The 63,563-nt window shown below is 42.8% G+C and overlaps 2 protein-coding genes and 1 pseudogene across 7 annotated transcripts; 2 read left to right on the top strand and 1 right to left on the bottom strand.

Moving 5' to 3' along the window:
* Positions 1–21,152: 21,152 nt before the first annotated feature.
* LOC125914643 (60S ribosomal protein L9-like) lies at positions 21,153–21,837 on the top strand (annotated as a pseudogene).
* A 6,231-nt stretch (positions 21,838–28,068) lies between these two features.
* HAUS1 (HAUS augmin like complex subunit 1) lies at positions 28,069–47,617 on the bottom strand. 6 transcript variants are annotated; one of them, XM_049620155.1, is made up of 10 exons: positions 47,504–47,617; positions 43,197–43,371; positions 38,144–38,279; positions 36,390–36,524; positions 34,797–34,920; positions 34,331–34,396; positions 33,063–33,134; positions 32,776–32,823; positions 31,447–31,531; positions 28,069–28,307 (listed from the first exon to the last, which is right to left on the bottom strand). In XM_049620155.1, exons 1-9 carry the CDS (start codon positions 47,600–47,602, stop codon positions 31,481–31,483), a joined length of 906 nt encoding a protein of 301 aa, XP_049476112.1. In that variant the 5' UTR covers positions 47,603–47,617; the 3' UTR covers positions 28,069–28,307; positions 31,447–31,480. The 6 variants fall into 6 exon arrangements, with proteins under 6 accessions (XP_049476112.1, XP_049476111.1, XP_049476110.1 ...); XM_049620154.1 differs by lacking the exon at positions 28,069–28,307 and adding an exon at positions 29,354–29,582; XM_049620153.1 differs by lacking the exon at positions 28,069–28,307 and adding an exon at positions 29,354–29,704.
* Positions 47,618–47,829: 212 nt separating this feature from the next.
* On the top strand, positions 47,830–57,026 carry ATP5F1A (ATP synthase F1 subunit alpha). Its single transcript, XM_049620151.1, has 12 exons — positions 47,830–47,972; positions 49,619–49,697; positions 51,040–51,209; positions 52,879–53,052; positions 53,140–53,306; positions 53,493–53,641; positions 54,100–54,251; positions 54,349–54,573; positions 55,321–55,428; positions 55,552–55,696; positions 56,535–56,685; positions 56,803–57,026. Exons 1-12 carry the CDS (start codon positions 47,913–47,915, stop codon positions 56,882–56,884), a joined length of 1,662 nt encoding a protein of 553 aa, XP_049476108.1. The 5' UTR covers positions 47,830–47,912; the 3' UTR covers positions 56,885–57,026.
* Positions 57,027–63,563: the final 6,537 nt, after the last annotated feature.

A 63,563-nucleotide genomic window follows, 5' to 3' on the forward strand; every position in this document is an offset into this window, starting at 1 on the left:
TGTGTGTGCACGCGCCGTGAGTTTAAATGGATTCAGTCATTTAATCCTCACAACAACCCTATGAGTTTGGTACTACTACCAACCCCAGGTGACAAAAAGGGAAAGTGAGGCACAGAACGGCAAGGTCACACATCAGTACTGGACTCCAACACAAACAATCCAAGTCCAGAGCTTGCTTTCTCAACCACTACCACCAGCTACCTCTTTGAGACTGAGAACATACTGTGTGCCAGATACACATCTTGTCTATGTATGATATTTCACTTATTCATGCATTCGTTTATTCATTGATTTCCCTGCTACCTTAGTCCCCAAAGAACTTGAGAAGTTGGGGGTAGTGATAAGAGCCCAAGCTCTTTCAGAAGAAGAGGAGAAAATTTAATTACCAAGATCACAGCTGTCAGTCTTGAAGTGAAAGTGTAAATGTGGACTAATACTGTCTAGTTTTTCTTTGACGATCTTTTTTTTTTTTAATGTTTATTAATTTATTTTGAGAAATGGGGAAGGGGCATAGAGGGAGAGAGAAAGAATCCCAAGCAGGCTCCATGTTGTCAGCACAGAGCTGACAATCCCATAAACTGTGAGATCATGACCTGAACTGGAAAATCAAGAGTCAGAGGCTTAACTGACTGAGCTACCCAGGCAGCACCATGGTTTTTCTTTGACATTCTTATCAGCGCTGTAGATACTGAATTGTCTCCCAGAATCTCATGTGCATGCCATGCTCAGCTCTGCAAGCTCCTGAAATCCCATCTCCATAAAACCAGTCCAGTCCAGCCACCATCCATATCACTAGCAACTCTCTCCATCCCATTGTCTCTACAGAAATTTGTCAAGAAACCTCTGTTCACAGACCCTGTCCTACAAACACATCCATCCCTTAGCCTACCTGCAATGTTATTACTGAATCATAGCAATGGTTCTCTCAACTTCTGTCGTAAGCCTTGGAGGCCAGGGCCAGGCTTGTCTGAATCACTCAGCATTATTGTTGCACCTGATGCATCGCCTGCGCTGGGGCTGGGCCTGCAGCAGGTTCCTGTTAGAAATGGCCTCGGGGCACCTGGGTGGCTCAGTTGGTTGAGTGTCTGACCTCAGCTCAGGTCATGATCTCATGGTTCGTCGGTTCAAGCCCGGCATTGGGCTCTGTGCTGACAGCTTGGAGCCTACTTCAGATTCCATGTCTCCCTCTCTCTCTGCCCCTCCAACGCTTGTACTCTGTCTCTCAAAAGTGAATAAACGTTAAAAAAAAATTTTAGGGGCACCTGGGTGGCTCAGTCAGTTAAGCGTCTGACTTCAGCTCAGGTCATGATCTCATGGTCAGTGAGTTCGAATCCTGCATTGGGCTCTGTGCTGCCAATTCAGAGCCTGGAGCCTGCTTCAGATTCTGTGTCTCCTTCTCTCTCTGCTCCTCCCCCGCTCATGCTCTGTCTGTCTCTGTCTCTCAAAAATGAATAAATGTTAAACAAATGGTGGCCTGAACAGTAGCATCAAAGTGTGGCTGGCCTTGCTTGGACTATAGTCTGTTCCCTCCCAACCAAGCACATTACTTCTGCTGTTTCCCCCTGCAAGGTGGATGTTATTATTAGAACCACTCTCTAGATGATGAAAATGGGAGATCTGAGAGACAGAACTCTCATCTCTGGTGTCCGGGCTGACCCTACTCTTCTCAGATTGCTAAGAGCTGGGCTACCCCCCTCCCAGTGTAACCACCCACCCATCTGCCCTCCACCCCCAGCATAACCAGCATTCACTCCAATCTCCCAGCACCTGCTATACAGGGAAGTGCTGAATCTCTGCAGTTGGTGGCCACATAACCTCAAACAAGCCACCACTTCCAGAGTTAACACTACCTGCTTTGCCTTGGAGCATTATTTCACAGAATTAAACTACGTCCTCCACGTGGAAGGCCATCTAGAACATTCTAAGGATTCCAAGTGGCAAAAGGTCACATGGTCATCAGCACCAGGGGCTCTGGAGTCTGGCAGGTCTGAATTTGGATGCAGGTCTGCCTCCCTCTAGCTGTGACCTCTGGGCAGTTGAGCAATCCTGTCAAGCATAAACATCCTCACCTGTTCAACACGGAGGACTCCTGATACTACGTTGTAGGCTCTCCTGGGGGTTAAGTGAAGTGACTGGTGTGTGTAAAGTTATCAGCATAATTCATGGCTCAGAGAGAACACTCCGTAAAGGGGGTCCTTGTTCTGATGGCAACAGTCCAGGCCAGCACCTCACTGGTTAGTACAGGCACAGACTCGCACTGCTTTACAATGATGTTGCCACCTCAACTGCCAAGTCCGCATGGAACCAGAATGGAACAGGGCAGAAGATGTCATGCACGTGGAGCTATCTGCAGCTAAGAGTGGCTGGGAGGGGATACCTCCTTCAGCTCCCTTGTTCACTGGGGTGGCTGAATGAGGCTCCTCTGTCTTGGGCTCCCCGTCCCTCTTTCCAATCAGGTGACCCCCTTGATATCCCTTCTATATGGAAAATCTGTAACTTAAATTGTTTTAAACGTTTATTCATTTTTTTTTAATTTTTTTTAACATTTTATTTATTTTTGAGACAGAGAGAGACAGAGCAGGAACGGGGGAGGGGCAGAGAGAGAGGGAGACACAGAATCGGAAGCAGGCTCCAGACTCTGAGCCGTCAGCCCAGAGCCCGACGCGGGGCTCCAACTCACGGACCGCGAGATCGTGACCTGAGCCGAAGTCGGACGCTTAACCGAATGAGCCACCCAGGCGTCCCAACGTTTATTCATTTTTTGAGACCGAGACAGAGAGAGAGAGAAACAGAGCACAAGTGGGGGAGGGGCAGAGAGAGAGGGAGACACAGAATCCGAAGCAGGCTCCAGGCTCCAAGCTGTCAGCACAGAGCCCGACGCGGGGCTCGAACCCACAGACCGTGAGATCATGACCTGAGCCGAAGTCAAATGCTTAACCGACTGAGCCACCCAGGCGCCCCAGGAAAGTCTATAACTTGTATTAAAACATGAAAATAAATGCAAAGGATAGTTTAAATTTTTTCAACAAGTGTGTGTTGCCCTCTCATTTTTTTCCTGTAAGGACTAGCTCTGAATGACACAGCATCCGACCTTGCGGGGCCTCCAGGCTGGAAGCTGCAATCTTCTACTCCACTGCCTATCACAGGAGCAGCTTGTTCCCTCCGTAACATCTGCCCTCCCAGGTGCCTGTGGTGCATGCTCCTCTTCCTCACCCATCTGAGTCACCGGAGAGCACGGGGCCCTGCTCTGGGAGAGACACTCGTTCGTGGGTGTGAATGGAGGAAGTCCATCTGAGGATCTGCCTAAGGAGACACAGAAACCGGAAAGGATGTCAAGACAAGGAAGTGGTGCGAGAGGCTGGGAGGAGGCAGGCAACGAGTGGAGTCGAGGGCAACGAGAGATGCCTGAGGGAACCTGGAGCCCGCCCCACCTCTGTTACAAAGGAGGAGAGTCAGCGCCGAGGGCAAAGCCCATGCCTCTCTTTCTCCAAGCCCCCTTGGGTGCCCAGCACAGAGCCTGGCAGACAGGACAATCCAATAAATATATGTGACGGGAGAAAAGAGTATGCAGAGAAGCTGACCTTGGGGAAAAAGGGGCTAGAGGTGAAAAAGTCCCTGGGATGTTTGAAGGACGACAACCCCAGGGCCAGACTGCCTGTGGCTGCACAGCAGAGGGGTGAGGAGAGGGAAGGCCTGAAGGGAGGTGGGGGGCTGGATGTGAGCTTAAGGAGTCTGGGCCTGCTGGGCTGGGGGGCTGGATGTGAGCTTAAGGAGTCTGGACCTGCTGGGCTGAGTTCCTTAAGCACCAGGAGGAAAGCAGGATGTGACATCTCCACCTCTACTGAGTGTTATGAGCAGGACCACAGACAGCAGATCCTCTCTGCCCACAAACAACCTGGCAAGGCATTGACCCCACGCTGATCACACTGGGGGGCATGTAGAGCTCTGGGACGGGAAAGGTTAAATCTGGTTACTGTTGAAGGAGAGGGGAGGAAAGCATTAGGAAAGAAGGGAAGGGCCTGAAGCCCTAGGGACCTTCCTTGGGCAGGTGGGGGAGGGGCGTGCAGATAAGGGAGTTCCAAAGATACACCGTGATTTGAAAAAAAAAAACCTCAAGGACTTCAGAGCAACTGAAACACCAGCCTTATGGAGAAGGTCCCCTGTCTCCCACCTTCCCCTCTCCAGCTCTGAAAACTATGGTTTTTAAGTAAGAACAACATCAGGGGATCTGTGGCCTAATTAAAACTATAAGGTCTTTGTCCTCAGTTCCTGGCACCGAGCTCCTAAAAGCCTTGGAATTTCCTAAGTGATAAGAGTGCCTTTTGTCATTCTTAAGAAAGCCCTTGCAGACACTTCAGAGTTTGTGCTAATGCGGGGAGTCTTGGTGGGCCCGCAGGTAGCTTCAGATTGGGGGTTGGTTGCCAGAGGGACAGACCTCTGGAGGAGAAGGTTAGAATTTTCAGCCCCACCCCCATCCCAGGAAGGGGAGAAAGGCTGGAGATTGAGTTCAGTCACGAATGGCCACTCATTTAATTAGTTGTGCCTACAGCCTGAAACTTCAATAAAAACCCCTAAACAACGGCATTCGCAGAGCCCCCATGCTGGCGGAGCGCATTGAGACGCTGGGAGAGTGGCGCTCTGGGGGAGGGTACAGAAACTCTGCCCCAGCCCCCAGCCCCCCTTCCACCATGATTCTTTTCCATTTGGCTCTTCCCGAGTTGTATCCTTTATAGAAAGCCAGTAATCATAAGTAAAGTACTCTCCTGAGTTCCGAGACTTTCTAGCGAATTACCGAACTTACGGGAGAGTCATGGGGACCCCCAAATCTGTAGTCTGCCTGGCATAAGTGTGGGTAGCCTGGGGACTTTTCTTGTGCTGGCATCCGAAGTGGGGGCCCTCTTGTGGGGTCTAGGCTAACTCTGGGTAGTTAGTGTCAGAATTGAACTGAATTGTTGAACACCTAACTGTTGTCAGAGAATTGGCGTCAGGAAAAAACCACTCGGGATCCTAAAAACTTGGACTGAAAATTAATATACTCGGTTGTATTTTTTTTTTTTTAGTTTATTTAGTTATTTATTGAGAAGAGAGAGAGAGAGAGAGAGAGAGAGAGGATCCCAAGCAGGCCCCGTGCGTCAGCACTAAGCCCTACATGGGGCTAACTATGAGATCATGACCTGAGTTGAAATCAAGGGTCAGAGGCTTAGCCTACTGAGTGACCCAGGTGTCCCTTAATATATGTTTTAAATAAACATGTTATTTTTAGCAAGACCAATCCTACCAAATCTCTCTTCAGACTCCTCACCTCCCTTCCCTGTGGTGTCTCTACTTTTTCACCGGTGGCCAATGCTGCCAGCACCCAAGACCCCAGGAGGTGGAGTAGTTGGATGCTTTGCCTTTCCCGGTGGTACTGAAACATAAAGGAGTGACTTTGAGGAGGAATTAATCTTCCATGGTGATATTTCAGGTACCAAATCCTGTGGGGAGATGGTCCCAACATTCCTCAATGGCACCTATTTTTTTTTAAGTTTGTTTGTTTTTTTGTTTGTTTATTAATTAATTTATTTATTGAGAGAGAGAGAGAGAGAGAATGAGCCAGGGAGGGGCAGAGAGAGGGAGAAAGAGGATCAGAAGAGGGCTCTGTATTGACAGCAGACAGCCCGATACGGGACTCGAACTCACGAACCCCGAGACCATGACCTGAGCCAAAGCCGGACCCATAACCGACTGAGCCATCCAGCGCCCCGCCCCCCCCCACTGGCACCCCTTAAGCGGTCATCTACTCCACGTGTGTCTTAGGAGCACCCAAAGAAGTACGCGTGCATGCCCTTCAATTTTATTTAAAAGACATCTATTGCAAGCCCAGCCACTAAAAGTAAGGCACACGGTGTTAGGCCCTTCACATGTGGTATTTCATTTATCCTCATTACAGTCAGCAAGGGCAGGTAGGTTTTACAGAAGGAGACTGAGGCTCAGAGAAGACAATGCGCCTGACCAAGGTTACATGAGCAGAAGGGGCAGAGCCAGGATTCCTGGAAAAGAACAGCCCATACCTCCTTCCAGAACACTGGTGTCTGTCTAGTAATAGGGCTCATTCTAGAAACAAATCACAGTAGTTCACGGGTGGAACACAGCAATCCCCAAAGCAGGGGAAGAGCATGTGGAGGGAGAAATTAATTCCCGAGAGCAAGAAGGACTTTGTGGAAGAGGAAGCTTTTGACCAGTGCCTTGGAGAAAGCAGGGCTTCCAAGGATAGAGATGAAGAGAAAGGTATCCCAGGCAAAGTCTGGCTTGAGGAAAGGATGGGATCCAAAAATACAGGGCAGAGACAGTCCAGAATAGTTGTATTTCTCATACAAGTGATGTATCAACTGCTGTGATTTGGGCCCTCACCTCCCTCTCCTCCAATTTTGTGTTCATCTTTTTTTTTTTTTTAATATTTATTTATTTTTGAGACAGAGAGACAGAGCACGAATGGGGGAGGGGCAGAGAGAGAGGGAGACACAGAATCCAAAGCAGGCTCCAGGCTCTGAGCTGTCAGCACAGAGCCCGACGTGGGGCTCGAACTCATGGACCGTGAGATTGTGACCTGAGCCGAAGTCAGATGCTTAACCAACTGAACCCCCCAGGCGCCCCTTGTGTTCATCTTTTTCCCGAAACAACATATGTACGTGCAGTTTACCTTGAACACTATGATTTCATTAGCTCTTTTTTTTTTTTTTTTTTTAATTTTTAACGTTTATTTATTTTTGAGACAGAGAGAGACAGAGCATGAACAAGGGAGGGTCAGAAAGAGGGAGACACAGAATCTGAAACAGGCTCCAGGCTCTGAGCTGTCAGCACGGAGCCCGACACGGGGCTCGAACTCACGGTCTGCGAGATCATGACCTGAGCCGAAATCGGCCACTTAACCGACTGAGCCACCCAGGCGCCCCTCATTAGCTCTTCTAAACAGTCAGGAAAGGTATCAGGAAAGTAAGAGCAGGTATTATTAACATTTTGCAGAGATTATATGACACAAGGAGATACTGAATAATTGCTTACTGAATGAGTGAATGAATGAATGAATGAATGACTTGCCTCAGGTCACCAGCACTGGACAGGAGAGTCAGGACCAAACCCAGCTCTGCTGCCCCAGACTCTTCACCACCGCACATATCTGGAGGCCTTAGGGATGCCATTGTGTGTGTGTGCGCGCGTGTGTGTGTTGGGGGGGGGGGGTGGGAATTAGACTCATTATTGTGTTTTATAATGTGCTGATCACTTGAAAAAGGCTCCAGCCTGAGAACAATACGAGCATTCATTAAAGTACTTCAATAGACTGACAGCAGCAACAATAACCTAAAATTAAATGAAGCAGAGGATCTCATGTGACTCCTCTCTTGAGGAGTCAGTGCAAAGGCACCGGGCTTTGGGAAACAGGACGGGCCCCTGGGGGAAAGACAAAGCAGAGGTTTACCGAACCCATGTAGGGGAGCAGGCTGGGAGGGCCCTCACCAGCCAGACGGGCCAGACCCAGGGATGCAGGAAACCAGGCAGCTTCCAAAGGACTCCCTCCTCTGGAGCAACTGTCATTTACTGGGAACCACGAGTAACCACCGAGCCAAGAAGGGGGCCTGAGAGAGCACCCTTTTATTTTGCAGAAAACAAGCTTTGGTTTCTGTTTTACTAATTTTGCTTTTTGGAGAAATGTGTCCCTTAATGCACTTAGTAGAGCTGCTCCGGCTTTTAATTCCACTTGTGGTTTTTGCCATGAGTCCTTCAAGTCCCCAGAAGAGCAAAAGACCAGCTCCCAGGGGAGACAGCTCAAGATCCCTCCCTGGGGTGATGGGGAGGCCTCACTGAGTGAACTACGTGTGCACAGCTGGCTCCATTCTGTCACCTAAGAGAACACACACCCATGTATTGTGGGTCAGTCCGAAGGATGTACAAGATATACACCGGCCAGTCCCTGTCTTCAGAGACCTAAGACCTTGCTTATGGGATGTACAAGGTGGCCTTACCTAAGGCAAACTGTAAAATCAGTTTCTCTTTGGTGTGTCTTTTCTCACTACATCCAGGACCCTCCTTGACCCAGTCAGTGCTGTCACCTGTCACCACTCAAGGCCCCAGGACTGTAGCCTTCTTTGCCTCTCTCTTCCCCACCTCTGACACCCAAAACATCCTGGCCTAGGACTCAATTTCTAAGGCTTCTAGTCTCCATATCGTAACAAAAATTAATTAAGCAACCCAATTCTTACTAGAGTGATAGCTGACTAACACACTGCCTCTCCCAGGTGATGGCATTTTGTCCAACTAAAATAAACACTTCTCTAGAAGTCATCAGGGAATGACATAAAAGATAGGAATTTCAGACATCTAGGCAGGTCAGCTGGGAGGAGAGAGATATTCTTGGTTAGCCAGGTTCTTCAGAATTCTCGAGTCACAACAATCTGACAGCCTGGGAGGACCAATCTAACGCACATTCATCTATGTGTTCTGACCAAGCCCCAGCCCCAACTGTTTTCTCAGTCCTCGTATACCAGGAACAAAGAAGCTCTAGCATTTACAATTAAAGAAGACAAGAATAACTCAAAGGGAAAGAATATTAAGAAGAGAGTTGAGAGATAAATCTGGGCTATTGATTATTAGTACTAAAACAAGTCAGAGAGGGAAAGGTCAGTATTGTATGGGGAGAGTCCCGCTCTGCGGTGGGCTGACAGTGGGCGCACAGTGTAAACAGAATACAAATATGGGACGTTTCAGGCCTTTGTAAACTTCAGAAGCTTCAAGAGCCTATTTCCTCGCCCAACCCTTTGGAGTAAGGGTGGCAACCGTACCCCAAACTGGATTTCCTATTGCCACAGGGACTGCAGGAAGCTTGCCTTCATTCTGGCAGGTGACGATCCTTTTGTATAACCATATGCCATTAATCTGCCTCTTGGGAGACGTGTGTTTTCAGCCAGAAACCCTAAGTCTACGTTGTTGAACTAGAAGAGCCAGAAACACTAAGGAGGCAGCTTATCTTCCTGGAAGGCCCCAAAGAGGTTGCCCCTGGCTACCAGGGGGTGGGGATGTCCTGTCACTGCCAAGGCTCCCCTGTGCCTGCCAGCCAGCCTGCCAGATTCTAGTGGCAGACAAGGCAGTGACACTGAGGGTTCACCCCAGCCAATATCAGGAGCTCTGCAGAGGGTCCCCAGATGCTCAAGGGTGCCCCTGCTGGGCTTATATCTCTCCCCCAAACAGACCCCATCACATTTGTCTTGTCTTCCCCTCCCCACCGCTGTTCCCTCTTTTCTTTCCTCCCTCTATTCTTTGGCTGCATCTTCTTTACCCTCCGCTCCTGCGTTGTGTCCCGGCTCACATCTTCTTGGCCCACATTTCTGCTTCGGCTGCATGCCTCTTCCGCTTCCCTCCTGTCCTCAGACAGAGGACTCTGGATGAACCTGGAGGAAAGAAGGAATCAACAGTCCACGGGGTGACACTCAGCCAGCAGAGGCCGAAACTGGTAGATGAGTGTCCTGTCTTCTTTCCCTCGGGTGGACAATGCTATGGCCCCTTCTGCAGTGCTCCTGAGAGGCGACCAGCAGGACCATACTCCGTTCAGCCTCCATGGAGACCAATGTGGTAGCATTCCCCCGGAATGTCTCTCCCTCCTTCCACATGCTACTCTTCCCAGTCCCTCCCTCCTCTACCCGAGGAGCTTCCCAAGTCAACTACCTATGTGCAAGCTCTTGTCTCAGACTCTGCTTTTGGGGGAACTTCAACCCAAGCTCTCCTTCCTCCCTCTGTCCCCCCCCCCCCACCCAGTCCCCACTCAGCTTCCCCTCTTCTCTTTGCTGGTCTGCTCTCCTCCTCTCAACATATATTCTCCTCTCCAGTCTACCTCAGAGATAGATGTTGTGTCCCCAGGCTGAAGGAGCATGAGAAAGTCAGACATTCCGTCACCACACCATTCCTTGGGAGCTTTGGCTCTGCATCGAGGTGGAGGGGGACAGCATGCACAAGAGAGAGGCTAGAGATGGGATAGAGATGCTTGTGGTTTCTAAGAGGTCTTTAGTAGAGTGGAGGTAACCAGTGGGTCTGAGAGAGAGAGAGAGAGAGAGAGAGAGAGAGAGAGAACTCTATAGATCTCCTGGCATGCTTGGGCACGTTGCTCCCAATGGCCCAGTGCTGACTAGAGGAATCCTTCCTATCCCACACAGACTCACCCCCACCCCCACCCACCTGGGTTCATTTTCCTGTGGAGCTTCTTCTCTGGTCTCCCTGGGTTCCTCACCCTCTCATGCCTGGGGCTTGGCCTTGAACAAGACTTCTACTCTCCATCTTCCTTGAGTGAAGGATACAGTTTGCCTTACTGGAGCCTTCAGTGTCTGGAAGGAGACGTCTGGTGGCTGAAGAATTCCCCTTCTGGGGCTGTGCCAGGCTGCCATGAGGACAGGTCACCATCCAGTCTTGAGAATGATAAAACATTCTCCAAATGGCCACACTACAGGCAAAAGATGAGGGGATGAGGGGCTAAATTCTGGACCAGTTCAAGTCTTGGCAAAATTTGGGGGGCAGAAGAGGGGGATGGGGAGCAACGTTTCAGGACTTAAAGGCTCCAGAATTCATTCCTAGTGGATGATAATCTATCCTCCAACTCAAGTATGCAAGAAATACCACCTTTTTTTATGTCCTATAAATTTTTTCAAGATTTTTCAAGATTTATTTATTTTGAGAGAGAGAGAGCACACACGTGCATGCGTGCACATGTGTGAGCAGGGTGGAGGTGGGGAGACAGAAAGAAAGGGAGAGAGAGAGAATCCCAAGTAGTCTCTGTGCTGTCAGTCTGGGAGCCTGATGTGGGTCTTGATCCCACAAACTATGGGATCATGACCTGAGCTGAAAAGCAGAGCTGGATGCTTAACCCACTGAGTCACCCAGGCACCCCTAAGATTTTATTTTTTAAGTAATCTCTACACCCAAGGTGGGGCTCAAACCTATGACCCCAAGATCAAAAGTCACTTGCTCTACCAACTGTGCCAGCCCTGTGCCCCTCTTTATGTCCTATAAATCAATTTCATTTAAAAAATTTTATATTATTTTTTATTTTAGAGAGAGAGAAAGCACACAAGCTGGGGAGAGGGAGAGAGAGAGAGAGAGAGAGGGAAAGAATTTTAAGCAGGCTCTACACTCAGCCTGGAGCCTGACATGGGGCTCAATCCCATGATCCTGGGATCATGAGCTGAGCTGAAATCAAGAGTCAGACACAACCAACTGAGCCACCCAGGCACCCCTACATCAATTTAATTTCTACTCCAAGGCCCCAGCTGGCAAGAAAGTCCATGTCAGTCATTCCTGAAGCTTCATTTCCCTTCCCCACTTAGGACCCTCAGATCTCAAGTGCCCAGAAAGGTAGGGTGGGGTCTTGTCTTTCATCCAATGTAGATACATCATTTGCCAAACCCCAGTGATGGGCAGTAGCTGACTCTGTTTTCATGTCATTTTGGGGAGCAAAAATCTTTGCTGGCCACCTCCATCAAGGGTAAGGGCACCCACAACTCTCTCCCCCTTTCTAGACCTTCATTTCTTCTTTCTCAAAGGTCATCTCCCTCTTTACCCCTACCCTTCCCCCACAATGTACAGAAAACCCACTGAGTTTAGATTTGTTCAAAGGACAGGAAGTCATTGAACTCAGGCTCGTCTGCTTTGCACCAAGCCCAAATTAAGGAATTTCCAACTGGCCAGTATACTTAAAATGGAAGGGGTGGGGTGGAAAACTATGAGAAACACACAGATTAATATGTCAAAATGTCATCCTGCCACTCATTCATACTCCAGCCCTTTATGGACTCCTGCTTTGGAGCCAAGCACCATGCGAGCCCTGGGGACACAGATGTGACCAGAGGAAGTCTTTCCAGGTACAGCGCTCAGCCTGGTCTGTCCTAGTAGAGAACACGGACATGAAGTCACCTAACATTAGGACTGTGTGACAAAATAATAGAAATATGCACGCCGAGGAGGACTCAGCTAGGAGGAGGCCTCTGAGCCAAGACTCAGAGAATGAAGAGAATCTTGCAGCACAGAGAAGAGGAAAGGTGTTCTAGGTGGGCATCCCAGTGGAATCTAAGAGCCAGGCCATCCTGGGAATGAGTGGTCCTGGACGGAAAGCACCCATTTGGGCGTGGTAAGGGCATCAGTTAAGAGACGGGTTTGGGAAAAAGAACAAAGTCCCCTGGAAAGGGCGCCTGGATGACTCAGTTGGTTAAGCGTCCAACTTTGGCTCAGGTCATGATCTCACAGTTCATGACTTCAAGCCCTGAGTGAGTTTGAACTCTGAGTCAGGCTCGCTGCTGTCAGTGTGTAGAGCCTGCTTCAGATCCTCTGTCTCCCTCTCTCTCTCTCTCTGCCGCTCCCCTGCACACCCGTGTGCATGCACTGCACTCTCTCTCTCAAAAATAAAATAAACTTAAAAAAAAAATCCCCAGGGAAAACTAATATGTAACATGGGCTACAGTACTTTTTCCTTTTTTCCTTTCCTGGAGGAGGTGGGAGGGGATGTGCAATAAATAACCCTGTCCCAGCTCCTCCTCTAGTTTGGAACCGATTGAGAAGACAGACACAGGAAATAGATGAACATTTATATGTCAACTTTACAGTAGATGAAAGCCGGATTGGAGGACATGGGGCACATGTGCCGCCCCCAGGGACTTCCTAATATGTCCCAGCCACTGCAGACAGACATTCACCTAGCAGCAGACGGACCTGACAGACTCAGTCCTCCCCCAGAAAGTAGGTTTTCTGTACGATGAGCAGTCCTGAATATACACCCTCTGTAGGCAGGCAAGTCCCAAAGAAAATCGTGTATTCGTCGGCCAGGGCTGCCATAGTGAAGTATCACAGACAGGGGACTTAAACAACAGAAAGTTATTTCTTCACTGTTTTGGAGGCTGGAAGTCCAAGATCAAGGTGTCAGAGGGTTAGTTTCTTCTAAGGTCTCCTTGGCTTGCAGATGGCCTTCTTCCCACAACGTCCTCATAGGACCTCTCTTCAGTCTGTATGGACTGTGTCCTAATCTCCCAAGGATGTGAGCTGTAGTGGATCCGGGAACACCCTAACAACTCCATTTTGTTTGTTTATTTATTTATTTATTTATTTATTCTTAATTTGTATTTATTTTTGAGAGAACGAGAGACAGAGCATGAGCAAGGGAGGGGCAGAGAGAAAAGGAGACACAGTATCCAAAGCAGGCTCCAGGCTCCAGCTGTCATCCCAGAGCCTGATGAGGGGCTCGAACCCACGAACCGCGAGTTCATGCCCTGAGCCCAAGTCAGCCGCCTAACCAACTGAGCCACCCAGGTGCCCCAAACAGCTCCATTTTAACTTAATTACCTCTTGAAAGGCCCTGTCTCCAAATACAGCCACATTCTGAGGTGGCTGGGCATGTGGATTCAGGAAGCTGGTCTTAGTGAAGCATGCTCTCAGTTCCTTCCTTCAAACTTCCCAGTCAGATATCTTTCCTGCAGAGAGGGCAAGAGACAGAGACAGAAACCAGGGAGACTCCAGAAATGTGGCTCAGTGGAGCCACCTCCAGATTGGAACACAAGAAGCAGGGAATAAAGGTTCCATGTCACACCCCATACCCACTCCGTGGGTGCTCACGTTACTACTGTCTTCTGAAATAAAGGAGTACCCTACATTTCTATAGAAATCAAACTTGTCTCAGCACTGCACATTCATGAAACAAAGCATAGAAAGTAAGGTAGGAGAGTTTCCAGGAATCAAGAATCACCTAATCCTCCTTGTTCCTTTGCAGGTGAAGGAAGCCAGGCCCAGAAGTTCAAGAGTCCAGCCAGGGGCCACTCGACTAATTAGTGGCCACCTGTCTTCCAGCTGTACCAAATGTCACACGTTCACTTGATGTTAAGGTCCCCCCCACAAAACCTTCTTCCATCTTTATGCCCTCTTTCTGTGAAGTGCCCATCCTGAAGATCAGCAAAACTGTTTGAACAGGGAATTGAAGTAAAACATTCTGAGAGCTGTTAACTGCTTAGGAAGGTCTGGAGCACCCTGGGCCGTGCAGGGTGCTTATTTATATTCACGTCCCCTGTGTCCAGCACGGGGGCCGATCCACAGTGGGCACCCAGTTCACGTTAGCCCATCATGACTGAAGAGCTAGAAAACTGGACATGGGAAACATTTTTTCAGAAGTGGGTGAAGAAGGAAGGGTTCCTTAAACAATAGAGCTGTGAGCTTGGCATCGATCTGAGGCCTCTGCTGGGTTTGTTTGCTGGCACATCTCCCCAGTTCTCCAGAGATCTTTCAAGGTCATCTTGAGCACTTTCCTCTCCTTTGTCCTCATATCAAATTGGTCTCCAAGTCCTCTCACATCTCCTTCTTTTCCATCTCTGTTGCCACATCCTGGCCTGGGCCCTTATCACTTCGTGCTGGTCTGGACTCATGTGTCGAGCAGGGTTGAGCACAGAGGCCTGGGAGGGAGCTAGGAGGCTATCTTGGCAGATCAGGCTGCAGTGTGCATTTGTTCTGTCTCCCCTCCCCCTCCACGGCCTGCGTCTTCCTTCTTATCGGTCCCCTTCATATGGACGCCCTGCCTCCTTGCACCAGCTCCCAGCTCCTCACTCCGCCAGTCTACACTGGCCACCCACTCACCACCTCACCCATGCCTACCCCTCCCCCACCCCCTACTTCAGGTTTCAATTAACTAGCCGACCATAGAAAGATTCCAGCAAATTTATTCTCCCTGAAATAGAAGTGACCCATAACAAGGCTTAATGAGGTCATCCTCCAAGGAATTTAATAAGGGACAATCACTTCAGCCAGTCAAATGAGCATGTGAGCTGTGTCTGAGGGAGTATTTGGGGGAGGGAAGGCAGAGAGTTGATGTGCCACCTCTGGGGCTTGTCGGTGGTCTGGGTTCCCTGTGACAGGCGGTACGAGTGAGGAAAGCAAGGGGACGTGATGGATTGGCCTGGTAGGAGAACACAGAAGCACACCCTCACCCACTTCAGAGAGTTGCCAAGAGCTCACAGGAAACCTGATGCCCTCCCTGACTCAGCTCCCCCTGAGTTCCCCAGATCAGTTCCCGAGGTCACCAGCCCAAGAGCTTTAGATGTCTGGAGATGAAGATTGTGAGAGGGGAATCTTCTGCCCCTTCCTAAGCTGACAGAGATGGGGGCGGGTGCCCAGCATGGTAAAGCGTCCCTTCCAGAGCAGGGAAAAGAGGATGCTTGTTTTTCCTGCTTCTGAAAGATGATCGCTCCTGCAGCCAGGAGCAATGCCAGCTGTGGTCAGTGTCCAGCCTGGCAGCCGAGTCAGTGGGGACTCAGGGTGAGTCTTCAGCTGCCTGCATTTTTCTCTGCCTGTGCACCAGCTGCCTCAATGACACCCTTCCTGCATCTGCTTACCCACTGAGAGAACTAGTCTCCCCCCAGCTCCTAACTCCAAAGCACCCAGCAAATGCCCCGTACATAGAGTCTCCAAAAGCTGGAGCTGGAAAGACTCCTATGTGTGCCCACTTCCCCAGTTTGCAGATGAACAACTGGAGCCCAGGGAGGTTAAGGGATGTCTCTGACATGCTGGTTCTCTATGTTGCATAACCAATGACCACAATCTAGTGGATTAAAACAACACACACTTATTAGGTCGGTTTCCACGGATCGGGATCCTGGGTTTGGCTTAGCTGGGTCCACTGCTTCTGAGTTTTGCTATGTTGGAATCCAGGTATCAGTTGGAGCTGCTGTCTCATCAGAGTCTCAAGTGGGGAAAGATCTGTTTCCAGGCCCCTTCGAGTTGCTGGCAGCATTTCCTCCTTCGTGAATTCATCTTATGGTTGCAGGACTGAGATCTCGATTTCTTGCTGGTGGTCAGGTGGATGTTTTCTGTGACTAATGCCTGCCCATAGTTCCCTGCCAAATGGGCCTCTCCCGAGGCCCTCTAACAGCACCTCAGCTCCTCCAAAGCCAACAACTGACAGAGTCTCTGATCTCAGGGAGGGCCTAGTCTCTCTTTTAAAGGCTTTTGCCTGATTAAGTCAGGTTCACTCAGTATAATCTGCCCTTTGATTAAATAAAAATCAATTGATTTGAGATTTTAATTACATCTTCAAAATCTCTTCACCTTTGCCAGATTCTAGTTACTTAGAAGCAAGTCACAGGTCCCGCCCACTCTCAAAGGGAGGAGCTTATACAGGGCATGCATGATGCAGGAGACATGAATCTTTGGGCCATCCTAGGGTCTGTCTACCACATTTAATGTCACATAGCTAGATAATAGAAGCGATATGATATAGAACCTAGATTTCACATAGAAATAGGTCCTGGGGACCAGTTATGTTTTAGAACTGAGAATGGTCGATTTTGGAAAGACAATCAAGTGCTTACACCATAGACTCACAACACACACAGTGGAGTCTGGGACAACACCCTGTGATCAAATACTGTAGGAATACATGAGTACTCCCACCAAGTGGTCCACATACACCAAAATCAGTGGTGTTGTGTTCGGGTGAGGTTTTGTTGCCAAATGAATTCACGGCAGATAAGTTTTGCCAAACGAATTATGAAAGACCTTTGGGTTTTTAAAGCTTTGGAAATTCTAGCAAGGGATTGTGGACCTATAATAAGTAACACTCACCAAGTTCTTGCCCTATGCCAGACTCAGGCTAAGTCCTGTGCAGTCTCACAGCCCTGTGGAAGGAGAGTATTTTCGAGATATTAACCATTTTCCTCCCTTTCCCTCTTCTCATTCAGGTGGGCTATGCATTCATTGATGTGGGAGTGGGAGGAGGCTGAGTAGGAAAGAGCTTGAAAGTCTCTGTCGCTTATGTGTTCCCAAATCTGCTCAAGCCCCAGATTGAGAAGGAGATGTGCAGCTCTGATAAAACATGTGGTACAAGCAAAAACCAAACCAAAACAAAAAACTGGACATAGATCCCTCACCCTAGGCTAGGAAGGAGAAGGCCTGGGTTTTCTGGAAGCACAACCTTCACTGGCAGGACCCCAAGGATAAGGGCTGCATGCTGCATCTGGAGAGGCTATTGTCTTGGGTGGTCTCCTGCGTGCTTCTCCTGGAACAGAGAGAAGGGGCACCCTAACTGGATGCTCTTGGCTGTGGGGCTGTCCTTCCTGCCTTCTCATAGTATTGTGCAAGTGAGACCCCTCTTTGGAGCCAGAACAAGTCTATTTTTCCCCTGCCCATACAGGGCTGGTTGTTGAATATATACTGCTCAATAAATACTCACTGAATGACTCTCTTCAGTGAGGACTTGAAGGGTGGTGGGTGTGTGGGTGCCCTAGGCCCCTCCCCGTAGGGGTTCCTATGCAGTTAACTTCTGAAGTGTTTGATTTGGCAGACCCTCTGAGCTACTTCATTACGGTCCATGTCAGTTTCCATTACATCATCCTCCACTCAAGGGACCAGAGCCTCATGCTAAATTGGTGTGACCCTGAGGCCTGAAGTGGGAGAGTGGTTTGGGTGCTGGGCTATGTCCCCATTGGAGTGAGTCCCACCATGTCAATTGACTCTAGTCCAGGAACCCCCCCACCCCTCTCCATGGCCTTTCAAGGAATGGGTGGGTCTTTTTTCTTCCCCTTTGGAAGTGTTTTTTAAGTGTGACTGCCCTCTGGTGGCTAAAATTATATATGTAAATACCCCATGGGGAATGAGAGTTTGCCGAACAGAGCAGGTTACCAAGTTTGTTTAGGATATGGGTGGGAGGGCCGGAAGTAACACCCCTTTCTGCATCTGTCGGCACAAAGGTCGGATTTCGGGTACTTAATTGGACCTGGATCATTTTGGCTATAAGCTTCCTGAGGGCTGGAACCACTTCTGTTTCTGAGTGCCTACCACAGGGTCTGGCACACAATAAGTGCTCAGAAAAACTCACTGAATGAAGGGATCAACTTGCAGGCGTGGCTTGAAGGAAGCAAATACAACCTCATTCATTTTTACCTTATTTTGTTGCTTCTTCAATAGGTGATTCATAGATGCTGAAAAGGCATTTGAAAAAATTCACCATCTATTATTTATTTTTCAAAAACTTAAAAAATCAGAATAGGGGGACTTCTTTGACATGATAAATAAACAAATCTGAACTGAGGCTTAAAGATGAAATTCCTTTACTGAAAGGATTTTTACTCAACTCAGGAACACAAGGCTGTTCCTTTTGGCAGATTGTATGTTCCAAAGGTGACCACAAGGAAATCTTTTATCCCACATGCTTTTCTTAGAATGTAATACTGACAATCCAACTACTGGGTGAAGAGTCTATGTTCCTCCCTTGCCCTTGACTCTGTGGGTGGTCTTCGCAAATCTGTCTGGGAAGATATAGTATGGTGTAAGTGATGCTTTGTGACTTAAAAAAAAAAAAAGAAAGTTTATTTATTTAGGGGCACCTGGGTGGCTCAGTTGGTTAAGCAACTGACTCTTGATTTCAGCTCAGATCATGATCTCTTGGTTTTGTGAGTTTAAGCCCTGCATTGGGCTCTGTGCTGACAGTGGCGAATCTAGCTTAGAATTCTCTCTCTTCCTCTCTCTCTGCCCCTCCCCCATGCATGCACTGTCTCTCTCAAAATAAATAAAGTTAAAAAAAACATTTAAAGTGTATTTATTTTGAGAGAGAGAGTGTGTGTGCACAAGCGGGGGAAGGGCAGAGAGAGAGAGAGAGAGGGAGAGAGAGAAAATTCCAAACAGGCTCCACACTATCAGCCCAGGGCCTGACTCAGGGCTTGAACTCACACTGTGAGATCATGACCCAGGCTGAAACCAAGAGCCAGATGCTTAATTGACTGAGCCACCCAGGAGCTCTGATGCTTTGTGACTTTTAAGGTTAGATCATAACAATGCAATACACCTCTGTCTTTCTACTTCTGTCATGCCAGCTACCATATTGGGAGAGATCACTCAGAGAGGTTATGTTTAAGTGTGTCAGCCAGAGGCTGGCAGCCTGGGACCCCAGCCAACAGCCAGCAAGAACCATCAGAAATGTTGACTGAAGACATCAATGATTCCACCCCTCAGCTACTGAATCATTCCCAGCCTTTAAATCTTTAAACTTGAGGCAGCGGATAGATAGTAAGGAGAAAGGATAAGTCATGCCCACTGTGCCCTGCCCAGATTCCCCATCTACAGAATCTGTGATTATTTCATGCCAGTTTGGGGGTAGTTTGTTACACAGCAATGATGACTAAAACATTTACTGTTACCACTATCACCACCTTGGTATTACCACGAGAGTACCTCCTAAGAAAAAAATGAGAGGAATCAAAATTGATAAAGGGGAAGTAAATTCGTCATTTTTTGCAGTGAAATAATTACATATCTGGAAAAGCCAACAAAACCAGCTGAAAAAGAGTTAGAACAATAAGACTATTCAATAAGGGGCTGGATTCAAAACCCAATTTATTTCCATTTTTTACTTGCATTAATGACCAGTCAACGTTGTGACTCCCATTATCAAGATTTCCGTAACATTGGAATCAATTCTCATTTAGAGACACCATCCACAGAGGATACACACCAGTGGCCAGTTTAGCAAATAAAAATACAAGATGCCCAGTTAAATTTGAATTTCAGATAAACAAAAAAAGCCCCTTACTGTACCCTGCTTCATACATTTTCCTAAGAAGTTAATTTTATTCCAAACAGATATTGTTGCTCAGAGAGCAAGCCTGGACACCCTCCCTGTGGAATTTCTCCCTTGGGCAATGGTTTTATTAGATGTACCAAGGCGCTTAAAGCTTTTCCCACAATGTTTGCATCTACCTAGTGTTGAACTGAATGGGTATATTGGTACTTATGGCCCATGTGAATAATAAAAGGAGAGAAGAAAGATGAATTACAATGTTTGCACTTTTAAAAAATATTTTTACACATTTTTTAAATGTTTATTTATTTCAGAGAGAAAGAGAGCGCAAGTAGGGGAGGGAGACACAGAATCTGAAGCAGGCTCCAGACTCTGAGCTGTCAGCACAGAACCTGACGCGGGGCTCAAACTCTTGAACCATGAGATCAGGATCTGAGCCAAAGTCGGATGCTTAACCAACTGACCCATCCAGGTGCCCCTTAACATTTACTATTTATTTATTTATGTATTTATTTATGTATTTATTTATTACCGTTTATTTTTGAGAGACAGAGAGAGACAGAGCATGAGCAGGAGAGGGGCAGAGAGAGAGAGAGAGAGAGAGAGAGAGACAGAATCCAAAGCAGGCTCCAGGCTCTGAGCTGTCAGCACAGAGTCTGACGTGGGGTTTGAACCCACAAACTGCTAAATCATGCCGAGTTAAAGTCAGATGCTTAACTGACTGAGCCACCCAGGCACCCTATTTTTTATTTTTTTAAGTAAGCTCTACACCCAAGGTGGGGCTTGAACTTACAACCCCAAGATCAAGAGTCACATGCCCTACTGACTAAGCCAGCCAGGTGCCCCTATAATGTTTGCACTTTATATGTCCACAGTGTTTCAGTGGTCTGTAAGTCGGTTATAAACACGTCTGATTGATATCAGGGTTTTGAGATGATACTTGCTTCCTACAAAAGGATGTGAACTGGGGTGACTGGGTGGCTCCGTCGAGCGTCCGACTTCGGCTCGGGTCATGATCTCACAGTTGGTGAGTTTGAGCCCCGTGTCGGGCTCTGTGCTGACAACTCAAAGCCTGGAGCCTGCTTCTGATTCTGTGTCTCCTTCTCTCTCTGCCCCTAACCCGCTCGCATTCTGTCTCTGTCTCAAAAATAAATAAACATTAAAAAAAAAAAAAAAAAGGATATGAATTGAAGTATAAATTTCAGACCAAGTGGGGTGATATGGAGAAATCTACATTAAAGCATAAACGGGGCACCTGGGTGGCTCAGTCAGTTGAGCATCCGACTGTTGGTTTCAGTTCAGGTCATGATCTCATGGTTCATGGGTTGGAGCCCTATGTCAGGGTCTGTGCTGACAGCGGAGAGCCTGCTTGGGATTCTCTCTCTCTGTCCTTCCCCCACTCATGCTCTCTCTCTCTCTCTCTCTCTCTCTCTCAAAATAAATAAATAAACTTTAAAAAAAAGTATAATTCTTTCTACCTTTGAGAAATGTGCTGAATCATAAATGGTGTGGGAGAGGAAAGCTGAAAGCCGGGCAATAATACAACAGAAGTGTCTGCCAAGGTTCTCTTTTTGCCGCATCTGCTGGGAGAATGAAGACTGTTCTCAGCAATGAGACTGTCAACATTCCAGAAAGTGTTGACATCACTCTGAAGGGGTGCACTGTTACCGTGAAGGACCCCAGAGGAACACTGTGGAGGACTTTCAGTCACATCAACGTAGAGCTTGTAGTCCTTGAAAAGATAAAGGAGAGGCTCTGAACTGATAAATGGCAGAGAAATGGAAAGGAACTGGCTACCGCCCGCGTTATCTGCAGTCATACACAGAACATGCTTGGGGGCGTTATACCGGCTTCCGTTACAAGATGAGGTCTGTATACACTCATTTCTCCATCAATGTTGTTATTCAAGAGAATGGTTCTCTTATTGAAATCCAAAATTTCTTGGGCAAAAAATACACCCATGGGGTTCGGATGAGGCCTGGCATTACTTTTTTGGTATCTCAATCCCAGAAAGGTGAGTTAATTCTTGAAGGAAATGACATTGAACTTGTATCAAATTCAGCTGCTTTGATTCTGCAGGCCACAAGAGTTAAAAACAAGGATATCAGGAGGTTTTTGGATGGTATCTGTTTCTGAAAAGGGAACAGTTCAGCAGGCTGATGAATGAAAGCTAAGTTGCCCAGCTACAGAAACAGCAAGATGTCAGATGATTCCTCAGACTTATTTGTGGTATTTTAAAGATACAATAAAAGCTGTGTATTGATTGGTGGGGGGGAGAGAGAGAAATGCCTAACAGCAGCAGATTAACGAGAACAAGATCGGTGATCTGGAAGATAGGTTGGTAAAAATATCCAGACTTGAGGAGAGAAAAATACGGAAAAAATTGAGGGGCGCTAGGGTGGCTCAGTCAACTGAGCATCCGACTCTTGAATTTGGCTCAGCTCATGATCCCAGGGTCATGGGATAGAGACCTGCATCGGGCTCTGCGCTGAGTATGAAGCCTACTTGAGAATCTCAATCTCTCTCTCCCTCTACTCCTTTCCCCCACCTTACGTGCTCTCTCTCTAAAATAAAAAAAATAAAAATTAAAAAAAAGATGTTAAAAATATTTTTCAAATATCTGTAGATACTGTTTTGATGAATAAGTTCCAATTAATATAAAATGATGTTAATTTCTGACCTCATATTAGCTTTTTGTTACTGTATATTTTCTCAGTCATTGGTTACTAATTTTACAATTTTTTAAAATATGTTTTACTTATTCTTTTTGAGAGAGAGAGAGAGGCAGAGTGTGAGTGGGGAGGGGCAGAGAGAGAGGGAGACACAGAATTTGAAGCAGGCTTCATTCAGGCTCTGAGCTGTCGACACAGAACCCAACGCGGGGCTTGAACTCATGAACTGCGAGATCATGACTGAACCAAAGTTGGACACTCAATTGACTGAGCCGGAAACTGAGACCCAAAGAAGTAAAATGACTGACCAGGTGTCACACCCAGTCACTGACTGAGTTGGGATTAGAACCCAGGCTTATTTCCCACCCCAAGGATCTTTCCTCTGTATCACCTACTTTTGGCTAAACTGTAGTAAGTCTCAATCTCCCTTATATGGCCTTGCATTAACATTGTAGTTTCCTTGCCTATAAGACCAAAATTTGGACTGGACAGTCCCTTCCAGTCTGATATTCTGTGAATTTATAAACCGCCAGAGACTGAGGGGGAAATTCTTATTTATCTTTGAGGCACCACAACCTAACACATAGTATTTAATAAAGCTTGTTAACAAATAAGTGAATGAATGAATGGGTGATGAGGGAGGGAGGGCAACTTTATATCCTTTGGACACCTGGGAGTTTACATGATGTCTTCATGGTTACATTGCCAGGAAGCAGGATCAGTGTCTGAACACGCTGTAGAAAATCTGGATCCTGAAAAGGCCAGAGAGAGCAATTCTCTTTCACAACGCAGTGGAGGCAGGCTGTCAGCCCACGACCGCCGCTGCAGAATTTAAAGAAAATTGTCATTGTGCGAGCTGGGCATGGTAGGATCAACCTAAAAATATATACCTGTACAACGTGAGAGGAAGCCAAGGTCAGAAGGACACGCGTGCAGCGTGGTACCAAATACAGCTGGCAGAGTGGCCTCTTCAGGTTGTCTCTCGTCAAAGACAGGACACACAAGTACAGGGTCCTGGCCACACTGTGGTGTGCCATTGGTCACGTGCTCCCATGATAAATCACAAGAAGAAGATCCCCTGGCAACCAAACAGGCTCCAAGGACATCCACACACAATCCTCAGTCTACTCTTAAAATAGCTTCGGAAGCATCTTGATGAGGAACGGCTTTTCATTCATGCTGCACTTCTTACCCAACATGCAGCTCCACAGGCCTCCCATGCAGCAGAAGCTGTAACAGCTAATCCTATTCTGCTGGCAACTCAAGCCCCTGCCTAGGCCATGACTTCTCTCTCTCTCTCTCTCTTTTTTTTGGAAAGATTTTATTTTTAAATAATCTCCACACCCAACATGGGCTTCGAACTTACAACCCAGAGATCAAGAGTCGTATGCTCCGCTGACTGAGCCAGCTGCGTGCCCCAGGACTTCTTAATTTAGTATAAGCAAAGGCAAATCTACTGCCAGTACTGCCCTTCCCACAAGGCGGAATATGAGGCAAAGCACAGGGCCTCTTCATGGCATGGCCTTCAATATGCAATGGTCCCTCGATTTGTGCCACCCTGGCTGGACTCGCTCAGACAGCTGAAACTGGGGGGAGAAAGTTTCACAGACCTAGAAATGGGGGTGTAATGAAGCAGCACAAGCAAAATGGTCAGAGCAAAATGGTCAAAATCAGGTATCAAAAGCTGGCTTCAGGCAGAGACAACGGCACACAATGTATGCTCCTAGATTGGAAAAACAATTGTTATGAAGTACATTATTTTTTTCATAAACATTTTATCCGCCTGAGCATCCCATGGGTTTTTTTTTTAAAGATTTTATTTTTGAGTAATCTCTATACCCACCGTGAGACTCAAACTTAGAACCCCAAGATCAAGAGTCGCAGTTTCCACTGACTGAGCCAGGCAGGTGCCACTGAGCATCCTGCATTTAAAATTTTTTTTTCACATTTATTTATTTATTTTTGAGGGACAGAGAGAGACAGAGCACAAGCGGGGCATGGGCAGAGAGAGAAGGAGACACAGAATCCGAAGCAGGCTCCAGGCTCCGAGCTGCCAGCACAGAGCCTGAAGCGGGGCTTGAACCCACAAACGGCGAGATCGTGACCTGAGCTAAAGTTGGATGCCCAACTGACTGAGCCACCCAGGCGCCCCAGCATCCTGCATTTAAAAAGCTGAAGGGTGGGGCGCCTGGGTGGCTCAGTCGGTTGAGCGTCCGACTTCGGCTCAGGTCATGATCTCACGGTCCGTGAGTTCGAGCCCCGTGTCGGTCTCTGTGCTGACAGCTCAGAGCCTGGAGCCTGCTTCAGATTCTGTGTCTCCCTCTCTCTCTGCCCCTCCCCCATTCATACTCTGTCTCTCTCTGTCTCAAAAATAAATAAACATTCAAAAAAATAAAAAGCTGAAAGGTAGGGGCACCTGGGTGGCTCAATGAGTTAAGTGTCCGACTCTTGATTTTGGCTCAGGTCATGATCTCATGGTTCATGAGTTTGAGCCCTGCATTGGGCTCCATGCTGATAGCAAAGAGTCTGCTTAAGATTCTCTCTCTCCTTCTCTCTCTGCACCTCCTCCACTATCACTCACTCTCTCTCTCAAACAAAAGAGAAATAAAAACTGAAGTATAATTAACAATGTTATATTAATTTCAGGTGTAAAACATGATTCAACAGTTCTATACATTACACAGTGCTCACAGGTAAGTACAGTCAGTCATTGTCACCAAACATTTTTACAATCTTATTGGCTATATTCCTTATGCTGCACTTTTTACCTCTGTGACTTATTTATTTTGTAACCAGAAGTTTGTATGTCTTAATCCCCTTTATCTATTTCACCCATCCCACCACCTGTGAGGCACATTATTCAGACAACCAGAGAAATTTGAGTCTGGACTATATATTAGATAGCAATACTACATCAGTTAAATTTTCCGAATTTGTTCATTTTACTGTGATTATCTAAGAATGTCTCTGTACTTAAGAGATTGATTTAGGGGGGTATTTAGGGATATAGCAGTGGTTCTCTATAGATAGACATGAAGTCCAGGGGTCAGAATTAGAGACAAAAACCAGAAGCTCCCTCTCACACACTGCCTCCCAACCCACATCCATATGGGTGCATTTGATGTTTCCAGAAAATATGCATGCTAGAGACCTGGAAATGGAATTAGAACAAAAGGCTGAATTCTGGGCTGCTCTGGCTATCTGCTTGCCCACACCACGCATCTACGTGCAGGGATGGACACTCACTTCGCTACGTCATCTGTGATAGAAACAGCTCCACTTCTTCCTTGTTAATTTGCATACCTTTTCTTCAACAGCTTTATTGAAATATAATTCACATACTGTACAATTCACCCATTTAAAGTATATAATTCATGGGGCACCTGGGTGGCTCAGTTGGGTAAGCATCCGACTTCAGCTCAGGTCATGATCTCATGGTTTGTGAGTTCAAGCCCCATGTCAAGCCCTGTGCTGACTGCTCAGGGCCTGGAGCCTGCTTCAGACTTTATCTCCCTCTCTCTCTACCCCTCCTCTGCTCATGCTCTGTCTCTGTCTCTCTCTTACAAAAATAAATAAACATTGGGGCACCTGGGTGGCTCAGTCGGTTAAGCAGCCGACTTCAGCTCAGGTCATGATCTCGCGGTCAGTGAGTTCGAGCCCCGCGTCAGGCTCTGTGCTGACAGCTCAGAGCCTGGAGCCTGTTTCAGATTCTGTGTCTCCCTCTCTCTGACCCTCCCCCATTCATGCTCTGTCTCTCTCTGTCTCAAAAATAAATAAACGTTAAAAAAAAATTTAACAAAAATAAATAAACATTAAAAAAATAATAAAGTATATAATTCAGGGCGCCTGGTTGGCTCAGTTGGTTGAGTGTCTGACTTCGGCTCAGGTCACCATCTCATGGTTCATGAGTTTGAGCCCCACATCAGGCTCACTGCTGTCAGTGCCATGCCTTCATCAGATCCTCTGTCCCCTTCTTCCTCTGTCCCTCCCCTCCCTCTCAAAAATAAACATTAAAAAAATAAAGTATACGATTCAATGGTTTTCAATATATTCACCGACATGTGCAACCATTACCTCAAAAGGAACACTGTACCCTTAGCTCTCAGCCCGTACCTCTCATCCTCCCAGCCCTAAGCACCATCAATTGACTTTCTGTCTCTGGACATTTCATATGAATAGAATCCTATTACATGTGGTCTTTTGTGACTGTCTTCTTTCACTTACCATAATGCTTTCAAGGGTCATCCAAGGTGTAGCATGTACTGGTATTTCAGTCCTTTTTATTTCATGGCCGAATAATGTTCCATTGTGAGGACAGAACATAATTTGTTTGTCCACTCATCAGCTGGGGGGCATTTGGGTTGTTATGAATAATGCCAATACAAACATTCACGTATAAGTTTTTGTGTGGACATATGTTTTCATTTCTTTCGGGTATATACTTAGGAGTTGAATTGCTGGGTCATACAGTAACCTTATATTTAATCATTTGAGACCCTACCAAACCATTTTCTGAAATGACTCTAGCATTTTCTTCCTACCATTAGTGTAGGATGGTTCTAATTTGTCCACATCTTCACCAACACTTGTAATTTTTTGTCCTAGCCAGCTTTTGAGCAGGGGGTAGTATATCTCACTCTGGTTTTGATTTTTATTTCCCTGATAACTAATGATATCAAACATCTTTTCATGTGGTTATTTGGGCAACTGTACATCCTCACTGGAGACATGTCTATTCAAATACCTTATCCATTTTTTTAATTGGATTTTTTTGCCTTTTATTATTATTTTTAAGTCAATTTATTTATTGTGAGAGAGAGAGAAAGAGAGAGAGAGAGAGGGTAAGCATGGGGGAGTGGCGGAGAGTGAGGGAGAGAGAGAAAATCTCAACTAGGCTCTGCATTGTCAGGGCAGAGCCCAACGAGGGGCTCTATCCCATGAACTGTGAGATCATGACCTGAGCTGAAGTCAAGAGTCAGATGCCCAACAGACCAAGTCACCCAGGCATCCCGCCTTTTATTATTGAGTTGTAAGTTTTTACAGATTCTGGATACAAGTACCTTATCAGATATGGGATGTGCAAGTATTTCCCCCCATTCTGCAGATTGTCTAGTCACTTAAAAAAAAATTTTTAAGTAATCTCTACACCCAACATGGGCTGAAACTTACAACCCTGATATCAAGAGTCGCATGCTCCACCCACCGAGCCAGCCAAACACCCATATTTACTTTCTTAATGGTATCTTTTGAAAGACAAAATTTTTTTTGAAGATCCAATATTTTTAATTTATTACTTTATTTTAGATAGAGAGGGGGAGAGAGAGCATTAGTGGCAGAGAGAGGCAGAGGGAAAGAGGGAATCTATTTTTTTTAGACCCTCATCATCTTTTTTTTCTTCATCATCTTCTTGTAACATAAGTTCTTATATAAAATACACTGAGAGTTTATTACATTCTGTAGTCTTGATAAAAAGGTAAGCCACAGATGTTTTCACAAAATTGTAATTATATATGCAACTTTTCTTTTTCTTTTCAGATTCACCTGTTTATTTATTTTTTTTCTTCTAAATACAATTTATTGTCAAGTTAGCTAACATACAGTGTATACAGTGTGCTCTTGGTTTCGGAGGGTAGATTCCCATGATTCGTCACTTATATACAACACCCAGTGCTTATCCCAACAAGCACCCTCCTCAATGCCCATCACCTGTTTCCCCCCCCCCCCCCCCCCCCCCCCCCCCACCAGGGAAAGAGAAAATCTTAAGCAGACTCTAGACTCAGCCTGGAGCCTGACATGGGGCTTGATCCCTTGACCCTGGGATCATGACCTGAACCAAAATCAAAAATCGGACAATCGACTGAGCCACCCAGGAGCCCCGAAACACAAAAGTTAGCCAGTTTTAGCTATTTCCATGTAGTAAGCTGGGGCAATCATAGGACTCACCTAATTTTTTTCTCTTGTCTTATCAATGAATGTCCTGTGCTTCTTTGTTATTCAGTATCTGAAGACTATTGTTTCTTAATTTTTGTTTTTCTGTGTAAATCAAGGCAGTCAGTCTGATCACTCTTCTCCACCTGGGCCAAAAGCAGAAATCCACGTTTTGACCTTCAGAGTTTTAATTACTGTTTGGTTCAAAATATTTTCTAATTCATATTATTATTTGATGCATAGGTTATTTAGAGTGTTTTTCTTAAATTCCAAACATAGAACTTTTATTTTTTTTATCTAATTGCATTGTGATGAGAGAACATGCTGCATGGGGTTTCTGTGCTTTTGTAGTGGTTGAGATTTCCTTTACTGCCCACTCTCGGGACAATTTTTTTTTTTTTTTAAGGTAAGCTCCATGCCCAATCTCCAAGCTTGAACTCATGACTCTGAGATCAGGAGTCACATGCTCTACCAACTAAGCCAGACAGGAGCCCCTGGACAACTGTTGAAATGTTCTGGATACACCTAAAAAGAACATGTATCCCGTGGCAGGTAGGTATAGGATTCTTTCTATGTCCATTGGATCAAGTTTGTAAATTGTGTTGTTTAAATACTCTGTATCCTTGCTAATTTCTTTCTGTCTGTTCTTCAGCTCAGGTCATGATCTCACAGTTCATGAGTTTGAGCCCCACAGTTGGGCTCTGTGCTAACAGCTCAGAGCCTGGAGCCTGCTTCAGATTGTGTGTCTCCCTCTCTCTCTCTGTCCCTCTCCTGCTCACGCTCTGTCTTTCTCTCTCAAAAATAAATAAACATTAACAAAAAAATTAGGGGCACCTGGGTGGCTCAGTCGGTTAAGCATCCGACTTCGGCTCAGATCATGATCTCCCGGTTTGTGAGTTTAAGCCCCACATTGGGCTCTGTGCTGACAGCTCAGAGCCTGCTTCGGATGCTGTGCCTCCCTCTCTCTCTGTCCCTCCCCCACTCGTGCTCTCTCTCTCTCTCTCTCAAAAGTAAACATTAACAAACTAAAATAAAAATAATATAATTACTGTTTTTATAAAATTATGCTGGTCCTAAGTTTCTTTGATTCTTACAGTGTATATTTTTGCTCTCCTTTTACTTTGAACATTAATTTCACAAGCTACTTTTACCAATTAGCTACCGCAGCTAACAATCAGCCCAAAACTCAAAATAAGCTTCAAATAACAATCATTTATTATTTCTCATGATATATAGGTTGACTTTGTGGGCTTCTGGCCCAGGCCAGGTTGGTTGATCTCTGCTGCCTGCTGGTGGCTTGACGGGGGCTGGACAGTCTAAGAAGGCCTCATTCATATGGCTGGCAGTTGGCAGCCTGCTTGTCTTGGGTAGAGGCAAGGCTCGGCTGGAATCACTTGTTTCTGCTCCATGTAGCTTCTCATCTGCCAACAATTCAAGTTGCTTTACGTAGTGGTTTCAGAATTCCAGAGCCATAAGAGAGGGCAAGCTCCAACACACAGCTTTTAATCCTCTGCTTCTGTCACATTCGCTATTGTCTCATTGTCTAAAACAAATCACAAGGCCAAGCCAAGAGGTAGAGATACAGACTTCATCTCTGGACGGGAGAAGTAGCAAAGTCACCATACAACGGGTGAGTGCCCAGGGACAGAAGAATTACTGTGGTCATTTCCACAATCAATTCAAGCTGCCTTACCAAAAACACTGGAATTAAGTCAAAAGAAAAATGACAAACTTGGGAAAAATATTTACAGTGCAAATCACAAAAGATTAATTTAGCTAATATACAAGGGGCTCTTATAAACTGTTAAGATAAAGACAAAATCACTATACCTACATGGCTAAATGATATGGACAGTTTTCAAAAAAGGAAATACAAACGTCTTTTGTATATTATATTTCCATATATTTGTGGGAAAGGAGTGGGAAATTTTTAAGGTCATTTAGGTAACCTTTAAAAAAACTGATTGCAGGTGGCTGGGTGGCTCAATTGGTTAAGCGTCTGACTTCAGTTCAGGTCATGATCTCACGGCTTGTGAGTCTGAGCCCTGCATCGGGCTCTGTGCTGACAGCTCAGACCAGGGAGCTTGTTTCAGATTTTATGTCTCCCTTTCTCTCTAACCCTCCCCCACTCATGCTGTGTCTCTGTCTCTCACAAATTAATAAACATTAAAAAAAGAACTGATTGCAAAAACAAAACCCCTCATTGTTTCATTTTCCTCTTTTTTAAAAATTAAACTGGTTGCTGGGGTGCCTGGGTGGCTCAGTTGGTTGAGTGGTTGACTTCAGCTCAGGTCATGATCTCTCAGTTTGTGGGTTTAAGCCCCGCATCGGGCTCTGTGCTGACAGCTCAGAGCCTGGAGCCTGCTTTGGATTCTGTGACTCCCTCCCTCTCTGCCGCTCCCCTACTTGCGCTCTCCTTTTTTCTCTCAAAAAATGAATAAATATTAAAAGAAAAAAAAAGCCATGACAGAGGATCATACTTTAAAAATAAATAAATAAAATAAATTTAATTAAACTTGTTGCTTCTTAATCACATGGTACAAAATTTTTCAAAGTACAAAAAGGAACACAATGAAAACTTTCTCCTTCTTTTTCCCTATACCACGTTTGTAACGGCCTTTGATTTTACTTACAAAAGATTTTGCCATGTAGGAATTTTTTAATCCAAATTTTCAAATAATTCTATCATTTCATTTATGGCTCCTGGATTTGGGTCCTCTGTTATTGACTCTATGATTATTTAAAAGTCAAAACATTAAAGCGTTTCCCTGATTTCTCTTACTGTTTTTTTTTTTTTTAACATTTAAATCTTTGATCCTTGGGATTATCCTGACATAAGGCATGAAATAAGGATATAGCACCATGGGTTGAATTATCTGTCTCTCTACTACTGATTTAAAAGGTCATCTCTTTCAACTAAATTCCTGCATATATTAACATCTGGAGGTAGGCAGGTGATTGATCAGAAGGAAGGCAGCAAAACCCTAGAGGGAGGGCTGGGGAGAAGCGTAAGTTGAGTTACAGAACTCTGCACTTAGTTGGCCTCACAAGTGACTGCATGACAACTGTCATAATGTTCACCAAAGAGACCCACCGAGGGACACTTAACTGTCAGCAACATAGAAAACCCACAACAGTCTGTAATATGAAAACTGTGTATTTGGGCACAGAAATGCAATACACAACCAGAAACCACTGTTCCATCAACAGTGACATTATTATACAGGTGTTAAATTGTTAAGGTATAGGAGAGGAAACAATTCTTTCAAGTCCTATTCAATTTACTTTGTTAGGGACGATGAAGCTGACTGGACTCTGGTCACAGTTCCATCATATCTACTTTCTTTGTAAGCTCAGCTTCAATGGTATCCTAAAGGAAGAAAGAACCACCATAAATTCTATAAATAAGGATATAAAACAGGTCCTCTAACTTCTAGTGTTATTTAAAATAAGGGAAGCAAAAAAGAAAAACATTAAAACAGAAATTTTTAAAAATACAATTATAAATATTAAATATGTGTTTAGACATTCCTTGCTTTTACCTCGCCCCCCTCATTCCCACACCCTAAAAGTTTTCAGACCCCTGATTCTAGTTAACATCTCAAGGGGGAAAAACCCTTTAGAGAGATGAATCAGTGTATCAGTGTAAAGACACATGAACACATTTTTCTGACCTCTGCTGCTTGACCAATGCATTTCCTCAACATCTCTCACGTCACCTCTTTTCTTCTCTCGTTGACACTTTCTCATTACTTCTCACCTGGTCTACATACACCAACCGTTTCTGCAGTTTTCTTTCTCCTTCTTCTAATCCACCCTATATACTGATTCCAGAATAATCTTCCTAAAAACTGGCCTAATCAAAAAGCATAGCTCTGATCACATTTCATTTCTCTTTAGCTTAGAAAGTTAAGAAACACACAGCAATGTTCAGTGGTCCCAAACAGCCTCCAAGTTCAACTCCCTTTATATTTAAGGTCCTTTATATCATAAACCAATTGACCTTCTTTAGTCCTATTGTCCACTGCATACCCCTAAACAGCTGGGCCGCATCACTTGTCAAAGCTTGGAAAAGTCCTCCGTTTTCCAGCTCATACACCTTTGTTAATTCATTTGCTTAGAATATTCTGTCTTGGGACACCTGGGTGGCTTAACTGGTTAAGCATCTGAGTCTTGATTTAAACTCGGGTCACAAACTCATGGTTTGTGAGACTGAGCCCCGGGTCGCTGTTAGCACAGAGCCTGCTTGGGATTCTCTCTCTCCCTCTTTCTGCCCCTCCCCTGCTTGCTCTGTCTGTCTCTCTCAAAATAAACAAATAAACTTAAAAAAAAAAAAAAAAGAATATTGTGTCTTGCAACCCCCCTTTTCCAATTAGGAAAATCTATGCGAAAATGTAAAAGACATAAAAGGTCACTATATATTTTTTATGCAAAGAAACACATACACATATCCAAAAGAGTATTAAAAAACGCATGGTAATGACGCACAACAGCTTTGAGACCGTGGTTTACCTTGGAATAGGAAGGAAAGAAGGGTGGAAGGAGCTGTAGCCATATCAGTGTTTTTTCCTTTATTTTTAAAAAATAGGAAGGAAAAAAACTGGAACTACTTACTAGTTCCCGCTTTGCTTCTTCAATTTTCACCTGAGCAAGCGACGGATTCTTTTAAAGAAAAATAAAACAAGGAAAGATTATGTTGCTTCAACTAGGGCTCAAGGAGAAAAAGTGCAACAATCTTTTTCAAAAGGCAAAACACCTTACAGAGTGTATCCAGTGCACACACAACACTGAAACTCAGCGGAGACTTGAAAGCCTTAAACATGAACCCAGTATTTTCATGATCAGTTAGTACCCCTGGGGAAAGTTGGCGACGACTTTTTTTAATTCATAAAAATAATTACCGGCATTAAATCTAAATAGGACTCCAATTTTTTCTTCAAAGGTATTGTCTGTCGTTTTAGTTCTGCCAATTTCTGGGGGGTGGAAAAAAATCCAAAAGTCACAGAGTGATAGAGATACTCATAATGCAACTAAATATTGCTCATTTCTGAAATAAAACATAATAAAGCGTTAACATTAAGATATTTTAAATAATATATCAAATTGTATCAATGTGTTAAATGAGGTTCAAAGATACAGGAATAACAAACTCACTTCCAATGGAAACAATCCTTATTAGATGCTTAAAATAGAAAAGTTATACTCCCATTTATTAAGAATTGGATCTAAATGGGGCACCTGCTGGCTCTGTTGGTAAAGCATGCAACTATTGATCTCAGGGTTTAAGTTTGAAACCTACAGTGGGTGTAGAGATGACTTAAAATCTTTAAAGGGGCACCTGGGTGGCTTAGTTGGTTAAGCGCCTGACTCTTGATTTTGGCTCAGATTATGATCTCACGGTTCCTGAGTTCAAGGCCCATGTCAGGCTCTGTGCTGACAGCATGGAGCCTGCTTGGGATTCTTTCTCTCTTTCTTTTTCTGCCTCTCCCCTGCTTTCTTGCTCTCTCTCTCAAAATAAGTATTTTAAAAATTAAAAAGAAATGAAAAAGAAATAAAATCTTAAAAAAAAAAGACTAGGATCTAAATATGCTGTCTAGGAAGACAGAACAATGTGATCAAGAGGAATCAGAATGTAAGGGAACAATTAGAATCTCAAATACATACTTATGAATTGTCAACTTTAGATTCCCAAATCAAAGTATAAAAAAATCTTAAGAATAAATAAGTAATAATAAAATAAAACAAAGCCCCCTCTTTCTTCCTCTTCCTATCAAAATACATGAAACACTTACACAACCTAAAAACCTAGAATTGCATCCTATATGAGTTTTGGGGCCTGCATTTTTACTGTACATGGAAAGAGAAGAAGAGGACCTACATGGTTAGCACATAATCCCTCAATAAATGTATTTTATAAATAAATCAATAATATATAACGGACTCTAGCAAAGAGTTTCTGGCATATAGTAGTAAATAAAGGAAACCAAACAAATGTGAGGATAGATACAGCTAACCACGTAATAAAGGTATAAATACTAGTGAACATAAAGTACAGAGGTAAAGAAAAACAGGTCAATAGTGAATAAAGCTCTCTAAAAAGAAGCAAATGAAAAGGCAGATTGTGTGCTAAGATTCTAAAGACAGCTAAATTGGGTTAAAATAGGCTCACCTCTGAGAGCGCTACGAGGGACTGGTGAGACAGAGAAGCATCCATGCCTCTGGTGGAAAGTTGCTCCTATAATTACAAAAAAGGGAGTTTAGTGAAAAAAAGTATTTTCAAAGTGACCATCGTGACATATTTTCATCATATAACACAGTAAAGAGAAGCTACAAATCATAGATGAAAGACCACACGCATCTAAGCAGTTCTATGCTGCATGTGGGTCATTTCAAACAGTCACAGATTTGTGACAAGGTGGGTTCAGCGCTAAGAGTTGGGGCCCCCGGGCTTTGGGGCCTGGCTGCCTGTGTTTGAATCTGGATCCACTGCTAAGCAGCTACGTGACCTTGGGTAAGTGACCTATCTTCTCTGTAGTTCCCTTATCTGTAAAAAAGTAAGCATATGTCTAGTTGTGAGGATGAAGGTCGACAAGAAGTCTGAAAAGAACTAAATATATTCAGTCCTTTGTACAAACCTCTGCAGCTCTGATTCCAAATCTGAACTCCTCCGACTTTGCTTTTAGGAAATCCATGTTCTGAAGACGATGGTCAACTTTGGCCCTTTCCGTAGACAGATGCAACTCTGCCTTCTTTAGATCCCTTTAAAAAGTAGAGTTGAACCCATGGGGGAGGGGAAGGAAAAAAAAAAAAAGAGGTTAGAGTGGGAGAGAGCCAAAGCATAAGAGACTCTTAAAAACTGAGAACAAACTGAGGGTTGATGGGGGGTGGGAGGGAGGGGAGAGTGGGTGATGGGTATTGAGGAGGGCACCTTTTGGGATGAGCACTGCGTGTTGTATGGAAACCAATTTGACAATAAACTTCATATATTGAAAAAAAAAAAGTAGAGTTGAAAACATTTTCTTCTCCTCAGTGGAATTATTATTAAAAAAATACTCTGGATTAGCCAAAAGTAGACAACATACTTGCTACTTTCTACTACAGATTTTATATCCCGGACTAGCTACGGTGTATTCTCCCAGGTCATTCTCCACTCCATGTTGCCACCTGGGATTTTTCTCATGGAATACTAAGTAATTTTAAGATTAATCTATGCCAATTATTCTTGGAGAAAGTGAACCTGCTATTTAAAAAAGTGATTTAATATATCCTAAAGCAATTTGAATTATGGAAGTCTCAAAGCCTTCTTTCCTAAATGTGACATGATACAGTGCCTTGCATATACATACTTAATATTTGTTAAATAAATTTACACACCACCAAATTACTTGTGCATATCCACACTCCTGATCTATAGCATCTAATCTCTGGGGCAACCAAATATAATGTGACTTTAGGTTGCACCATGGCTTATAAGTTAAAAAGAAAAATTCACATACATTTTCAAAATTATAAAACCCAGGCTATTTAATTATTTTTAATTTTTTTCTTTCATGTTTATTTATTTATTTATTTATTTATTTATTTTTTTAATTTATTTTTGGGACAGAGAGAGACAGAGCATGAACGGGGGAGGGTCAGAGAGAGAGGGAGACACAGAATCGGAAACAGGCTCCAGGCTCCGAGCCATCAGCCCAGAGCCCGACGCGGGGCTCGAACTCACGGACCGCGAGATCGTGACCTGGCTGAAGTCGGACGCTTAACCGACTGCGCCACCCAGGCGCCCCACATGTTTATTTATTTTTGAGAGAGAGACAGACAGACAGAGTGTGAGAGGGGGAGGGGCAGAGAGAGAGAGGGAAACACAGACTCTGAAGCAGGCTCCAGGCTCCAAGTTGTCAGCACAGAGCCCAATGTGGGGCTCGAACTCACAAACCGTGAGATTGTGACCTGAGCTGAAGATGGACACTTAAATGACTGAGCCACCCAGGCGCCCCAAACCCCAGGCTATTTATAAAAGAGAAAAAATGGTAAGAAAAAGTATGAAGTAAAAGGTGAAAGTCTGTACCCAATCCCTACTTCCACCCAAGTCATTTTTTACTTAGAAAACCACGTATGGACTCCAGTTTCTAATGTGTTGTTTTAAATCCCGTCTACTGTCAAAACTAAATCTGACACTGTCCTGTTACTGCCTGTATAACAAACATCATCACTACTTTCAACTCACTTACTCTCGTAGACATTTTTCCAACACTAAAGTTGCAGTTAGATTTTTTTCAAGTTTTGCCAATTCAAGCTTGATTTCTTCATTTTTGGATTTGGTACGGAAAAGATCAGACGTCAAATCATTCACTGCGGGGATAAAACTAAAAAAAGGATCTGGTCACGTAAATGGACATTAAGGACAATAATGATAATTATTCCTCATTTCTAACAATGATTTTGTCTTAATGTGGATTCTTCTGTAATCATGCTCTATGCATTTTTTTAATAATTAAAAAAAATTTTAACGTTTATTCATTTTTGAGAGTGCGTACACGCGACTGGGGGAGGGGCGCAGAGAGACAGAGAGAGAGAGAGAGAGAGAGAGAGAGAGAGAGAGAGAATCCAAAGCCTGCTCGACGCTGTCAGCACAAAGCCTGACATGGGGCTCAAGCTCATGAACTATGAGATCATGACCTGAGCTGAAGTCAGACACTCAACTGACTGAGCCATCCAGGCGCTCCTCTCTGTATTTTTTTATATGCTGTTCCCATTTCCTGGAAAGCTCTTCTTCAGGTAAATTTCAATTCGTCTTTTAAAATTCAAATAAGATTCACTCCGGTTCTGGAACTCACTACCCCTTTCTCTGTACTACTTATCAACAGGTTGTACATTCTTTACTGTTAAAGGTGTCACTCTATGCTATAGTTTTACATACCCATCTCCCCTATTTGACTGTGAGCAGAGACTGTCCTTGCTGCCAATTATTATCCTATTCATCTCTGCTTCCTCAGAGCAGAGCTATATGCCTAGCGTATAACCGGTATTTGGTGTCTGCTGAATTGACTGAATTCAAGTTTAGGTTTCTTATGTTCTTATACCTGAAACACTACTTCATGAGAATATATATAAATTCCAAGTTTTATATGGGCAATTAAGTAGAATAGCTATACAGTTCTCGGATTGTAAGTTATAGTGGTAGTCCTAGCTGAGATACGGCCACCAACGGTAATCACATGGACTCTGGGGTCAGGCTGGGTTTGAATCCCAAATCTGCCATTTACCAGCTTGGAGAAGTTATTTAATACACCTCTCCTGAGCTTTAGTTTCCTCTTAGGGTTGCTAGAAAGAATAATGCCATTACATAAGTGGAATACCTGTCACAAAGAATAAAGGTCCGTAATCTACTCTACCCAGTAGGGCAGGGACATGACCAAAATTCACTATGCTTAATAAGATAATTTAGATTTTTTTTTAACGTTTATTTATTTTTGAGACAGAGAGAAACAGAGCATGAACGGGGGAGGGTCAGAGAGAGGGAGACACAGAATCTGAAACAGGCTCCAGGCTCTGAGCCGTCAGCACAGAGCCCGACGTGGGGCTCGAACTCACGGACCATGAGATCATGACCTGAGCCGAAGTCGGCCGCTTAACCGACTGAGCCACCCAGGCGCCCCTGAATAAGATAATTTAGGCTACTGCTTTTCTTATTGTTTACGGGGAATAATGTAAGTGTTACCTAATTTCTTTCCAAACAAATGTGAGAAGCAACCTTCACAAACCTAATCCTGAAAGAAGAAAACACTAAAATTTAAACAATGCCAGGTTTATCTGAATTAAATACATACATTTACTAGCAATGATAAGAAGGAATTAAGTAAATTCAGTGTTTTGGGATTTATTGTTAATTTCCTATATAGAATTACCCAGTGAAACAAAAAGTCCTTAGTTGAGACCTTACAGTACCTATGATTACAGAAATGAAAACTGTCACAAGAATTACCTAGCTAGTGAGGAATCCTTTGTTTCAAGGGCCACTGCACTGTCAACCAAAGCATTCAGGTACCTAGAACCAGCGCCAGACAGATTGGCAGGGGAAAAATTCACACTTTCCATGAGAAGGTCTTGAAGGTGCTTGGCTGAAAAGATATAAGAGTTCTATGGTGACTAAGATGTTTGTTTTACTTTAATTTTTAACAGCTTTAATGACAACTTATCATATACCATATAACCCACTCACCTAAAGTATACAACTCAATAGCTTTTAGTATATTCACAGAGTTGTATACCCATCAATACAATCAATTTTAGAACATTTTCATCACCCCAAAAAGAAACCCCACCATTTCTTAGTCATCCTATTCCAATTCCCCAACCCATGAAGCCCTAGCAACCACTAATCTACATTCTGTCTTTTCTCATTTCGTATTTGGGTATATACCTAGGAGTGGAACTGGTGGGTCATATGGTAACTATGTTTTAACCATTTGAGGAATTGCCAGACTGTTTTCCAAAGGGACTGTATGATTTTACATTCCCACCAGAAGTGTATGAGGATTTCAATTTCTCCGTATCTTTACCAACAAGTTTTTTTTTGTTTGTTTGTTTTACCAACAGTTGTTATTATTTGTCTTTTTTTTTTTGCATAGTGGTCATTCACAGAACTTAATAAATGGTTACTCAAGACCCGAATATTTTTATTTTTGATTATAGCCCTCCTTATAGGTGTGAAAAGGAATTGTGGTTTTCATTTGCATTTCCCTGATGGCTAATAATGCTGGCTTAATGGTCATTTTTATATTTTCTTGGGAGAGATGTATATTCACATCCCTTTCCCATTTTTAATTGGGTAATATGTCTTTTTATTATTGAGTTGTAAGAGTTCTTTATATGTTGTAGATACAGGTCCCTTATCAGATATGATTTATAAATGTTTTCTCCCATTCTGTAGGTTGTTTTCTTCACTTATTTGATGGTGTCCTTTGAGAACAAAAGTTTTAATTTTGATGATGTACAATTTATCTACTCTTTCTTTTGTTGTTTGTGTTTAGGGACTCATAGCTACAAAACCATTGCCAAATTCAAGGTCATAAAGATATACACCAATGCTGTCTTCAGAGTTTTAGGTTTAGCTCTTACATTTAGGTTTTTCATTTATTTTGAGTTAATTCTTACATATGGTATGAGGCAGGATCCAACCTCATTCTTGTACATGTGGATATCCAGTTAGCCCAGCACTGGTCATTGAAAAGGCTTTTTTCCTCCACTGAATTGTCTTGTTACCCTTGTCAAAAAATCAAGAGACCAGGGGTGCCTGTCTGGCTTACTTGATGGAGCATGTGACTCTTGATCTTGGGGTTGTGAGTCTGAGACCCATGTTGGGTGTAGAAATTACTTAAAAATAAAATATTTAAAAAAAAAAATCAATAGACCAGGAGTTAAGGCTTCCAGCCTACCAGTGCAAAGAGCTCTGCATACCTGCTGTCCAGTCAAAGTGGTGAAAATTGTAAACAAACAAACAAACAAACAAAGACACCCAACCATGTAAAAACACAAACACAAAAACAAAACCAGAACTAAAACACAATGATTTAAAGCCTCTGGAAATGGTCCTAAGAACAAACAGCAAATGAAGAAACATCTATTCAAGAAAATCTATGACAATTCAGTAAGGAAGGTGAGTTTGTGATATGTAAACCAAAACCACTCTCTCCTCTCTCCCAGTTCAGGGAGGCAGAGACTCCACTCCAGACTGTTGTAGTCAAGAACACAGGGATCCCTCTGCCCCCAGCTCCCAGCCAGAGGGCTTTGTTTCCGGGAGGAATAGGACTTCAGTGTTTCTCATCCTGCCACCAGCTCTCTGTTGCTGAGACTAAGTCCTAGACGAATGTGGATGAGAGGTGTGGGCTCCCCCACCCAGCCACTGTTCTTAGTATCAAGCTCTACCGTGGGTGAGCATCTACCATGCTGAGAATACCAGGGCCCTGAGGGCCCTTGCACCAGCTCATGAGGTGGTGACTTCAGACCAGGAAAGTCAAGTCAAGAGGACCTAAGTCTGCTGCACTCCCCCGTCCACCCAGCACTCAGCATCTACACTAGGGCGTCACTTGGAGAAAAGCTTGCTATTGTCTCTACCCTCACCTCCAGATCACTGGCTCAGAGATTTTTGTGCAGAGGAAGAAGCAAGCCATAGAAGAGATAATGCCCAGTATCTTCCCAAAGGAACTGATTTCATTTGCAACAGAGCCTGGAGAAGTCCAAGCCTAAGGAGACTCTCGAAAACAATGGAAGTTATAGTAAAAAGCAATTGGGAGAAGAGTCAAACTGCGGGCTAGTTAGTTTACATGGGAGAACCAGAAAATAAGACATCTAGGAGGGGCCATCCTTGGGTCACAACAAATATCAAACACTGCCCTGTAAAACTACTCCTTTAAGGGTGCCAGAATTTGATTGAATTAGCTTGTAGAACAATTTATGTCCCACAGCATTGCTGAAAACAATAATCAGCTGTCAATTACCAGAATTTTACACCTGGATGTGGTCTATGAAAGAGAGTAAGACAGTCCCCAAAACCACTGACATCCCAGAGTGACTGTGGGAATACTTAAGTCTGTGCCTCCCTGAGGAGCAACATCAGAGGCTTAACACCATCAGGGGTAAATAGACTTCATTAAAAGCAGTCAGTCACTAAGTAAATAAGAAAACAACAATGAAAACAAGCTCTGGGGCGCTGGGGGTGTTGGGAGACTAGTACTCAGAGTTGCTACATTACCTAAAATGTCCAGTTTCCAACAAAAAATATACAGGCATGCAAAACGACAAAGCATGACCCATAGTAAAATGTAAGCAAAAGAAACTGCCTGTCAGAATGACCAGATATTGGATTTGTCAGAAAAAGACTTCAAAACAGCCATAATAAATATGTTCACAGTACTAAAGGAAACCACGATTAAAGAAGTAACAAAAGGTATAAGGACAATGTTGTATCAGATAGAGACTATCAAAAAGAGATAGAAATTATAAATGGAAATTCTAGAGTTGAAGAGTACAATAACTAAAATGAAAAGTTCACTAGAGAAAACAAACAATAGATTTGAAGTAGCAGAATAAATAATAAGTGAACTTGAAGATAAAGTGATAAGAGATTATGGAAGCTGAAGAACAGAGAGGAAAAGAGTGGGCACACTTGGGTGGCTCAGTTGGTTGAGTGTCTAACTCCTGATTTCAGCTCAGGTCATGATCCCAGGGTTGTGGGATCGAGCCCCACATCGGGCTCCTTGCTGAGCTATGGAGCTCTCTCTCTCTCTCTCTCTCTCTCTCCCCTTCTATCCTGCTTGTGTGCTCTCTCTCTCTAAAATAAAAATTTTTTTTTAAAGTGAAAAATAAAAGAGCCTCAGAAAAATAAGGAACAACATTAGGCACATCAACATATGTACAATGGTCATACAGAAGAGAAAAAGCAGAAAAAATAGTCAAAGAAATAATGCCTGAAAAGTTCCCATATTTATTGAAAAACAATAATTTACACATTCAAGGAATAACTCAACAAATCCAAGTAGGATAAATGCAGAGAGCTCCACAAACATACATATCAAAGTAAAAATGTTGAAGTAAAAGATAAGGAGACAATCTTGAGACAATCTTGTTCTCACAGCAAAAGAAAAAGGACGTGTTATTTACAAGGAAACCCCAATAAGATTAACAGTTGACTTCTTGGCAGAAACAGTGGAGGCCAGAAAGCAATGGGACAACATAGTGGAAAGTGTTCTAAAAGAAAATCTGTCAACAGAGAATCCTACATCTAGCAAAACTATCTTTCAAAAATGAATGCAAATAAAGACTCCCAGATAGACAAAAACTGAGAGAATTGGTTGCCAGCAGTCTTGACTTATAAGAAATACTAAAGGAAGTTCTTCAGGCTAAAAGCAAGTGACCCCAAACAATAATTCAAATGCACACGAAAACAACAATGAACACCAGGAAAGGTGGCCAGGGAATTATAAAGAGTATAAATGCATATTTTTTTCTCCTGATTTAAAAAGCAATTGTATAACATAATATGCATACAAAGTACTGCTGGGTCATAGAAATGGAATATATATTCTAAAAGCAGTACACCAAAACAAAAAGTCAATTTTGCTGTATGTTAACTTTTAAAAGAAAGCAGGAAAAAAGCCCACACATAGAATTATAATATAAATTGCACTACACTCAAAACATGGAATGTAACACATGCCACACATGTAAGTTAGTTAAATACAGGGCAATTGCAAGTCTCAATTCTTTCCTCTTTTGTATATTCTGACCCATAGAAAGACTTTTATCAATTGTTTTTTTTTGTTTGTTTGTTTGTTTGTTTTTAAATTTTTTTTTTCAACGTTTTTATTTATTTTTGGGACAGAGAGAGACAGAGCATGAACGGGGGAGGGGCAGAGAGAGAGGGAGACACAGAATCGGAAACAGGCTCCAGGCTCCGAGCCATCAGCCCAGAGCCTGACGCGGGGCTCGAACTCACGGACCGCGAGATCGTGACCTGGCTGAAGTCGGACGCCCAACCGACTGCGCCACCCAGGCGCCCCTCAATTGTTTTTTAATGTGTGGTTAGTATTATAAAAACAACAGGTTTCCCAAATACACTCTTTCAAGCTACACAGGCGTAGCATACATACTAATAGTGTGACTTGTGCAAGTCTCATAGTTCATGGCTGCCACCTCAGATGTCCCAATGGCTCACTGTAACTAAATCATGGAGACGGGGAAACAGATCAAAAAGATATGTAAGTGAAAAACCACAGGCATCTTGTATGTCAGGCTACGTTTAGATTCATGTTTTAGGGGTTACTGTTGTGCTATCAGAGTACCAATTGAATTTATATTATAATGAAATTTATTGCTTATTAAGTTGCTGTAACAGAATGGGAGGCAAATCTGGGTAAAATAACGAAGCAAAACTAACAAGCAGTCTACCTTAAATTAAAGCTTGTATACTTTAACGTTATATATAAAATGTAGTCATCTCGAGTTATTACCTCATTCAAAACTCTTACTAATCTCACCTTCTGATTCATATTCGCTTGCTTTCTGTTTCAAGTCCTCTATTACCAGGCAGACATCCCTGTCCCGGACTCTGTTGCGTTCTGAAAGGTGATGTAAAATCTCCGTGGTCCGAGGATTCACCTCATATTGCGGAATGGGGTGATCTCCAAATATTTTTTTCAACCACGCAGCAACCTAACCATTAAAAGAAAAGCAAAGATTATAAACCTTGTTTATTGTAAAAGCATGAAGCAAATATTCGAAAGAAGTGATCAGAAGCAAAGAAAATGTGTTGTAGAAATGTTCTATTTATTTTACATTATAATTTGTCTTTACGGAGATAGATACTAGACGTCAGGAGACAAAAGTGAGCAAGCACAAATAAAAAAATTACCATAAAACAATCCATATTTTCCTAAAGCTACAAAGCTGTATACGCTAATAATGTGCATCACTCGGATAATTTTAAAGCTCAATATGAAGGTGTTCAAGCTTTCTTATACGTGAAAAGTCTGAAAAAAAAAAAAAAAAAAGAGTTGCCCCCAACAACACACCAAAAGCCCCGCTGTTCTGGGAGGCACCTAGAGTTGGGATGCAGGCCGAGGAATCAGGTCAGGTGTGAAAATCCTACTAGGAAGCAGCGGTGAACGGGGAAGCTTGGCTGTAAGGTGGGTCTGGATTTGGAAGTCCCACTCCAGTCGGCTGAGAGGGATCTCCTACCAGGGGACTCTTCAACCGCTGTCCAAGCCCGAATCCCAGCAAGGAGAGGCCCGGGGAAGGAAGGGAAACGCCCTTTCTGGGGGGTGGGGGGGTGTAAGCGGAGTCGGGCTCCCAGATCGCCAAGGCGGACTAAAGACCGATCCGCGGAGCAAGGGGAGGACAAAAGTAAAAATGGTGCGCCCAGGAGATGCGCGGGCGAGGAGTGTGTCGCCAAAGACGCCGTTTCCAAGAGGCCGCAAAGCCCGGCTCCCGCCCCATCACCTGCGCCTCTTTCTCTTCCTGTGCTTCCATAGCCGCCGTTCCCTCAACTTCTCGAGAAGCTCCTCACGAGAGAAGTGCCGAGCTCGCTCGGAAGGCCCCGCCCATACAGCGTTGGTCCCGCCCCTTCTGGGCCAAGGGTTTTTGGGAGTTGTGGTTTCTTACTAGGACTCTGGGCCTCTGAGTCCTTGGGCCAGGCTGGTGGAAGACTCCAGCACCGGAGCCTCTCTTCACTTGCTGCTTCTACGCTCTCTCCGCTCTCCGTGGTATCATTTCCTGGGTGAGAAGTACACCTGTCTAGAACCAGCCTGTTTTTTCTTTCTTATATTTTTATTTCTGACTTGAATCATTTGTCTTTAAAAAACAAACAAACCTGCAACTTGTTTTTCCGATAACTGATATTTGTTTCTTCCACATGGAGTGCATTAAGTTAAATGTTTTATTTTTACCTGAGCAATATGAGCCGCAGCAATCTTAATCTTATCCCTTAGTTTTCACTCCCAAAGAGCTATCTGTGCTGGAGGCTATTTTAAAACAGTTGCCAGCTGGGGCGCCTGTGTGGCTCAGTCGGTTGAGCTTCAGACTCTTGATTTCAGCTCAGGTCATAATCCCAGGGTGGTGGGATGAGGCCCCACCTTGGGCTCTGCACTGAGTATGGAGCCTGCTTGGGATTCTCTGTCTCCCCCAACCCCCTCTCTTCCCCTCTCTCTGTCCCTCCCCCACTCATGCAATCTCGTCCTCTTTCAAAATAACATTTGTTTTTTAAAAAGGAACATAATTTGCTTTAAAAAATAAAACAGTCAGGGCGCCTGGGTGACTCAGTCGGTTAAGCGTCCGACTTCGGCTCAAGTCATGATCTCACAGTCCGTGTGTTAAAGCCCTGCTCAGAGCCTGGAGCCTGCTTTGGATTTTCCTCTCTCTCTGCCCCTCCCCTGCTTATGCTCTGTCTCTCTCTGTGTCTCAAAAATAAATAAAAACATTTAAAAAAAATAAAAAATAAAACAGTTGACAGGAGCCAACTTCTGACATTGTTGCTGCTGCTCAGCCATTCTTCCATTCATTTCTTGCCTTCCCTAAAATTCTCCATCCAGTAGTTAACATGAAGAGAGGTTCTCTATATTTACACAGCAATATATAGTTTTCTATGTGTTTTATTTCAGTTTAATTCTTTTTTTTTAATTTTCTTTTTTAATGTTCATTTAATTTCAAGAGAGAGCGTGAGCAGGGGAGGGGCAGAGAAAAAGGTAGACACAGATTCTGAAGCAGGCTCCAGGCTCTGAGCTGTCAGCAAAGAGTCTAATGCAGGGCTCAAAACCATGAACCATGAGATCATGACCTGAGCCAAAGTTAGACACTTAGCCAACTGAGCCACTCAGGCATACCTTTAGTTTCATTTTTATAAGTAGCTGGTAAAAATAGATGAACAAATTTTACCTATTTTCATGTTAAAACACACACACACACACACACACACACACACGGATTAAATGAATTGACCAAGATTAGGTAGTAGAAGCTAGAATCTGACCATAATGTTCTGGTTCCGATTGAGTGTTTATCTTTGAAGGCTAGTTAGACCACACTGTTGCCTGCAACCTCCTGTAATATACTGTTACACCAGGAAAGGTAGACCGTGTACTCGACTGCCTGATATATGTGGTTTAAGACCAAATTGTGGAGTAGTCTTACCACTAAATATCTTTCTTCTAAGTCATGTGCATATTTAAAATGACGAAACCTTTCTTTTCAAAGGAATTTTATTAACTAGTGAATACTATATTGTATGGCTTGTTTATTCTTTTTGTTTTACTCAAATATATCTCTGCTCAGTAACCAAATATCTGGTAAGATGGTACAGCCCCTGAATGGGAAAAAGTTATCTTTATGCCCTTTGTCCACTTTCATCACTACAAATTTCACAAAATAACCCTCCAACTTTGTTGTTTTTACAAACCATTTTTTTTTTCTGTTAGCCTACTATTACCCATGAGGAGAAGGATGCTCACCTTGAAAATAGAGTAGAATTTTAGGGAAAGGGATTGCTGACCGTACATTTACAAGCCATCTTTTAGGAAATGACCCTTTCAACCCAGATATTCATATGCCCTACCCAAATTAAGGTTTTAGGTGTAAACCAGGATTTGGCGAATGAAGCTGAAAGATGCTTCTCAGAACACTTACAAGTGAAGGCAATATTAATAGTTTTACTATCACAAAATACCCCATATCTTACCCCCCCAATTCTGTACATATCACAAAAAAATCTCAATAAAAATTCTGTATGTGTATGTGTGGGGATAGTTCTGCCCCAATCTTTTTTTTTTTTTTATGTTTGTTTTGAAAAAGAGAGAAATAGAGAAAGTCCAAATAAGCTAGAGCAGAGTGAGAGGAAAGACTCCCAAACAGGCTCCTCACTGTCAGCACAGAGCTGGATTCCATTAACCATGAGATCATGACCTGAGCCAAAGTCAGACACTCAACGGACTGAGTCACTTAAGTGACAGGGCACCCCAGGAGCCCCAGTTCTGTCCCATATTTATATATATATTATAAATTATGTATATAATATATAATATAGTAATATATGTTATATATATATATCTATATGTATCTAGTGTTTTATAAATAATTATAAATAATTAGTGTTTATTTTTGAGAGAGAGACAGAGCACCAGCTGGGGAGGGGCAGAAAGGGAGACACAAATTTGAAGCAGGCTCCAGGCTCCCAGATGTCAGCATGGAGCTGACACCGGGCTAGAACCCACGAACTATGAGATCATGACCTGAGATCATCACTTGAGCCAAAGTCAGATGCTTAACCCACTGAGCCCCTCAGGCACCCCTGCCCCAATCTTAATGTGTAGATATAGAAAAGGTTTTTTCTTCATTTCCATTGTATTCCAAATTTAAAAGCATAGTCCCTGCTGTCATGAAACTAGTTGCTGGTAGAGGAAACCTTGCCTTCTGGTCCAGTCTGTGGTGGGACTTCTGATTCTGGTCCACTCTCAGTAGAATTGGCAACCACTCTTCTTGAATTGTGTTTGTTACCATTAAAAAAATTGTTCTAATATACAGTATTCATTTAGGTAGAATCTAAAAGAACTGCGATTTTCCAATTTGAGCGCGTACTGGATCACCTAGAATGGTGTGGGTGCCTGTCAAAAATTAAGATTCCTCCAAATTTTCGATTTTAAGAGGGTCTGGGGGTGGGGCCAGCGATCTTCGCATTCACCAGTTCGGCAAGCCCAGGGTGATAATTGTTTACTGTTGCTACAGCACCAAGGCTTTAATAGCTGTAGTCTCGGACATCCCCCCCTCCCCCCCGCCCCACCATTCAACCTCCTGTCACCTTCAAACCAGCCGCGCCAGGTACAGGGTGACGCCTACACCGTCTCCCTATCGGAACCGGGCCTGAGCGCCGCATCATAGCAGGTTCCGCTACCCACATGGTCGCCAGGGGCAACCATAAGGTCGACTCAGTAGGCCAAAATAAATGTATAACGAATGCCTGGGCCGAAGCTGGCCAAGGTCTAATCACTCATTTTTAAGTTTAAATCTAAAAATAATATTTAAAAAAAGCAACTCCACCCCCAGTCCTCCTCTAAAAGGCAGATTCGCGTCCGGAGGTGAACACGAGGGGCGGTACTTCCGGGTCAGGTGGACCGGCTGCCTTGACCTTCCTTGCCGCTCAGCCATTTTGTCCCAGTCAGTCCGGAGGCTGCGGCTGCAGAGGAACCACCCTAAATAGAGCAACAAAGATGCTGTCCGTGCGCGTCGCCGCGGCCGTGGCCCGCGCCCTGCCTAGGCGGGCCGGGCTGGTGAGTGCAGGCAACCGGCGGGAGGGAGGTGGGCCGGCAGGTGGCTGGTGGTGTGCTGACTCGAGAGCTCTTTCTGCAAGGAGGGTGAGGGGCTGGCGGGCGCCGCCATCTTGCACTGTTGGCTGCTCGGGCTGGGCAGGGAGGAGGCACAAGGGCCTGTTGCTAGCCATCCGTGCGGGACGGTGCAGAGCGGTGCGGGGGAGGTGCTGACCTCGATGCTGTCCAGAGATGGGGTCTCGGGCAGGGTTCCCGACTTCAGCTGAGTACTGCCCGAGAGGGGCCTTGGGTGAAGGTCAGTGTTGGAGCTCTAGCTCCGATGCCTGCTCTGAAACGGCGAGGCTTGTCTCCGCTGATTCTTCGGGGCTGTGCCACTGAAGGTCAGAGCACTGTTGCTATGTCTCGTTGAAGTGGTTTAAGGAAGCCTGACATTGTATGAAGGTCAGCGGGCCCCGGCATTTCACCTCTGCCCGGAGGTCGGTTCAGGGGAAAGCAATAAATGAAGGTGCCTTTCTGAATACTTCAATAGGCGATCTCTTAGTGCTGAATATTGAAACAGTAGCGAAACACAGCGCAAATGTGCATTTCATGTGGCAGATACCGTGACAGCAGTGATAGCAGCGAATCCTAAATTGCCTCAGGTAGAAAGACTGCTTTGTGTTCTGGTACTTTGACATGTTTTAAGATTTCGTCCTTGAGGAATCGTTAGACAGTGATTGAGAACTCAAGTAAGATAGAACATAGGTTAGAAAATGCCTGTGAAGGTCAGTGCTCTCCCTTCATTACTTATCGCCCTTGAAGTTAAGGCTTACATTTACTTATTTTTTCCATGTTAAACATAATCTCAGTTTCAGAGGTGAAATAAACATATTTTGTTGTCATAATGGAACTGGCATCAAAGAGCATTTTTAACGGATTTCATCTGGTCCTAGAGAAAGTAGTAGATTTAGAATTGCCAGTGACCAAATTTAGGGCATTACAACTTGAAGGAGAAGGAGGGGGTCCAGATTGCTATAGGCTTTGTCAAAGGCAGGGAAAAAAGAGTAGACAGCCATACTTAGTTTCTAATCAAACTCTAACATTTACAACTCAATTTTTGTTTGTTGGTTGGTTTTTTTTTTTTAAGTAAAATAGGATATGTTATTGGTATTTGCCCCTTTTGGAAAGCAATTTATCTTACTGAGAATTTTCACAATTCAACTGAAATATATCTAAAGATGAAATAATAGTAACTGGTGCCTTTAAAGGAAAAGATAATTTAGTAACTGTTGCTTTTAAAAATAGACCATTACTATTTTTTTAGAAGTAGGCTCCATGCCCAATTTGGGACTTGAATTCATGACCCTGAGATTAAGAATCACGTGCTCAACCGAGTCAGCCAGATGCCCCTAGACTGCATGACTGCATTTTTAAAATTTGCTTTTTATAGAGTACTTATAGCATTGCCAGGAGCTGCATAATAGATTTTCTCATATATCAAAAGCTACTTTGTTATATGATTAATAGTCTTCCAGTTTTAAGCAAAATATTTTGATATAATTAATATTTTCACTGATAACGTGATCAGAGTAAGCCCACATTTGTTTAAGCTTGCCAGTTTTATCAAAGCTTTTATTTTAATAATATCTTAAAAAATGTTTATGTGCTAGGTCTCCAAAAATGCTTTGGGATCATCCTTCATTGCTGCAAGGAACCTCCATGCCTCTAACACACGTCTTCAGAAGACTGGTAAGTCAGTATTTCTAAGCGTACATACCCCACAGTTACTGTCTTGTCAATAAGTGAAAAAATAAGTTACATAGGTAACATAACTGTTGGGGTTTTTTATTTTCATCTGTTAATTTTTTCTTTCAAATTTAGTTACCACAAATCCCAGATTCTTAGCCCATAATGTGCCATTTAGCCTGTCTTGGTAGGTTTTCTTGTTCTAGTGAAATATTTTATCATGTTACTAGCTCTTTCCTCTTTTTTGTTTTCTTTTTTCATTTATTTAAAAAAATATTTTAGAGAGAGCATGTGTAGGAGCAGGGGAGAGGGGCAGAGAGAGAGAGAATCTTAAGCAGGCCCCATACTCAGTGCGGAGCCTGCTGCGGTGCTCAGTCCCACGGCCCTGGGATCATGACTTCAGCTGAAAACAAGAGTCCCAATGCTCAACTGACTGAGCCACCCAGGCACCCCTACAACTTTTTTTTTCTCTCTGATACAATATCCCTTGGGTGGAAACAGAAAGTACACATATCAGGTGCTGGGCATCCTTTCTGAACTATGAAAGATTTCTTTTTCTTCTCCAAAAAAAAATTAGAAAAAAGTAAGCAGTTTTTACCTTTGTTTTTTGACGGTGATAGCTGCTAATCTACATGTGGCAATCTATAAATTTACACATTGCAAATAGGATAGAGAAGTAGGGAGGTGAGCATAGGAAGATGCTGTAGGTTAGGGAATTCCTTTGGAGATGTGATTGGAGCTTTTGAACTAAAAATTAAGTAAGTGAATCCATAGGGGCACCTGGGTGGCTCAGTAGGTTAAACATTTGACTTTGGCTCAGGTCATGATCTCACAGTTCGTGAGTTCAACCACATGTTGGGCTCTGTGCTGACAGCTCAGAGCCTGGAGCCTGCTTCGGATTCTGTGTTTCCCTCTCTCTGCCCCTCTCCAGCTTGCTCGCTCGCTCGCTCTCTCAAAAATAAATAAACATTAAAAAAAAAAAAAGCGAATCTGTAAATCTCCCACATGCTAAGATGAAGAATAGTATTTGCATGTTTTTAAAAAGAAAGATATTTATACTTTGTTAACAGTTGCTTTTAAAAAATAGATTGTATTTTTAAACTTCCTATAGAGTTTAGCCAAAAAGTCTGGTTTCAACATAGATACAGATTCTTAATCACTTGGATTTGTTTTTATAGTAATGGTAGGTACTAAGCTTTTTCGAATAGAGCCAAGTATATTATATTACATCTTAGAGTAATTTTATTATTGTGATTACAAAACTATAGTTTTTACATTGTTGAGGAAGTGGGTTTTAAAATCTTGAGACCAGGCTATTTTTGCAATGGAATTTTCCTCTCAATAGGCACTGCCGAAGTGTCCTCTATCCTTGAAGAACGCATTCTTGGAGCTGATACCTCTGTTGACCTTGAGGAGACCGGGCGTGTCCTAAGCATTGGTGATGGTATTGCCCGTGTACATGGGCTGAGAAATGTTCAGGCAGAAGAAATGGTGGAGTTTTCTTCAGGTTTAAAGGTAAATTATAAAATGAGATTTTGGTGGTTTAGGATTGGTCTCTGAGTTATTCATTAGTAATTCAGAGATTGTGCTAGTGTTTTTTTGTTTAACTTTAAATCTCAACTTGTTCACTGTTTTAGTGATTATCATAGGTTGTGAAAAGGATAAACTTAAGGGTTTTAGTTACCAAAGTTTTTACTCTAAGGATTGATGTATATATCAGTTGTAGCCACTAGTGCTAAAATATATAATTGAGTAAACGTTCATCTGGATCCTAAGAATGGTATACTCTTTGCAGCCGTTAACATCATCTTATACAAAAGCATTAGATAACTTTAAATTCATTTCTGGTGGAAAGTTGAAAGGCATTGAGTTTGTATTTCTAGTAAGAGTAGATGTATTATTGTTGACGTAGGGTAGTGTAGTTATCAGAAGCTCTCTGATAGAAATCTACTTTCCATTAGGTTGAACCTAGTTGTTTTCTGAGGAAAGCAGAGTGTGATATGGGTGGACCAGGGGGAGTAGGATTACCCACACATGGGAGAAGACAGTCTTGGTCCTCTGGGTAGTGTCCAGTGTGGAAAAAGAGCCTTGATGTGGAAGAATAATTACAAAGCCAAAAGTTTTATCCAGGGTGTTAGACTTTGGCTAAAAATGTAATCTCCCATATCTTCAGTGTATGTGTATTACATAGTTTTGAAAGTTGAGGCGAAATTAATGAACTCTGAGTTTCTGTTTAGCTTTTAAGATCTAAGAGTTTAGTAATGCCTAATAGAACTTTCTGCAATGATGGAAATACTGTGTCTTTGCTGTAAATGTAGTAACTGTTACATATGTGAGGCTGTTGAGAGTGTAAAATGTGGAGTTTCTCACAGAGAGTAGGTGATGTATAGAGATGTGTTAGAAAAGTAAGTTTCTCTGACTTTGTAAGATGGTGTTAATTCAAATTTTAAATAGCCACATGTGATTCGTGACTGCTGTATTGAACATCTTAAGATTTAGATTAAAGATTTTGTACATCCAGTGGTATTCCATGATATTCCTCTGTATTTGTTCCAAGTACTTCTACAAAGCTTTCATTACTGACCAGACTCTGTTCCTGGAATAACCTTTTTCCTTAGTAATGATCAGGGACCTAAAAATCTTACCATTTTGAAATAAGGTTATAATGAGGAGAGATGACCCATCATTGTTACATTATGGCATTTTGTTCTTGTTTGAGTAGCTTTTAATTTCACTGTCTGCTAACCTGATGAGTTCTCAGTAGGTAATTCTTTAAATTGTGTATGGAACTTCTCACAGATAAAAAGATGTAAATTAACTGTGTCTTAAAATTTCGGGTTGATGATTTTATTTCATACTGATCACCCAGTTCAAAAGCCATAGACAAAAGAAATGTAGTGAAATAAGCTTAACCTGTTGAGTTTTTTTTTTTTTTTTTTTTTTTTTTTTTTTTTTTTGCTTCTTTTAGTTCTTTGAGGATGTGATAAAGGAGCATGTTAGGCTTATCATAACGCAGTTTTGACCAAAGAAGGGTATTGGAAAAATACTTGGGTAAACCAGATCTAAAGGACAAGACTTTTTTTTTTTTTTTTTTTTTATAAAGGCATTTTCATAATATGTAGTGTTAATGTATGGGAAACAAGTACTAAAGTTTTGTTGGTGTTTGATTGTGTGTTTTGTGTAGGGTATGTCTCTGAACTTGGAACCTGACAATGTTGGTGTTGTCGTGTTTGGCAATGATAAACTGATTAAAGAAGGAGATATTGTGAAGAGAACAGGAGCCATTGTGGATGTTCCAGTTGGTGAGGAGCTGTTGGGCCGTGTCGTAGATGCCCTTGGTAATGCCATTGATGGAAAGGTATGTTTAACGTTTATTAGATGTGATTGTAGCCTCTAACAGACATCAAAACTGATTGTTCTGGGGACACTTTTTATTGTTTACCAGGGTCCAATTGGTTCCAAGACCCGTAGGCGAGTTGGCCTGAAAGCCCCTGGGATCATTCCTCGAATTTCTGTGCGTGAGCCAATGCAGACTGGCATTAAGGCTGTGGATAGCTTGGTGCCAATTGGTCGTGGTCAGCGTGAGCTGATTATTGGTGACCGTCAGACTGGGTAAAGCTTGTTAAAAGTTCTAACTAAAATATGCTTGTGGAAAGATTACTTTTCAGGCTTGGAATGGTAAATGCTTTGGATATAATAGGGAGCATGGAATGCGATGAGCATTAGCAGTAGTACTTTTAAGTTGAGAAAACTTTTGAAGTATTTACTAAGATTCATGTTTACTTTCCCTTTTTAAAGCAAAACCTCAATTGCTATTGACACAATCATTAACCAGAAACGTTTCAACGATGGAACTGATGAAAAGAAGAAGCTATACTGTATCTACGTTGCTATTGGTCAGAAGAGGTCCACTGTTGCCCAGTTGGTGAAGAGACTTACAGATGCAGGTATTAAAGAACTTTAGTCCTGGGGCCAGTCCAACTGGCTGGCTCAGTTAGTTGGTAGAGCATGTGACTGTTGATCTCAGGGTTGTGAGTTTGAGCCCCACGTTGGAGGTAGAGTTTGCTTATAAGAAAAGAAGTTGTTCAATCTTGTTATTGTTTGGTGGGAGTCCTATTGTTGCTAATCTTAGGGTAGCTTCTACTGAATGAAGACTGGTTTTAATTACTCCCTAATGAATTGAAATTTCTCATGTAATTCAATAAGTAAAAACAAGTGAAAATAGTGTAAAACAATGATACATCTTAAGGTTTTTGTCAGTTTCTTTAAAGTAGGTGCCATTTAGAAGTTCTGGCTAATCTGACTTTGATAGATGACTTAGTGAAGCACTGAATTCTTATTTTAGTAGTCTCTAAAATCAAAACGTTAATAATCTTGTAAAACTGAAAATTTATCTTCTTCCCAGATGCCATGAAGTACACCATTGTGGTTTCAGCTACTGCTTCTGATGCTGCTCCGCTTCAGTACCTGGCTCCTTATTCTGGCTGTTCTATGGGAGAGTATTTTCGGGATAATGGCAAACATGCTCTGATCATCTATGACGACTTATCCAAACAGGTCAGAGTATATATGTTTTTAGAATCTGCGTGTTTGCACCACAATGGAAGGTGACAAATTTAGCTACTAAACTTCGTAACCCTTTTCTATACTCTAGGCTGTTGCTTATCGTCAGATGTCTCTGCTGCTCCGCCGACCCCCTGGTCGTGAGGCCTATCCTGGTGATGTGTTCTACCTACACTCCCGTCTGCTAGAAAGAGCGGCGAAAATGAACGATTCTTTTGGCGGTGGCTCCTTGACTGCTTTACCAGTCATAGAAACACAAGCTGGTGATGTGTCTGCTTACATTCCAACAAATGTCATTTCCATCACTGATGGACAGGTATTTTATGCTTAAATAAATGTAAAAGCTTTGGATGACTTCAAGGCATTGGTTGAGGCTGGTGTTTATGAACCGATCTGTTAAATGCCTTTTACTTTTTATTGTGGACAATTTCAAATATACAGAAAAGTAAGGAGAAGGGTATAATGAACCCCACATCTCTCTCACCCATTTCAATTCGTGGTATAGTGGACCTCATTTTTGCTTCATTTATAGCCACTACTATTTTCCGTGTTAGGTAGTTTTGAAGCAAATCTCAGAGGTCCTATCACTTTATCTGCATATATTTTAATATAAATTCATAATCTGTTTTTTTTCGTCTCACATCTTTTAATCTTACCAACAGAATATGTAGTTTGATATGGGCTGTGAAAGATTGGAGGGACTCTTTACTATGAGAAGAAGACAACATTCTTCTTTGGAGATGTTGGGTTTCAGTTTTTAAAAAAAAAAAATTTTTTTTTTAATGTTTTTATTTATTTTTGAGACAGAGACAGAGCATGAGCAGGGGAGGGGCAGAGAGAGAGGGAGACACAGAATCCGAAGCAAGCTCCAGGCTCTGAGCTGTCAGCATAGAGCCCCACGCGGGGCTCCAACTCATGGACTATGAGATCATGACCTGAGCCGAAGTCGGACGCTCAACTGACTGAGCCACCCGGGTGCCCCGGGTTTCAGTGTTTTGACTTAACTTTGAAAATACTTGATTTCTTTAAGCTCATTATCATGTGTATTCTCTGTATGATGTAGATCTTCTTGGAAACAGAATTGTTCTACAAAGGTATCCGCCCTGCCATTAACGTTGGTTTGTCTGTGTCCCGTGTTGGATCTGCTGCTCAAACCAGGGCCATGAAGCAGGTAATTTGCATCACTTTGTCAAGGAGATGGGTTGTCTTTAGTTTAAAATCACAATGTATTTGTTCTTTGTCAATGAAGTTAAGTATTTTTGTATTTCATGACTTAACCATTTCTGTATTTAAGGTGGCAGGTACCATGAAGCTGGAATTGGCTCAGTATCGTGAGGTTGCTGCTTTTGCCCAGTTCGGTTCTGACCTTGATGCTGCCACACAACAACTCTTGAGTCGTGGCGTGCGATTGACTGAGTTGCTGAAGCAAGGACAGTATTGTGAGTTGTTCTTCTATGTCATCAAGTTCCTACCTTGTGTTAGGGCCTGGGAATATCACACAGCTCCCTACGTAAGCTACGATACATACTGTTACCTTTCATTAAAGATGGAGTGTTTTGAATTTTTTTTTTTTTAACGTTTATTTATTTTTGAGAAGAGGGAGACAGCATGAGCGGGGGAGGAGAGAGAAAGAGGGAGACACAGAATCTGAAACAGGCTCCAGGCTCTGAGCTGTCAGCACAGAGCCTGACGCGGGGCTTGAACTCATGGACCATGAGATCATGACCTGAGCTGAAGTCAGATGCTTAACTGACTGAGCCACCCAGGTGCCCCAAGATGGAGTGTTTTGAATGTGATCGATGCCTGTTACACTTGTATTGCAGGTATTGTCATTATTTGAAGGAAAACTTATTAAAATATACTTACTACTTTTGAGAGTTAAAATCTATCAGATCCCTTCCTCTGCCCCTTTCCGTGTTGGCTTTGAGAGAATGGAATTGGGCAGATTTAAAAGAATGTTAGTATGTGTTTACCTTGCTATAAAATGTCAGCAACTTATTTATGTCTCAAACAGTATAAATACTGCCAGATGATAAACCGTGCTTATGGAATATGCCCAAAGATAACACAAGGCTTGCAAATATAAGGAAAAAAGTTTTTCCTGGGGACAGAAGTGGGAAAGAGTATTAATGTGGGGTTTCTCATAGAGAATGTGAGAGCAGGTGATATGGAGGAGACATGTTCATAATTGGAAGAAAAGGTAAGTTTCTCTGACTTCGTTAATATGGCATTTATTTATTTGAGCAACTCACTTGGCATTGTTTTGTTTGTTTTCAGCTCCCATGGCTATTGAAGAACAAGTGGCTGTTATTTATGCTGGTGTGAGAGGGTATCTTGATAAATTGGAGCCTAGCAAGATCACAAAGTTTGAGCATGCTTTCTTGGCTCATGTTATCAGCCAGCACCAAGCTCTGTTGGGCAACATCAGGTATTAACACAATCGGTAGCTTCTTTTTTATAATTTTTAAGATACAAAGTCTTGATAAAATTCTTTTGAATTTTTGTTTAGGTCTGAACTGATGAACTGTTTTTCATTTCCGAATAGGACTGATGGAAAGATCTCAGAACAGTCAGATGCAAAGCTGAAAGAGATTGTGACAAATTTCTTGGCTGGATTTGAAGCTTAAATTCCCTGTGGATTCACATCAAATACCAGTTTGGTTTTGTCATTGTTTATTCTAGTAATCAGTTCCATTTGTAAAAGGATTACTGTCATACTCCAGATGTACAGAAATTACGTTAAAAATAAAGGTTCCGTATTGCTTGGTGGTTTTCTGTAGTTTGAACGATTCTTTTAAAAGAACTGAAATTAATTAGAGGAATTGGTAAGCATGCTTTAGCTAATTTACTTGAATGTTATTCAAATTAGCAGGCCTAGATTATTCAAGACTGATCTCTTTGCAAGATTCTAGAGTGCTTTGTGATTGATTAAAGAAGAATTCATAAACTAGGTAACTGGATATGTAGTAGAGTTCACATTTGGTAATGTTGAAGAGCCTCGCTGGCTTGTCTGCCAAGAAGACTGATCTATATAAAGATGTACTGTAGGCAAGAAAAGAACAGGACAACTAAAATTCTCAAGGAAATAAAACTGGTAAGTGAGGTCTGAAAGATTGGGACAAAGATTGAGAAAGAACATATTAATGAATAGAATTAGCATTTGTTAATATCTTCTCATTTTTAATTTAACATATCTTTTATAGGCAGTGGTTTATATAACCAAGTTGGTCAGTTTTTATGGTATTTTTGGTCTTATTTAAGAAATTTTTACCTTACAGTCTACAAGGATAATTGTATATTTTACTAAGAGTTTTAAAGATTTACTTTTGTTATCTAAGAGCTTAGTCTACTTACTAGAGTTCTTCAGAGAAATACAGCAATTAGGATGTGTATAGAAAGATTGTAGGGGCTGGCAAGTTTGAAAGGGCAGGTGGATAGGGCTGGAGACTCCGGGAAGAGTTGTGTTTAGAAGCAGAATTCCTTCTTCGTGGACCTCAGGTTCTTTAAAGGCCTTCCAACTGGATGAGACCCATCCATGTTATGGAAAGTAAGCTTTTTTTTTTCTAAAGTAATCTTTATTCAGAGTATTTCAGATGTTAATCATGTCTAAAAAATACTTCCACCGCAATTAGACTGGTTTGACCATAAACTAGATCCCATAGCTTAGCCAAGTTGACACAGAAGATTGACTGTCATTGTTGCACCTGGCTGGCTCAAGTTGGTAAGGCATGAGATCTCAGGGTTGTGAGTTCAGTCTCCACATTAGGTATAGAGCTTACTTAAATAAATTAAAACGGGGGGCGCCTGGGTGGCTCGGTCGGTTGGGTGTCTGACTTCAGCTCAGGTCATGATCTCGCGGTCCGTGAGTTCGAGCCCCGCGTCGGGCTCTGGGCTGACAGCTCAGAGCCTGGAGCCTGTTTCAGATTCTGTGTCTCCCTCTTTCTCTGACCCTCCCCTGTTCATGCTCTGTCTCTCTCTGTCTCAAAAATAAATAAACATTAAAAAAAAATTTTTTTTAAATAAATTAAAACGGGTTCCTGGGTGGCTCAGTCGGTTAAATGTCCAAATCTTGATTTTGGCTCAGGTCATGATCTGATCTCAGGGTGAGTTTGAGCCCTGTAACCAGGCTCTGTGCTGGCAGTAAGGAGACTGCTTGGGATTCTCTCTCCTTGCTCTCTGCCCCTCCCCTGTGCTCTTTCTAAATAAATAATAAACATTTTAAAAAGGTAGGAATGCAAGCTGGTGCAGCCACTCTGGAAAACAGTGTGGAGGTTCCTCAAAAAACTAAAAATAGAGCTACCCTACAACCCAGCAATTGCACTACTAGGCATTTATCCAAGGGAGACAGGTGTGCTGTTTCGAAGGGGCACATGCACCCCAATGTTTATAGCAGCACTACCAACAATAGTCAAAGTATGGAAAGAGCCCAAATGTCCATCGTTGGATGAGTGGATAAAGATGTGGTGTGTGTGTGTATACACACACATATATGTGTACACACACACACACACATATACATACATATACATGTACACAATGGAGTATTACTTGACAAAAAGAATGAAATCTTGCCATTTGCAACTACGTGGATGGAACCGGAGGGAATTAGGCTAAGTGAAATTAGTGAAAGACAAAAATCCTATGACTTCACTCATATGAGGACTTTAAAAGACAAAACAGATGAACATAAGGGAAGGGAAACAAAAATAAAAACGGGGACAAAACAGAAGAGACTCCTAAATACGAAGAACAAACAGGGTCACTGGAGGGGGTATGGGAGGGTGATAGGCTAAATGGGTAAGGGGCATTAAGGAATCTACTGAAATCATTGTTGCACTATATGCTAACTAATTTGGATGTAAATTTAGAAAAATAAATAAAAAATAAGGGTGCCTAGGTGGCTCGGTTGATTTGAGCGTCCGACTCTTGATTTTGGCTCGGTTGTGATACCAAGGTTGTGGAATTGATCCCCGCATTAGGCTCTGTGCTGAGCATAGAGCCTGCTTGGGATTATCTCTCAAAGTTAAAAATTTTTTTTCCATATTCATATCCAATTTTTAAGCTCCATTTATTAAATGAGCCCTCCATGTAACCTGCTGTGATACCGGTGTTATATTTAAGTTTCACCCGTGCCTCGGTCTTTCTGGGCTCCTCATTTTTAAATTGTTAATGGGTATATAATTTAAAGAATCAAAAAGTCAAGACAGTTGTTTATGAGAAAAGGAAATCCCTTGTTTGCCTACCCCCAACCTCTACAAAGGCAACTGATTCCTTTTTTTTTTTTTTTTTAATGTTTATTTTGAGAAAGAGTGCACGAGTGGGGGAGTGACGGAGAGAATCCCAAGCAGGCTCCGTGCTGTCAGCGCAGAGTCTGATGTGGGACTCAAACTCAGGAACCGGAAGATCATGACCTGGGCCAAAACAGTCGGACACTTAACTGACAGCCACCCAGGCGCCCCCAAAGGCAACTAATTCCTATTCAGTTATTTTGTCAGCTCCGTATTGCAATGGTGCTACTTCCTGATTTGTACATTATGTGTGTAATCTGTTGATTTCACCCAACGGGTAAGAATTTTGCATGTGCACACAACTGCTATACTACACCACCATAAATCTATTTAACTATGATCACAATATGAACAGATGATGATTTGGGTTAAAGAGAAATGCTGCTCATAGGACTTCTTTATGATCTGCTTAAACCTGAAATGGTTTTTTGTTTTTGTTTTTTGCAGTGACATGAACAATTTATTTTTTGTTGTTTTAAATTTACATCCAAATTAGTTAGCATATAGTGCAACAATGATTTCAGGAGTAGATTTCTTAATGCCTCTTACCTATTTAGCCCATTCCCCCCCCCCCCAACACTCCCTCCAGTAACCCTCTGTTTGTTCTCCATATTTAAGAGTCTCTTATGTTTTGTCCCCCTCCCTGTTTTTATATTATTTTTGTTTCCCTTCCCTTATGTTCATCTGTTTTGTCTCTTAAAGTCCTCAAATGAATGAAGTCATATGGTATTTGTCTTTCTCTGACTAATTTCACTTAGCATAATACTTTCCCGTTCCATTCACGTAGTTGCAAATAGCAAGATTTCATTCTTTTTGATTGCCGAGTAATACTCCATTGCATATATCTACCACATCTTATCCATTCATCCATCGATGGACATTTGGGCTCTTTCCATACTTTGGCTATTGTTGATAGTGCTGCTATAAACATGGGGGTGCATATGTCCCTTCCAAACAGCACACCTGTATCCCTTGGATAAATGCCTAGTAGTGCAATTGCTGGGTTGTAGAGTAGTTCTATCTTTAGTTTTTTGAGGAACCTCCATACTGTTTTCCAGAGTGGCTGCACCAGCTTGCATTCCCAAGAAATATTTTTTTAAGTTTATTTTGAGAGTGAGTGGGGAGAGGCAGAGAGAATCCCATGCAGGCTCTCTGTCCCGACAGGACTGATCTCCCGAGCTGTGAGATCAAGACCTGAGCCAAAATCAGGAATCGGATGCTTAACTGAGACACCCAGGTGCCCCAAGTCTTAGAATATTTTAAAGCATGTCTGGTTTACTTGGTCTAATAAAAGGACAAACCATATCTAACAAGTACACCCTATGAGAAGAATTTTTGTGAATGGTCCTCTGGATTTTAGTTTCTACTATCCACTAGCTGTAGTGATTTGGTAAGTCATTTATTCATCTGGACTAAGAATTGTAGAAGAGGGGTGCCTGGCTGGCCCAGTCGTTGGAGCATATGGCTCTTGATCTCAGGGTCGTGAGTTTGAGCCCAACATTGGGTGTAGAGATTACTTTAAAAATAAAGAGGTAATGGTTTGGGGGAAAAATTGTGCTGGAAGATGGCAAGAGTTCCCCTAAAGCTGTAAAGCCTCCCTGATAGTTTTGCTGACCTAGAGCCCAACGCAGTCTATTGCAACAGTGAACCAGGAGAAACCAATTCTGAGATAACAAATGTTATTTTTTTATTAGTCACTCAGGTGAGCAGGTTGGGAGACCACAGGCATGGCGCTGTTCTCACCAGATGTGCCTAGCCTAAGTACCCAATGGCCCTGCTGTGAGGCAGCCAAAAGGCTGCCATAAAATGAGTTTTTGTACAGCTTATCTTCTGAGAAAGGCACTCGACCTTTGAAATGTGAGGTTTTATAGCTTTCAGATAGGTATTTTAAAATCTATTTGAGGATTATTAAGTCTAGCTCTGCAGAAGGCCTCTAATGTCTCAGCTCTGTAATCTATGTAAGAATATTAAGATAGGCATATCTTCAATAAAATAGTGCTTAGTTTAGCTATTTATTTATTACTCAACTATGAGATGAGTACTAAAGGATACAAAATGAGTGACATAGAAGGACCCTCTAACTTTCCTAGGATAGGGAGGAAGACCAAAGACATTTGTTGTAATGACTTTATAATGCTGTGCTATTACTGTAGTGACCAGAGCAAAGTACTGTTTGAATTGAAAAATCCATATCTATTGACAGAAGTGAAAAAGAGTTCATGGGACAATTGGCCTTTGGCAAGAGGTAGACTTTTTTTTAATTTTTAAAAATATTTATTAAATGTTAATATTAAATATTTTATATTTATTATATTATGTCATATAATATATAATTATATATGCAATTATATATTTATATATTATATATGTAAATATATAAAATGTGTATTTATATATACTTATGTAATATATAATAAATATTATATTAAATATTTTAATAAAATTAAATATTAAATATTTTAAATATTTATTCATTTCTGACAGAGAGAGAGTGCGAGCAGGGGAGAGGCAGAGAGAGAGGGAGACACAGAATCTGAAACAGGCTTCAGGCTCTGACCTGTCAGCACAGAGCCTGATGTGGGGCTCGAACTCATGAACTGAGATCATGACCTGGGCCGAAGTCGGACGCTCAACCAGCTGAGCCACCCAAGTGCCCCAGAGGTAGACTTTTTAATTATGAAAATACTCAGTCCTAAGGAAAAGTTGGAAGAATAATACAAGCAACATTCTTTTACTATCCATCAATATATGCCACATGTTAATATTCTGATGCATTTGCTTTATTTTTCTGGGGAACTATTTGAGAGTAAGTTGTAAGCATCCTGACATTTCTGACACTTCATCTAAAAAATTTCAGCATCTGTGCCCTAAGAATAAAGACCTGCAACTCATCTGCATAACAGAACGGGCTTGTTTTTCCAAACATCTTTCACCTTGCTAGTGAGTTTTCTCCCTTTTGTGTCCTCAGCCCCTCCCCCTTTCTTTAGGTCACATAAGCTTCATGTTGCCTCTTTGGAATTCCATGTCTGTGTGATTCCCCATACATATGCCTATTTAAATTTGATTTTTTCCTCTTTTTTAAAGAAATAGGGATGCCTGGGTGGCTCAGTCCATTAAGTGTCCAACTTTTGATTTTGGCTTAGGTCACAATCTGATCATGAGTTCAAGGCTTGCATCGGGCTCCATGCTGGCAGTATGCAGCCTGCTTTGGAATCTCCCTTCTCTCTGCCCATCTCCTGTGCACACACTCTCTCAAAATAAATAAGCTTAAAAAAATAAAGACCATCTATATAGCCACAATACCACTATACCTAAGAAACAACTGATTCAATAATATGCTGTCCATATTAAAATTTTCCTAATTGTCTCCCCAGCATCTTTTATAATAGCTATTATTAAAAAAAAATGTTTATTTTGTGTGTGGGGGGGGGGTTGCGGCAGAGAGAGAGAATCCCAAGCAGGCTCAGTGCTGTCAGTGTGGAATCCGACACAGGGCTTGATCTCATGAATCGTGAGATCATGACCTGAGCTGAAATCAAGTCAGACGCTTAACCGACTGAGCTGCCCAGGTGCCCGTAAAATAGTTATTTTTTTTAAGTTTATATACAATTCCAGTTAACATGCAGTGTAATATTAGTTTCAGGTGTATAATTTAGTGACACAACACTGGTGCTCATCACAAGTGCACTCTGTATAATAGTTATAATTTTTATTAAACAGTTTTTTTTAATGTTTATTTTTGAGAGAGCAAAGGGGGGAGAAGCAGGGAGACACAGAATCTGAAGCAGACTCCAGGCTCCAAGCTGTCAGCACAGAGCCCATTGTGGTGCTTGAACCTACAAACCACCAGATCATGACCTGAGTTGAAGTTGGACACTTAACCAACTGAGCCACCCAGGCACCCCTGTATAATAGTTGTATTTTTAAAATTAATGTGAATATCTTGTTCTCCAACAACTTCTCACTGGATGTTTTGGGGATCTATTGATTCTTACCTGAAATAGAACATTGGGAGTTG

This window comes from Panthera uncia (genome assembly GCF_023721935.1).
Source record: "Panthera uncia isolate 11264 chromosome D3 unlocalized genomic scaffold, Puncia_PCG_1.0 HiC_scaffold_8, whole genome shotgun sequence".
Taxonomy (NCBI): Eukaryota; Metazoa; Chordata; class Mammalia; order Carnivora; family Felidae; genus Panthera; species Panthera uncia.

Bases quoted from the DNA above. Each gene is read 5' to 3' on its own strand.
- ATP5F1A (XM_049620151.1), top strand. From the start codon at position 47,913: ATGCTGTCCGTGCGCGTCGCCGCGGCCGTGGCCCGCGCCCTGCCTAGG. The intron at 47,973-49,618 runs GTGAGTGCAGGC...TTTATGTGCTAG, and splicing joins TGCCTAGGCGGGCCGGGCTG to GTCTCCAAAAATGCTTTGGG. The intron at 55,429-55,551 runs GTAATTTGCATC...TCTGTATTTAAG, and splicing joins AAACCAGGGCCATGAAGCAG to GTGGCAGGTACCATGAAGCT.
- HAUS1 (XM_049620155.1), bottom strand. From the start codon at position 47,602: ATGTGGGTAGCGGAACCTGCTATGATGCGGCGCTCAGGCCCGGTTCCG. The intron at 34,921-36,389 runs GTAAGTGAGTTG...TACTTTTTAAAG, and splicing joins TTGGAAAAATGTCTACGAGA to GGATCTAAAGAAGGCAGAGT. The intron at 33,135-34,330 runs GTGAGCCTATTT...TCCACCCCCCAG, and splicing joins CCCTCGTAGCGCTCTCAGAG to AAATTGGCAGAACTAAAACG.